Source organism: Gopherus evgoodei, unplaced genomic scaffold, assembly GCF_007399415.2.
Source record: "Gopherus evgoodei ecotype Sinaloan lineage unplaced genomic scaffold, rGopEvg1_v1.p scaffold_35_arrow_ctg1, whole genome shotgun sequence".
Classification (NCBI taxonomy): domain Eukaryota; kingdom Metazoa; phylum Chordata; order Testudines; family Testudinidae; genus Gopherus; species Gopherus evgoodei.
In genome coordinates, this window is record NW_022060027.1 from 5,043,761 (window position 1) to 5,107,345 (window position 63,585).

Genomic DNA, 63,585 nt, shown 5'->3' on the forward strand with positions numbered 1-63,585 from the left:
GGCTGGGCTGGCTAGCGGGTGGGATCCTGGGGATGGGGGGTTAGGGGTGGGGGGTCTCTGGAGGGGGAAGTCAGGGAGTGGGGGGGTTGGAGGGGGCATGGGAGTCCTGGGGTCTGTTAGGGGGGTGGGGGGTGGATAGGGGGTCAGCCCAGTCAGGGGACAGGGAGCAAGGAGGGTCCTGGGGGGGCAGTTAGGGTGGGTGGGGTCTCTGAAGGGGGTGGTCAGGGGACAAGGACCTGAGGGGTCAGGAGTTCGGGGCGGGGGCTGTCAGGAGGCAGGGGTGTGGAGAGGGGTTGGGGCAGGCAGGGAGCAGGGGGGTTGGATGGGTCGGGAGTTCTGGGGGTCCTGTCGGGGGGGCGGGGAGTGGTTGGATGAGGCATGCGAGTCCCGGGGGCCTGTCTGGGGGCGGGGGTGAGGATAAGGGTCGGGGCAGGCAGGGGACCGGTAGGGGGTAGCATCCTAGGGGGGCAGTCATGGGACAAGGAGCAGGAAGGCTTAGCTAGGGGGTGGGGTCCCAGCAGGGTTAGTCAGGGGACAAGCAGCAGGGGGGGTTGGGAGTTCTGAGGGGGGCGGGAAGTAGGAGGGAGTGGATGGGGGCGGGTGGGGCGGGGCTCCCTGGGTGCACACCCTAATGAAATGTGCTGCGCACGCCTGCGAACATCACCGTGATCTATTTCGTGCAGGAGGAGGCATGCGAGGTATCATTAGAAAGGCGACCACTGGCCGAATGTGATTATCCTCTTTCTACGCACATCTCAGGCCTGTATCTGAAGTTAGCAATCTCGACTCTGTAACAATGACCGGTGGGTTTCCCCCTGGGGAACGCCCAGCAGACAGCAGCCGTCAGTCCGTCCGGCTCGGAAGAACAATACGTCTTTGAAGATGCTCCTCTCCCACCTTCCTGGGACGGGACAAAGCGCCGCTGACTCCTGGCTGCTTGGAGCACGTGATCCCGGCCCCTGGTTCTGGACTCCATGATGGAAAACCTGGGACAGGAACACCCGGAGCTTTAAGCTGCAACCAAGAGCAGTTTGCCATCAAGAACCTCTGCAATCTGCTTAAAACAACATTTAGGAGGAGAAATCACAGCTTGTAACCAGTTTCTTCGGTTAAGTTCCAGTGTTTGTTCTATTTGCTGGTTCCAGCTGTTGGCCAACCCTTATAATCACTTACAATCTATCCTGTGTCATTAACAAACTTCTTTCTTGTTTTCCCTAAAAGCAACTTGTGGAATTTGTAACTGGGGGCCAAAACGCTGGGCAGCTCTTCCTCCCCCTTGGGGGAGGGGGCGAACTCCACGAGCTTGCGCTGGGCGGGTCTCTGTGCAGCCCACGGCAACACAATTTGGGGTTTGCACCCCGGAGGGGGTGTGCCCTGGAGTACGGGGCTCTTCCCTGGCTGAAGCCTCCCCCCGCAGAGCTGATCTCAGTGACTTTCTGCGGCTGGGGGTGTCCCTACCTGTGTGTGTGCTGGAGGAGGCTTGAGGGTCTGGCTCAGCAGGACAGTGTAAGAGACCCCAGGCTGGGGGAACAGGTGGGCTCAGTGGTACCCCAGTACATCAGGTGGCACCCCGCAGTGGGGAAGGCAACTCGTTACACACCCCACTCACCTCTCAGAGCTGGACTCGAACCCAGGAGTCCTGGCTCCCAGCCCCCGCTCCCCTCTGCTCTAACCATTCCACAGACAGAGATGGTCCCATCACTCAAGACTCCCATGAGAAGTGGTCCGGTGTAGGTCATTGGCTGCTCCGTGTGGGACTCTGAACCCCACCAGCTCAGCTCCAAATCTCTGCCTATCTCCCCAGTGCAGCCCAAACCACCCACGGGTCCCAGGTGCCCACTCCTCGGCCGACCAGCCAAGTCCTGGCAGGTGGATCCCGTTGGCAGCCAGTGCCCACCGGCTGAGCTCCTTTAGCCACTGCGCAGAAGGGAGAGATCGGCGTCGATCCCAATCCACTCGGGCAGGAAGGCAGCCTCAGGCTTGAAGATCTTGAGGAAGGGAGAGTCGGGGAGCATGTAGTTAGCCAAGTAGATGGTCTCCCCCCCAGCCAGGTAACCAGCCCAAATGCCGAAGGTCCCGATGGTCATGATCGTGTGGTTGCAATGGGCCAAGAGAGCAAAGTCCCTCCCTGGCAACGACTCCTTCCCATCCCCCGAGAAATACACATCCCCCTGTGAGGTGTTGATGTTCTCCCGGCACCAGTCCATCCCGTTGCTGGTCACCACAAAGACCAGCTCCTGGTACTTTGCCTGGAAGTAGCCCATGGCCTTCTCCAGGTAGGCCTTGTCCGCCACCACCCCCACCCATATCTCGGGCATCACCCAGCCGTAATCCCCCCATTCTCCCCTCCCCCTCCATTTCCCCCTCTGTCGTGACCGACGGAGCCCAGCTCCTCACGCGCGCTCGGTCTAACTGGCCATTAGATTGACTCGAGCTACGACAGGCTGGGAACTGTAAGACCATCTGCAGGGGTGTGTGTGCGAGAGAGAGAGAGAGAGAGATTGAATGCACAGGCTAAGTCAATGTGTCTCAAAGCTTTTTACTGGTGACCCCTTTCACACAGCAAGCCCCTGAGTGCGAACCTCCCAATAAATTAAACACACTCTTAAAAACATCTAACAGCATTATAAATACTGGAGATAAACAGGGTTTGGGGTGGAGGCTGACAGCTCATGACCCCCCCCATGTAATAACCTCGTGACCCTCTGAGGGTTTCCGACCCCACTTTGAGAACCCCTGGGCTAAGTGTATTTTCAATAAATGCAGCATGTTGCCTTTTTCCCCCGAAAAAGCCCCCGTGTGCTTCTTATAACATCTCCACTGGACCCCCCTTCCATCCCAGAGCCGGGGATAGAACCCAGGTGTCCTGCCTCCTAGCCCCCCCGCCCCCGCAACCTCCCAGACCTTCTGACACTACACCCCATATTCATCACTGTGACCTATTTTGTGCGAGACAAGGCATGTGAGGTATCATTAGAAAGGCGACGATTGGCTGAATGTGATTGTCCTATTTTTATGCACATCTCAGGCCTGTATCTGAAGCCTCAGGCTTGACGATCTTGAGGATGGGACAAAGCACCTCTGAGTCCTGGCTGCTTGGAGCACGTGATCCCGGCCCCTGGTTCTGGACTCCATGATGGAAAACCTGGGACAGGAACACTTGGAGTTTTAAGCTGCAAGCAAGAGCAGTTTGCCTTCAAGAACTTCCGCGATCTGTCCAAGACGACATTTAGGGGGAGAAAATTCCTGCTTGTAACCAGCTTCTTTAGGATCTAAGCTTATATTGCACTGTGGTTTTGTCTCCTGGGTGATCTGCTTTGATCTGTGGGCAATCCCCTATAATCCCTGTGATACAGCACGGCCAGAGGGCAGCAGGAGGGGATAGATGGGAGATATGTAACTCCAGGATGATAAGAGCCTTATTCCCTGTAGAGGGAAGAGCGGCTGCTATAGATTAATTAGAGAACCCGAAGCCAATTACAGCACCTGCAGCCAGTCACCCGAACCCCCCCCCCGCTTCAATCAGACAGTTGGAGGAGTTGGAGCAGAGCGGTTTGGAGGAGTTGGAGCAGGGAGCAGTTTGGAGGAGTTGGAGTTGGAGCAGGGAGCGGTTTGGAGGCATTGGAGCAGAGTGGTTTGGAGGAGTTGGAGTTGGAGCAGGGAGCAGTTTGGAGGAGTTGGAGCAGGGAGCAGTTTGGAGGAGTTGGAGTTGGAGCAGGGAGCGGTTTGGAGGAGTTGGAGTTAGAGTTGGAGCAGGGAGCGGTTTGGAGGACTTGAAGTGGAGCAGTTTGGAGGAGTTGGAGCAGGGAGCAGTTTGGAGGAGTTGGAGCAGGGAGCGGTTTGGAGGAGTTGGAGCAGAGCGGGTTGGGAGGAGTTGGAGCGGAGCGGTTTGGAGGAGTTGGAGGCAGGAGGCGGTTTGGAGGCGTGGACGGCGGGAAGTGGAGCAGTTTGGAGGAGTTGGAGCTGGAGCAGGGAGCAGTTTGGAGGAGTTGGAGCTGGAGCAGGGAGCAGTTTGGAGGAGTTGGAGCGGAGAGCAGTTTGGAGGAGTTGGCGTTGGAGCAGGGAGCAGTTTGGAGGAGTTGGAGTTGGAGCAGGGAGCGGTTTGGAGGAGTTGGAGCAGGGAGCGGTTTGGAGGAGTTGGAGTTGGAGCAGGGAGCGGTTTGGAGGAGTTGGAGCAGGGAGCGGTTTGGAGGAGTTGGAGTTGGAGCAGGGAGTGGTTTGGAGGAGTTGGAGTTGGAGCAGGGAGCGGTTTGGAGGACTTGAAGTGGAGCAGTTTGGAGGAGTTGGAGCAGGGAGCGGTTTGGAGGAGTTGGAGCAGAGCGGTTTGGAGGAGTTGGAGCAGAGCGGTTTGGAGAAGTTGGAGCGGAGCGGTTTGGAGGAGTTGGAGCGGAGCGGTTTGGAGGAGTTGGAGCAGGGAGCGGTTTGGAGGCGTTGGAGCGGAGTGGAGCAGTTTGGAGGAGTTGGAGCAGGGAGCAGTTTGGAGGAGTTGGAGTTGGAGTGGAGCAGTTTGGAGGAGTTGGAGCAGGGAGCAGTTTGGAGGAGTTGGAGTTGGAGCAGGGAGCAGTTTGGAGGAGTTGGAGTTGGAGCAGGGAGCGGTTTGGAGGAGTTGGAGCAGGGAGCGGTTTGGAGGAGTTGGAGTTGGAGCAGGGAGTGGTTTGGAGGAGTTGGAGTTGGAGCAGGGAGCGGTTTGGAGGACTTGAAGTGGAGCAGTTTGGAGGAGTTGGAGCAGGGAGCGGTTTGGAGGAGTTGGAGCAGAGCGGTTTGGAGGAGTTGGAGCAGAGCGGTTTGGAGGCGTTGGAGCGGAGCGGTTTGGAGGAGTTGGAGTTGGAGCGGTTTGGAGGAGTTGGAGCAGGGAGCGGTTTGGAGGAGTTGGAGCGGAGTGGAGCAGTTTGGAGGAGTTGGAGTTGGAGTGGAGCAGTTTGGAGGAGTTGGAGCAGGGAGCAGTTTGGAGGCGTTGGAGTTGGAGCAGGGAGTGGTTTGGAGGAGTTGGAGTTGGAGCAGGGAGCGGTTTGGAGGCATTGGAGCAGAGTGGTTTGGAGGAGTTGGAGTTGGAGCGGTTTGGAGGAGTTGGAGCATGGAGCGGTTTGGAGGCGTTGGAGCAGAGTGGTTTGGAGGAGTTGGAGTTGGAGCAGGGAGCAGTTCGGAGGAATTGGAGTGGGGCAGTTTGGAGGAGTTGGAGTGGAGCGGAGCGGAGCGGTTTGGAGGAGTTGGAGTTGGAGCAGGGAGTGGTTTGGAGGCATTGGAGCAAGGAACGGTTTGGAGGGAAGCAGAGGAGAGCTTGGCAAAGTGCTGTGATGGGAAAGACCCTAAGTAAAGGGACACCCGGCTTGTACAGAGCAGAGGGACTCTACAGACACAAGGGGTTGGGAGAAACCTTGCCCAAGCAGAGAGAGGGCAGGAAGCCCCACAAGCTGAAGTCTGGAGAGGGAAGTAGCCCAGGGGGAGGAACCCTTAGCTCAAGTGGTTTGCCACTATCCCTGGGCTGGGCTGGGCCCCTCCCTCTCCACTCCCTTTCTCTGGGATACTAGTGGGACAGTTAATACCCCAGCTCGGGGCAGGAAACGGTGCCCTGAACACCCCCACAAGAAGAGCGAGCGCGGGACCCATCAGAGCAGTGCTGGCAATTTGCCACATCACGTCCCATCTGTCTTTTGCAGCTAATAAGCTTTGTTTTGTTTTCTCTAAAACCAACATGTGGACTTCCTAACCGGGGGGCGAAACGCTGGGCAGCTCTTCCTCCCCATTGCGGGAGGGGGCGAACTCCACGAGCTTCGCTGGGCGGGTCTCCATGCAGCGCCCAGCAACACAATTTGGGGGTTGCACCCCAGAGGGGGTGTGCCCTGGAGTGCTGGGCTCTTCCCCGGCTGAAGCCTCCCCCCGCAGACCTGATCTCAGTGACTTTCTGCGGCTGGGGGTGTCCCTACCTGTGTGTGCTGGAGGAGCCCTGAGGGCCTGGCTCAGCAGGACGGTGTAAGGGAGCCCAGGCTGGGGGAACAGGTGGGCTCAGTGGTACCCCAGTACATCAGGGTGGGGGGGACGACAACCCGTCACAGACCCCACTCATCACCTTCTGCAGCTGGACTCGAACCCAAGACTCCTGGCTCCCAGCCCCCGCTCCCCTCTGCTCTAACCATTCAACAGACCGAGAGGGTCCCATCACTCGAGACTCCTATGAGTCCGGTCTAGGTCACTGGCTGCTCCACGTGGGGCTCTGAATCCCACCAGCCCAGCTCCAATCTCCCCCGCTCTCCCCAGCGCAGCCAGAACCAGCCAGGGGTCCCAGGTGCCCAGTCCTCCACCAACCAGCCAAGTCCTGTTGGGTGGATCCTGTTGGCAGCTTGTGGCCACTGGCTGAGCTCCTTTAGCCAGTCGTACCACTGAGCAGGGGGGAGAGATCGGCGTCGATCCCGATCCACTCGGGCAGGAAGGCGGCCTCGGGCTTGAAGATCTTGAGGAAGGGAGAGTCGGGGAGCATGTAGTTGGCCAAGTAGATGGTCTCCCCCCCAGCCAGGTAACCAGCCCAGATGCCGAAGGTCCCGATGGTCATGATCGTGTGGTTGCAATGGGCCAAGAGAGCAAAGTCCCTCCCTGGCGACGACTCCTTCCCATCCCCCGAGAAATACACATCCCCTTGTGAGGCGTCGATGTTCTCCCGGCACCACTCCATCCCGTTGCTGGTCACCACGAAGACCGGCTCCTGGTACTTGGCCCGGAAGTAGCCCATGGCCTTCTCCAGGTAGGCCTTGTCCGCCACAACCCCCTTCCAGAACTTGGGCATCTCCTGGACATAGTCCCCCCTCCGGACGTGCACGCCCACGTAGGTCACGTTCCGGCGCTGCCCACGCAGCCCGGCCAGGTACCGGTTGGCCTCCTCCTTGACGTGGTTGTGGAAAGAGAATTCCTGGAGGATCTCCTGCCGGAGGTGGTGGTAGAAGGTCCAGGAGCAGGGGTAGCCCGTCAGCCGGACGTATTTCCCCTCGATGTGCCTGTACTCCTCCGACATCCAGTCGTGAAGCCCGTAGTCCTTCCACGGGATGTTCTGGACCACGTCGCTGGACAGCACGGGCAGGGTGATGCGGAAGAGCGGCGCCAGCTGCTGGTGCATCTCTGGGAGGATGTAGGCCTGGCGTCCGTTCATCTTGGCCAAGGCATAGAGGGTGGCATATTCCCCCATCTGGTTCCCCAGGCGCCCGGCGGAGTTCACAGTCCACATGCCCCGCTCCATAGGATGTGGCGGGGACCCCTCCATTGCTTTTGGGGAGGGGAGCCTCTGCCTTGCAGTAGGGAACCGGGTGCTTAGGTGGATGAGGAAGGAGAAGGTCATGATGGCCAGCAGGCCGAGGGTCAGCTTGGGGAGCGGCCGGAAGGAGACCCAGGAGCCCGGGGCAGTCATGGCTCCCAGCGATGATGAGGGAAGGAGATCCCAGCCTGGGGGAAGGGGGTGAATAGAAGGGAAAGGGGGGAGGGGAACAGGGGTGGGAGGAAAGGGGGGGATGGATGGGGGAGTGGTTAGAGGAGAAGTGGGAGAGGCTTTTCCTGGCCCAGTTACCTCTGTTCCCAAAAGGCCTCCGGCTGCCAGCACAGCCCTGCCCCCATGCTCCCCCCCCACCCCATCCCAGCCACAGGGGTAGGTGACCCCAGCTCCAGCAGGACGTGTGTTGTCGGGGGGAGCAGAGCCACCGCTTGACCCCGGATCGGCCCGGTCAGCCACAATCCAACCCAGAGGCAGGCGAGAACAGTCAGAGCAACAGTGTCCCCGTCCCCCGCACCCCCTCCAGCCCCGCCTGCTCTCCTGGTGCCCCTCAGGCCTGATCCGCAGCCCCCCCGCTGAGAGAGAACCCAGGAGTCCTGGCCCCTGTGACCTGGGAATGTCTGCATGGGGGATGGCAGAGCCGGGGGTGACTTTAGGTGAGGGACGGACCTGAGCCAGGAAGCGGGTGGGGAGTCGACACCTTTGCCCGGGAAGCTGGACAAAGGGACAGAGCGGGCTGGGACGGTTTTCTGGTTTCAGTTTTGGGCTGGCGGGGAAGACGCAGGGAACCCCAAGTCTGGGGTCTAAGATCCTTGCCCCCCGGGAGGACCTGGCTGAGGGGTCCTGGTTGTACCTACAAGCCCTGCTTGAGACTGTCTTCCTGTCGTCTAATAAACCTTCTGTTTACTGGCTGGCTGAGAGTCCCGGCGAATCGCAGTAAGTGGGGGTGCAGGGCCCTCACTCCCCCACACTCCGTGACACCTCCCAACCCCCTCTGCTCTAACCACTAGACCCCACTCCCCTCCCAGACCAGGGGGAGACTCCTGGAGTCCTGGCTCCCAACACCCCCTGCTCTAACCACTAGACCCCACTCCCCTCCCAGACCAGGGGGAGAATCCTGGAGTCCTGGCTCCCAAACCCCCCTGCTCTAACCACTAGACCCCACTCCCTTCTCAGAGCCAGGGAGAGAACCCAGGAGTCCTGGTGGGGAAATGGGGGGTCACTGGGGCAGGAGGGGGCTGCTCTGGTCACAGAGTGCACTGACTGCGGGGGGAGGGAACCCCAGCCCCGTTCCCTGCACCCCAGCACCCCCTAGTGCCGGAGGGGGGGATGTCCTGGGTTTATCTAGAATCGCATGGCCCCCGCCCAGAACCTCAGCAGCTGGGGGCTCCCACAGGGTGGGACGGAGCAGGGGGTGGGGGAGTATTGACCTGGGAATGTGGAGGGGAGTTTTCCATTGGTGCTGGATGGTGTTGGGATCTCAGGGGGTGACTCCACTTCAGGGACGATATCTGAGCCTGTAAAGTTGAGCCAGGGGGGTGGGGGGCTGGGGCCAGGTGACAAAGGCTGGAGGAGGGGCTGGGGGGCGCAGCGGGAAGGGGGTTCATTTTGGAGCTGGCTGGGGAAACGGGGGGAGGCCCAGAACCGGGGTCTGGGCTCTCCACTCCCAAAGATGGAGCTGAGTGAGGGGTCCTGTTTCCTTTACCCACAAGCTCTGTTTTGGGCTGTGTTCGTGTCGGCTCTTAACCCCCCGTGTTACCGGCCGGCTGAGAGCCCCGGTGAATCACAGGAAGTGTGGGGGGGTGCGGGGCCCGGACTCCCCCACACTCCGTAACACGGGGTATCAGACTGGGGGGGGACACAGAGAGATGTGGGGTCAGGGGAATGGACGGGTGGGTGGAGTGGAGGGAAGGAGGGTGGAAATGGGGGAGGGGGATGGGCGGGGATGCAGGGAGGGTGGAAATGGAGGGGGAGGGGACATGGGGGAGGGGACGCAGGGAAGGGGAAATGGAGGCAGAAGAGGTGGAAGGAAGTAGCCCCTGACGGAGGAGTGTGGGGCCAGGAGGGAGGTTTCCGAGCCAAGTGGCAGGATAGGAGTGAAGCCGGGCTGGGCCGGGCCGGGCCAGGGAGTCTGGGGCCTGGAGGGATCTAGGGGCTGAGCCAGGGTGACGCCCCCCTGCCCTCCCCCCGGACCTGTGGCCGAGGTCCCAGCCCTGGGTCCGTGGGCCCAGCTGCACCAGGCCTCTCTCCAGCCCCAGACAGACGGTTTGGGGAAGTCGAGCCAAGCCAGCGTCAGCACCCCACGCCCCGGTCCCACTGCACTCAGAGCAGCAGGGGCTGGGAGCCAGGACTCCTGGGTTCTCGCCCCGGTTCTGGCAATGGGGTGACTCCCCTTCACACCCGCCAGCTGCTGGGCTCCAACCCTCCTCCCCCAGCTCTCGGGGTCCCGTCCCCGTCTCTGTTCCCCGGGTCAGGTCACCCGCTGCCGCGCGAGCGAGCTGCTCTGCAGGGGTGACATCCTGCCACAGCTTCCTGAGCCAGCGCCCGGGCGGGAGCTAGATGTGAGGAAGTGTCACCACTGGTAGGGGGGGATGTTACTCACCCCCATTCGCCGGGGGGGGTTCTTGGTGCTTTTCGCAGCCCCACTCAGTGCAGACAGGGGGTGTCCCGCATCCCAGCAGGGTCCGGGCACCTCCAGGCCCCCCGACATTCAGACCCGGATCCGCACACGTGGGGACGCCCGGCTGACGCGTTTCCTGACCACGGCTGGGTTCCTCCACCGGCTCCAGAGCGCCGTCTGCAGCCATTGGCCTCTCTTGGGCGAGTGGAGCTGGGACGCGTCTGGCTGCAAAGGAGGGACCAAAAGATGCATCAGGATCCCTGGGCTCGCGCCGCTTCACGGCCGGGGTTCTGGCCCCAGGTCCTGCCCCGAGCACCACACTTGTTAGCACACTGGCAGGGCTGGCCCCAGGGGGCACTGGGCTGCAGGGACCAGGGCAGGGGGCCAGCCGGGGGCACTGGGCTGCAGGGAGAGGGATGGGGGCAGGAGAGGGTGCTGGGCTGTCGGGGATTGGGCAGGGGGGCTACAGGGGGCACTGGGCTGTGGGGGGCACTGGGCTGTGGGGAAGGGCGCTCAGCAGGGGGCACTGGGCTGTGGGGGGAGGGGCAGGAGGCTCAGCGGGGGGCACTGGGCTGCAGGGAGTGGGGGTGCAGTGGGGGACACAGGCTGTAGGGGGCTTAGTGGGGGCACTGGGCTGAAGGGGGAGGGGCGGGGGCTAAGTGGGGGGTGCTGGGCTGAGAGGGGAGAGGCGGGGGGCGCTGGGGTGCGGGGGGGGAGGGGAGGGAAGGGGATGCAGCGGGGCGCGGGGCTACAGGGACCTGGGTGGGGGTGGGTCCTGACCCCATAAACTGAGCTGCCTGGTTCTCAGCACACCCCCTCCCCCCCCCGCTCCGGCTGCCCGCAGAGCGCCATGGCCGGGCGTCAGCCCCACCCAGGGACCCGGCTCAGGACAGGACCCCACCGCGGGGACCTGGGGCTGGCAGGGGCTGCAGGTCGGGAGTGAGGCGCCCCGGAGTGGAGGGGGGGGCTGCAGGTCGGGAGTGAGGCGCACCGGAGGGGAGGGGGGGGCTGCAGGTCGGGAGTGCGGGGAGGCGGGGGGGGTTGCAGGTCGGGAGTGAGGCGCACCCCTCCCTGGGCTGTGTCGATGGGCGCCGATTCGCTGAGATTGGCCGGGCGCTGGCCAGGGCGTGGTGCGGGGGGGTGGGGGTGGAAGGGCCCCCCCGCAGCTCCTCGCCTCCCCCCCCCCGTCCCCGCACAGCGCCCCTCACCTCGGACGCTCCTCGCCTCCCCGGCCCCTCCCAACGCCCCCGGGTTCCGACAGTTTCACTTTCGATCCCATCTGAGCAGCTGCGAGCGGCGGGGCCGACGGCGGCTCAGTGCGGGGGGCTGGGGGCCGGGGCTGCGGCCTTGGGGGGGTCTGAGCCGGGCCCCCCCGCACGATCCCTGGAGAGGTGAGGGGGGTCGGCACAGACCGAGGGGGCACAAACAGCGGGGGAGAACAGCCCCCCCCGGCACGGACAGCGGGGAGCAGCCCCCACAGGGCACAAACAGCGGGGGAGAACAGCCCCCCCAGGGCACGGACAGCGGGGAGCAGCCCCCCAGGGCAGCGGGGGCCGGAGAGGGGGAGCATCCCCCCCAGGGCAGCGGTGGGCGGAGGGGGGGCTTTGGGCTGAGTGATACACGTGGTTCGCGTTCCCAGTAACTATTCTGAGTGTGACAGGGGTGGGGCGCTGGCTCCGATCCTGCCAATTGCTGGCCCCGCCAGCCCAGCCCTGCCCCCCCGCTCTGCGGTGCCCCTCACTCCCGACCCGCAGCCCCTGCCAGCCCAGCCCCGCCCCCCCAGCCCTGCGGTGCCCCTCACTCCCGACCCGCAGCCCCTGCCAGCCCCGCCCCCCCAGCCCTGCGGTGCCCCTCACTCCCGACCCGCAGCCCCTGCCAGCCCAGCCCCGCCCCCCCTGCTCTGCGGTGCCCCTCACTCCCGACCCGCAGCCCCCCTCAGCCCTGCGGTGCCCCTCACTCCGACCCGCAGCCCCTGCCAGCCCAGCCCCGCCCCCCCAGCCCTGCGGTGCCCCTCACTCCCGATCCGCAGCCCCTGCTAGCCCAGCCCAGCCCCCCCAGCCCTGCGGTGCCCCTCACTCCCGACCCGCAGCCCCTGCCAGCCCAGCCCTGGGCTCCCCCTAGCCCTGCTGGTGCCCCTCACTCCCGACCCGCAGCCCCCTACATCCCAGGTCTCACACCTGCCCTTTCTTGGCCCCCTCAGCTCCCCCGCCGAGTGCCCCCCTCCAGCATGCCGACCGCCCACCCCCCAGTGAGGAGATGACTTGGCGCCATGCGCCCCCCGATGCCCCACCCCCACCCGGAGCCTCCGTGGTGTGGGGGGGGGGGGGGCTGGGCTGAGACAGACCAGGCGATACATCAGGGTTGGTTTGGTTGAGGGGACTGAGGGGGGTTGGGTATGGTTGGGGGGGAGATCTTGGCTGGCTGAGGGGGATTGGGGCTGGCTGGGGGGGTTGGGGAATGTCGGAGGGGCCTGGCTGGGGGTGATCTGAGCTTACAGGGAAGGGTCTGGGGGGGCTGGGCTGGCTGGGAGGGGGGCCTGGGGGGCTGGGCTGGCTGGGGAGATTGGGGAATGTGGAGGGGAGGGGACTGGCTGGAAGGGATCTGAGCTTGCAGGGAAGGGCCGGGGGGTCCTTGACTCACATCTGCCCCCCCCAGGTCCCCCTCTTGCTGCTGCTGGTCCTGGTCCCCCCGGCCCACGGCTGCATCTTCTCGTTCCACCCGCTGAGCACGACCTTCTCCATGGCCATTGACGAGCTGGTGAGCGGTGCCCCCGTTGGGCCCCCAGGGGCCCCCCATCACCCTCCCAGCACGGCCCCACCCCCAACTCATCCCTCCGTCTCCCCCTCTCCTTCAGACCCAGCACCTGCTCCACGATTACCCCGTCTCGATGCCGTCGAACCTGGAACCGGTGAGAGAAGGGGGGATCCCCCTGATATCCAGAGCCCCCCTCCCCCATAAGCCAAGGCTTCTCCCCCCATGGTCCCTCTGACCTCTCCCCCCCGTTTCTCCCCCAGGACACCTGGTGCGCTGAGCTGTGGAGGATCCATTTCCTGGCAGCGGAGCTGGGGCACATGGGGGGCGTCGCGGGCCCGGCCCTGCAGCCCCTCGTGGCCACTGTGACCAAGCAGATCCAGTTCGTCCAGGAGTGCGGCATTACCGTAAGCGCTGGGGCGGGGCTGCCTCTTTTGGGGGCGCCGGCTCCCACCCGGCCCCAGGGCAGGGACTGGCTGGCTCAGGGGGGCAGGGAATGGGGCATGGGGCCTGTCCCCTCCAGGGGACACCGGCTCCCACCCGGCCCCAGGGCAGGGACTGGCTGGCTTAGGGGGGCAGGGAATGGGGCACGGGGGCCTGTCCCCTCCCGGGGGCACCGGCTCCCATCCAGCCCCAGGGCAGGGACTGGCTGACTCAGGGCGGTGGGGAATGGGGCAGGGGCCTGTCCTTTCTAGGTGTGTGGTGGGGAGGGGGATAGCACAGAGGGGTCAGGTTCCAGTGGCTCTCCCCCCATGCGGTGACACCTGACCCCCCACCTCTGCCCCCCAGGATCCCATGGGCTGCGTGGGGTGGGAACGCACCAACGTGTCATGGATGCTGAATGCCCTGAACGGCCACCTGGCGGCGCTGAGGAGCAAAATCCTACGTCAGGCGGGGCCCATCGACTTCAGTAACTGCACCCCCGTCCGCTGCCAGCCAGGTACCCCCCTGAGACCCCCCCCGATCCCCGTCCGCTGCCAGCCAGGTACTCCCCTGAGACCCCCCTGACCCCCGTCTGCTGCCAGCCAGGTACCCCCCTGAGACCCCCCCCGATCCCCGTCCGCTGCCAGCCAGGTACTCCCCTGAGACCCCCCTGACCCCCGTCTGCTGCCAGCCAGGTACCCCCCTGAGACGCCCCCGATCCCCATCCGCTACCAGCCAGGTACCCCCCTGAGACGCCCCCGATCCCCATCCGCTGCCAGCCAGGTACCCCCCTGAGACCCCCCCGATCCCCGTCCGCTGCCAGCCAGGTACCCCCCTGAGACCCCCCGATCCCCGTCCGCTGCGAGCCAGGTACCCCTCTGAGACACCCCTGACCCCCGTCCGCTGCCAGCCAGGTACCCCCCTGAGACCCCCCCCGATCCCCGTCTGCTGCCAGCCAGGTACCCCCCTGACCCCCATCCGCTGCCAGCCAGGTACCCCCCTGAGACCCCCCGATCCCCGTCCGCTGCCAGCCAGGTACCCCCCTGACCCCCATCCGCTGCCAGCCAGGTACCCCCCTGAGACCCCCTTGACCCCTGTCCGCTGCCAGCCAGGTACCCCCCCGATCCCCGTCCGCTGCCAGCCAGGTACCCCCCTGAGACCCCCCGATCCCCATCCGCTGCCAGCCAGGTACCCCCCTGAGACCCACTGATCCCTGTCCGCTGCCAGCCAGGTACCCCCTGACCCCCATCCGCTGCCAGCCAGGTACCCCCCTGAGACGCCCCCGACCCCCGTCCGCTGCCAGCCAGGTACCCCCCTGAGACCCCCCGACCCCTGTCCGCTGCCAGCCAGGTACCCCCCTGAGACGCCCCTGTCCACTGCCAGCCAGGTACCCCCCGAGACCCCCCGATCCCTGTCCGCTGCCAGCCAGGTACCCCCCTGAGACGCCCCCGACCCCCGTCCGCTGCCAGCCAGGTACCCCCCTGAGACGCCCCCGACCCCCGTCCTCTGCCAGCCAGGGACCCCCCCCCGAGACCCCCCCGACCCCTGTCCGCTGCCATCCAGGTACCCCCCTGAGGCCCCCCCGATCCCCGTCCACTGCCAGCCAGGTACCACCCCGAGAACCCCCAGTCCCCCCGTCTGCTGCCAGCCAGATTCCCCCCCTGAGACCCCCCGACCCCTGTCTGCTGCCAGCCAGGTACGCCCCCCCAAGAACCCCGCAACCCCTTTCCGCTGCCAGCCAGGTACCCCCCTGAGACCCCCCCCGACCCCTGTTCACTGCCAGTCAGATGCTCCCCCTGGCCCCCATCTGCTGCCAGCCAGGTACCCCCCAAAACCCTCCCTGGGACTCCCCCAGTACCCCCATCTGCTGCCAGCCATGCCCCCCCCGAACCTCATCCAGTGCCAGCCAGGTACCCCCCCAAACCCTCCCTGGGACTCCCCCAGTCCCCCTGTCCACTGCCAGCCAGGTACCCCCCCAAACCCTCCCTGGGACTCCCCCAGTCCCCCTGTCCACTGCCAGCCAGGTACCCCCCGAGAACCCCTAACCCCTGTTCCCTGCCAGCCAGGTTCCCCCCCAAGAACCCCCGACCCTCATCCACTGGCAGCCGGGTACCCCCCTGAGACCCCCCTCAACCCGTCTGCTGCCAGCCAGGTACCCCCCATAACCACCCTGACCCCCATCCGCTGCCAGTTAGTTACCCCTCAGGACCCCCCTTGAGACCTGGTTCCCCCAACCCCCATCTGGTGCCAGCCAGGCACACCTCCCCCAAATGTACCCTGAGACCCGGTCTCCCCTCCCCCCATCCGCTGGCAGACAGGTACCCCCCCAAATGCACCCGGAGACACCCCCCCCCGGTCCCCCTGACCCTTAGGTACCCTCCCAGCTCTCCTGGCCCACCCCCCTGACCCCTCCTGCTCCCCCAGCCACTGTACCCACAGCTGTTGCCAGCCAGGTACCCACTGGTGGCCCCTGGCTCCCCCGCCTCCCCCCCCAGCACCCTGGCAACCCCCTGCTGACCCCCCCCCCAGCTCCCCAGCAACTGGCCGCGCATCCACTGCTAGCCATGTACAGCCGCCTGGACCGGTATTCGCTGCCAATCTGGCACCTCCTCCAACCCCCCCCCTTCCCTCATCCCCTTCACTGCTCTCAACCCGATACCCCGCTCCACCCTGCCCCCCAACACAGCCCCCCTCCCCTTCCCCCCGGCGGGGAATCGCTCCTCCCCTCTCTCTCCATGTTCTCCGTGTCCCCCTAGCAGCCCCGGCTCTGCCGCCTGCTCCGCTCGGGCTCCCGAAGCCCGGCTTCTCCAGCCAGAAGCAGGTGGGAACCCAGGCGTCCGGGGCCGGCTCCTTGCACCAGAACCACCTGCCGGTGCTGATCCTCCTGGTGCCCATCCTGGTGTCTCTGGCCTTCGTGTGGCAGCGTCAGAGGAGGCTCCATGGCCAGGTAGGGGGCGAAGGGACGGGGCTTCTGGCCGGTGGGAGGGAGGGAGGGCAGATCCCAGGACTCCTGCAGCTGCTTCTTCCCTCTCTCCCCCCAGGGGACCCAGGAGTCCGAGTGGTCGGACACCTGAACGAGCGGGGTGCAGGAGCTGATAGGAGAGAGATGGCTCAGGTATAACCCCCCCTCCCCCAACACATGGGGTGCAGGCTCTTTTCTGGGGGACAGTCTTGGGAAGGGGAGTGGGGTCTAGTGGTTAGAGCGGGGGGGGGAGGGGCAGGGAGCCAGGACTCCTGGGTTCTCTTCCCGGCTTGTGGAGGGGGCTGGGGTCTAATGGGTTAGAGCGGGGTTGGGCCAGAAGCCAGGACTCCTGGGTTCTCTCCCCAGCTCTGGAAGGGGAGTGGTGTCTAGTGGTTAGAGCGGGGGTAGGCCAGGAGCCAGGACTCCTGGATTCTCTCCCCAGCTCTGGAAGGGGAGTGGGGTTTAGTGGGTTAGAGCAGGGGTGGGCCGGGAGCAAGGACTCCTGGGTTCTCTCCCCAGCTCTGGAAGGGGAGTGGGGTCTAGTGGTTAGAGCGGGGGTGGGCCAGGAGCCAGGACTCCTGGGTTCTCTCCCCAGCTCTGGAAGGGGAGTGGGGTTTAGTGGGTTAGAGCAGGGGTGGGCCGGGAGCCAGGACTCCTGGGTTCTCTCCCCAGCTCTGGAAGGGGAGTGGGGTCTAGGGGGTTAGAGTGGGGGTGGGCCAGGAGCCAGGACTCCTGGGTTCTCTCCCCAGCTCTGGAAGGGGAGTGGGGTCTAGGGGGTTAGAGTGGGGGTGGGCCGCGAGGCAGGACTCCTGGGTTCCATTTCTTTCTACTCCCTCCCCTTTTCCCTGTCTCCTCCCAGGACTCCCGGAGCCATGGTCGGTCCTGCTGCTCTGGACTCTGCCACACGGGCAGCCAGCGCAGGTGGAGGCTGGGGCCACTGGAGCCGGATGCTGCTTTCCACGCGCCGCTCCCACGAGCCACGCAGAGGGTGGAATCGGCCGTTCCCCTCGGCGGACTGGAAAGCTGAGCCCTGAGGCTGGCCCCCCACGGGCCGTGGGGCTGGCTGTCTACCCCCAGGAGGTGCTGTGCAGCGCTGACCCGGCCCCATGGCTCCCGCTGTCTGGACCTCGTAGCTGCAGTGCCGGGGAAGCCGGAGATGGATTTTTCCTCGGGGGGTGTTTTGGGGGGACCAGGGTCTGCGAGGACAGATGACCCAGCAGGAAGAAGCAAATGACTCCCCCCACCCCCACCCGCCACACAACCCCCAGCGGGCCCGAAATGTAACTGGAAACCAATGGATTTGCCTTCGTGCCAGCGTGGGGGGCTGGTTATTTGAGGACCCTTTGCCCTGGTGGGACCCGGATGCCTGAGTTCCTCCCCCAACACCTGGGGCGGGGCACTGTGGCCAAGTGGGAATTATTCATAATATTTTGTATGAAGACGGTGTCTGCCTCAGTTTCCCCATGTGCTGCATGGTCGAGTGGGAGGGGGTGCAAGAGGCTGTTTGCTCGCTGCACAAACCCAAGTGTGACTCATGAGACCCCCCCCCCACTCCATGCCCAGGAAGGGGCCCAGAAGACAACGGCCCTGCCCACTGTCTCTGCGCCCAGACCCCCATCAACCCCCCTGCGCTCCCCACACTGGCCAAGTCAGTCTCAAGCCTGGAGCTGGGGGGGGCCTGGCTCCCTCGGGGCGGGGGTCTGTCTGCCCCCAGGGCCCATCCTGGGGCACTCACTGTGGGGCAACCTGGCCTGACCCAGGGGAGGGGGCTGCAGGCCCCGAGGGTGGGTCCCAGGGGGCAGGAAGCTGAGGGTCTCACCCCACTGAGAGAGCAGCCCCGAGGGGGCTGCGGGGGGAAAGCACCGGGCCTGTGGGTCCCAGCCAGCCTCTCGGGGGTTATACAGGGACCCCTTCCCCGTCCCTGGGACGAGTCCCATCGATTGGGGGTGGGGGGCTGTTCACCGTCCCTTGGCGTTTGCTGCACCTCTGAGCCAGGCTAGGGTCCTATGGGGGATCCCTCCCCTGTACCCTGGGTCTGATCACGAGCTGGTTTATGGGTCTGGGGGTTCTTACACTCCACAAGCAGGGGGGCTCCCATGCCCCCTGAAATTTCTCCTGGCCGAGTTCACACTGTCCCACTGTGTGTGTGTGGAGCGGGGAGCCAGGACTCCTGGGTTCTCCACCTGGGCCTGGGAGGGGAGTGGAGACTGGTGGTTACAGCCAGCAGAGCTCTGCCTCCCAAATCCTCATACCCCCCCAATCCCATGACTGACCCCCCCTTCCCTGCAGCCACCTCCCCATCACCCCGCCCCTCCCCCATAATCCTATCCCCCCCCATCCTCCCAAGTCCGTTGATTAAACCCAGTTGTGAGGGGGGGGCACCGTCTGGCTCTCCCAGCCCCCCCTTCATTCCCTCCCCCTCCCTTTAATCCCCCGCTCCAAGTTCTTTCCTGGCTGCTTGACGTCGCTGGGTGACGGGGCCACTAAGCTGCTGGGGGGGTGGGGGACAGGGGGAGCCATACACCCACCCCACCCCCTGGCCTCTGCTGGCACCAGTTCCCCCAGCGCCTCCGGACCAGACGGGCACTGGCCCCGGGTAAGGCCTGTCCAGGGGGCTGGAGGGATAGCTGGGGAGGGGCATGGGGGGGCAGCAGGGCGCATCCTGCCAAAACCCACACACAGCTGTATAGAGGGTGCTGCTAGATCCCTTCCACTCCAGCAAGGCGTGTCTGGGCCCAGAGCCAGGACACCTGGGTTCTCTCCCCGGCTGTTGGAGGGGGGTGGGGTCTAGTGGTTAGAGCCAGGGGAAGCTGGGAGCCAGGACTCCTGGGTTCTTTCCCTGGCTTGGGGAGGGGGGGCTAGTGGTTAGAGCAGGAGGCTGGGAGCCAGGACTCCTGGGTTCTTTCCCTGGCTCAGGGAGGGGAGTGGGGGCTAGTGGTTAGAGCAGGGCGGCTAGGCACCAAGACTCCTGGGTTCTCTCCCTGGCTCTGGGAGGGGAGGGGAGTCTAGTGGTTAGAGCCGGGAGCCAGGACTCCTGGGTTCTATCCCATGCACGTGGGGCAGGTCTCTCCCCATCCAGCAGGGGGCAGCCATGCCCGCAAGGGGAACTCCTACCTAAAGCAACATCTGGGGTGTTCCCCTCCAGGGGGTGCCGGCTCCCACTCACCCCCAGCACATTCCCGCTCTGCTCAGATCTATTTTTATTTCTTGTGTCCGTGGTCTCCTGCCCCCGTGGTCGGTCACCCACCCAGGGGGGATTATGTTCCTGCTGGCTCCTCTACCGTTATTTTATTGTGAAGATGATTTAATGCCACGCGAAAGAAATTGAAAAATCCTCCGCGTTAATATGGATTAACGGGGTGGAGGGGGGCACCCAGCTGCTGTCCAGGCCAGACCGAAACGTAACGCTCGGAGGGAAAAGTTCTGTGGACAATAACCCCAGTAATTCCTGCCGTGACCCTCAGAGGCCTCGGACTCCTGGGTTCTCTCCCCGGCTCCGTGAGGGGAGTGGGGTCTCATGAGCAGGGTGAGGGGGAGCCCGGACGCCTGGGTTCTATCTTTGACTTTGTCCTAGACTCCCTGTAATCTCTCTGGGACTCTGTTTTCCTATCTGTATAATGGGCAAAATAACCTTCCGTGGTGGCTGTGGCATGGATGCTGTTCGGCACGGGGCTGTCCGTGCCGTGCCTGGCATGATTGCCTGGGCCCCGATTGCCTGGGTGAGGAGGAAGCAGTAGAGGGGCTTGGAGGCACGGAGGTGTATTGCTGCTGCAGTCCAGGAGGGGGCCCCCCAGAGCCAGCCAGTCCCTGCCCTGGGGCCGGTTGGGAGGCGGCGCCCCCAAGAAGGGACAGGCCTCATCTCCTGTCCCAAGGGCTCAACTCCTGATGACTCCGGCGTGAGAAGCCGGGATTCAGAAAAGAAACAGATTGTGAAGTCATGACCCCATTAAAGGACCCAGGCCAGGAACCCAGGTGTCCAGGTGAACCCCACCCCCTGAGAAATTACATCAGCCAGCACTTCCTGTCCTAAACACTCATGTGGCTGGCCTGCAACCCCTCCATGCCTCAGCCCAGAGGGGCCATGTCTCAGCGCCAGGCGAGGGGTCCCTGAGTAGCCCCAGATGACAGGATTAAGGGATTCTGAGGGAAACAGGACACATGGGGTGGGGGCTGGGAGCCTGGACTCCTGGGTTCTCTTCCCAGCTCTGGGAGGGGAGTGGGGTCTAGTGGTTAGAGTAAGAGGGGGCTGGGAGCCAGGACTCCTGGGTTCTCTTCTGAGCTCTGGAAGGGGAGTGGGGTCTAGTGGTTAGAGCAGGGGGGGCTGGGAGTCAGCGCTCCTGGGTTCTCTCCCTGGCTCTGTGAGGGGAGTGGGGTCTAGTGGTTAGAACGGGGTGGGGGGGTGTTGGGAGCCAGGACTCCTGGGTTCTCTCCCCAGCTCAGCGTTTGCTCTCTCCTCACCCGCAGACCAGGCCTGGGGTGTCTCCTTCCGTACCCAGCTATGACCAACCAGGTGGAGTTGGCCATGGGGGATGGGCCCCACCTGAGCCTGGACCCCCTGCCCAAGCCCTGCCTGGCGAAGCGCTGCGGCTGGCTCACCCGCAACCTGCTGCTAACGCTCACCATCCTGGGTAGGTGGGAGCCCCGGGGGCGCTGGGCTGCGGGGGGCAGGGCAGGGGGGTCAGCAGGGGGCTGTGGGGGACCCATAGGAGGCGCTGGGCTGCAGGGAGTGGGGTGGAGGGGTCAGCAGGGGGTGCTGGGCTGCGGGGGGCAGGGCAGGGCCCATAGGGGGCGCTGGGCTGCGGGGAAAGGGGCGGGGGGGTCAGCAGGGGGTACTGGGCTGCAGGGAGAGGGGCAGGGGGGTCAGCAGGGGGCACTGGGCTGCGGGGAGTGGGGCAGGGGGGTTAGCAGGGGGCTGCGGGGGACCCATAGGAGGCGCTGGGCTGCAGGGAGTGGGGTGGAGGAGTCAGCAGGGGGTGCTGGGCTGCGGGGGGCAGGGCCCATAGGGGGCGCTGGGCTGCGGGGAAAGGGGCGGGGGGGTCAGCAGGGGGTGCTGGGCTGCAGGGAGAGGGGCAGGGGGGTCAGCAGGGGGCGTTGGGCTGCGGGGAGTGGGGCAGGGGGGTTAGCAGGGGGCGCTGGGCTGCAGGGGGCCCGTAGGGGGCGCTGGGCTGCAGGGAGCGGGGCGGGGGGGTCAGCAGGGGGCGCTGGGCTGTGGGGGGCCCATAGGGGGCGCTGGGCTGCGGGGGGCCCGTAGGGGGCGCTGGGCTGCAGGGAGCGGGGCGGGGGGTCAGCAGGGGGCGCTGAGCTGCAGAGAGTGGAATGGGGCAGGAGGGGGCTCTGGGGTGCAGGGGGTGGGATGGGGCAGGAGGGGGCTCTGGGGTGCAGGGGGTGGGATGGGGCAGGAGGGGGCTCTGGGGTGCAGGGGGTGGGATGGGGCAGGAGGAGGCTCTGGGGTGGAGAGTGCAGAGAAGGAAGCCCAGGGGCTGGGGGGCAGAGGCAGAAGGTGGGGAAGGGGATTTCCTCATTCCCCTCCCCCCATCCTTCCCCCACATCTCTCCACCCCCCTTCTCTATCATTACACACAAACACGTGATCAATGGGAGGGGAAGCAGATGTGACCCCCCCTCCCTTTCCAGCTGCACCCCCCGACCCTGGCACAGGGCGGCTTGTGATTAACGCATCGTGTTGTTTACGTCACTACCCAGGGAGGAAGAATATTAAACATGGGCTAATCCCCCCCCCCAGCGGCTGTTGGCTTGACCCCCCCACCCATGAGGCCACTTTCCCCTCTCCAAAGCGGGCAGGTTGACTTAGGGGATCATGGTAAACCCCAATGCTGCACTAGGGGGCGCTCTCCCCAGAGAGGGGTCCCCATGTGCCCCACCCTAGAGCCAGCTGCATCCCAGTGCTGGGCGAGAGGTCCCCAGATACCCAGCCTCCACGCCCCACCCCAGAGCCAGCTGCATCCCAGCGCTGGTTGAGGGATCCCTGGATGCCCAGCCCCTGTGCCCCACCCCAGAGCCAGCTGCATCCCAGCGCTGGGTGAGGGGTCCCTGGATGCCCAGCCCTGTGTCCCACCCCAGAGCCAGCTGCATCCCAGCGCTGGGTGAGGGACCCCTGGATGCCCAGCCCCTGTGCCCCACCCCAGAGCCAGCTGCATCCCAGCGCTGGGTGAGGGGTCCTTGGATGCCCAGCCCCCGCGCCCCACCCTAGAGGCAGCCGCACCTCAGTGCTGGAGGGGGACCCTGTTGGGGGTCGTGCTGAGGTTCTGTCCCCTCGCCTCTAGGGGTGATTCTGGGCACTGTGTTTGGGGGCCTCCTGCGGCTGCTCCCCCCTCTGGGCGAAGACCTGCTGGTGCTTATCTCCTTCCCCGGAGACATCCTCATGCGGATGCTGAAAATGCTCATCTTGCCCCTGGTCATCTCCAGCCTCATCTCAGGTGAGGGAGGGGGGCGGGTGGAGCCAGAACCACCCACCGCTACTTGAAGTGACTCCCGTCCCCCCCCCGGGGTTCGAACTCATGGCCCTCGGGAGCAGCACCGGGCTGTGGTACCTAGTCTAGCCACCAGGGGGAGAGGGGTTGGATTGACCACCCACAGGGTGCTGTGCTGCATGGAGCAGGGCGAGGGACTCACTATGGGGCACTGTCCCTGTATACCCAGCCCTCACGCCCCACCCCAGAGCCAGCCGCATCCCAGCACTGGGTGAGGGGTCCCCGTATAACCAGCCCCCGCACCCCACCCCACAGCCAGCCACATCCCCGTGCCAGGCAAGCGGGTCCCCATATACACAACCCCTGTGCCCCCCCCAAGTCAGCTGCCTCCCAGAGCCAGGCAAAGGATCCCCATATACCTAGCCCCCAGGCCCTGACCCCAGACTCAGCTGCATCCCAGCGCCGGGCGAGGGGTCCCCATATACCCAGCCCCTGCGCTCCCCACCCCAGAGCCAGCCTCATCCCGAGCCAGCCGCACCCCAGCACCGCTTGAGGGATCCTCGTATAACTGGGCCCCACCCCAGAGCCAGCTGCACCCCAGCGCCAGGTGAGGGGTCCCTGTATATCCGGCCCCTATGCCCCCACCCCAGAGCCAGCCGCACGACAGCACTGGGCGAGGGGTCCCCATATACCCACCCCCAGAGCCAGCCAGACCCCAGCGCCGCGCGAGGGTTACCCATATACCCGGGCCCCACCCCACAGCCAGCCACAGCCCAGCACCAGGCGAGGGGTCCCCATCCCCCCCCAGAGCCAGCCGCACCCCAGCACCGCGTGAGGGGTCCCCGTATGCCTGGGCCCCACCCCAGAGCCAGCCACATCCCAGCGCTGGGCGAGGGGTCCTCGTATACCCATCCCCTCCCCCCACCCCAGAGGCAGCTGAATCTCAGCACCGGGCGAGGGGTCCCCATATACCTGCACCCCCCCCGAGCCAGCCACAGCCCAGCACTGGGCGAGGGGTCCCCAAGTAGCTTTTGCTCTGTTCCTGGGCAGGGCTGGCAGGGCTGGATGCCAAGTCGAGTGGGCACATGGGCACCCGTGCCATGGTGTATTACATGTCCACCACGGTGCTGGCCGCTGTGCTGGGCGTGATCCTGGTGCAGTCCATCCACCCGGGCGACCCCAAACTGAAGACGGTAACGGGCATGGCGGAGATGGGCGAGGAGGTTTCCAGCCTGGACGCCTTCCTGGATCTGATCCGGAATCTCTTCCCCGAGAACCTGGTGCAGGCCTGTTTCCAGCAGGTAGGGGGCGCTGGGCTGCAGGGTGTGGGGCTGGGGGGCTTGGCGGGGGGCGCTCAACCTGGCAGTCAGTGCCCCAGGGCAGTGCTAGGGGGCCCTGGGCTGTAGGGTGTGGGGCTGCAGGGCTCGTCAGAGAACGCTTGCCCCAGCAGTCAGTGCCCCTAGGGGGCGCTAGGCTGCAGCGTGTGGGGCTGGGGGCTCGGCGGAGGGCGCTCTCCCCAGGCAGTCAGTGCCCCAGGGCGGCACTAGGGGGCGCTGGGCTGCAAGGTGTGGTGCCAGTGGCTCTGCGGAGGGTGCTCACCCCAGGCAGTGCCCCAGGGTGGCACTAGGGGGCGCTGGACTGCAGGGTGTGGGGCTGGGGGCTCGGTGGGGGGCGCTCGCCCCAGGCAGTCAGTGCCCCAGGGCGGCACTAGGGGGCACTGGGCTGCAAGGTGTGGGGCCAGGGGGCTCGGTGGGGGGCACTTGCCCCAGCAGGCAGCGCCCCGGGGTGGCATTAGGGGGCACTGGGCTGCAGGGTGTGGGGCCAGGGGGCTCGGCGGGGGGCACTCGCCCCAGCAGGCAGTGCCCCGGGTGGCATTAGGGGGCACTGGGCTGCAGGGGATGGGGCCAGGGGGCTCAGCGGGGGGTGCTCACCCCAGGCAGTGCCCCAGGGTGCCCCTAGGGGGCGCTGGACTGCAGGGTGTGGGGCTGGGGGCTCAACGGGGGGTGCTCACCCCAGGCAGTGCCCCAGGGAGGCACTAGGGGGCGCTGGGCTGCAGGGTGTGGGGCCAGTGGCTCGGCGGGGGGTGCTTGCCCCAGGCAGTCCCCCAGGGTGCCCCTAGGGGGCGCTGGACTGCAGGGTGTGGGGCTGGGGGCTCAATGGGGGGTGCTCGCCCCAGGCAGTGCCCCAGGGTGGCACTAGGGGGCGCTAGGCTGCAGGGTGTGGGGCCGGGGGCTCGGTGGGGGGCGCTCGCCCCAGGCAGTGCCCCAGGGTGGCACTACGGGGCGCTGGGCTGCAGGGTGTGGGGCTGGGGGCTCGGTGGGGGGCGCTCGCCCCAGGCAGTCCAGACTGAGCCTGATCCCCCTGCCCAGGTCCAGACGGTGTCCCAGAAGGTGCCGGTCCCGCCCCAGGTGGTGCGGCAGGAGAACGTCACCCGGCTCCTCCCGGGGAACCTGTCCCTGCTCAACGCCCCCGTCACGGAGATCAGCCTGGGGCCCAGCGCCCTCACCCAGAAACGGCTGGAGTTCAAGGCGGGCATGAACGTGCTGGGTAAGTCCCCGGCGGGCCACTGCTGCAGGGAAGCTCGCAGCAACCGGAGTGCCTGTCTGAGGGCACTGCTGGGGGGAAGCTCGCAGCGCTGGGGCACTGCTGCAGGGAAGGTCGCAGCAACCGGAGTGCCCATCTGAGGGCACTGCTGCAGGGGAGCTCGCAGCAACTGGAGTGTCCATCTGAGGGCACTGCTGGGGGAAGCTCGCAGCACTGGGGCACTGCTGCGGGGAAGCTCGCAGCAACTGGAGTGCCCATCTGGCAGCACTGCTGGGGGAAGCTCGCAGCATTGGGACACTGCCGGGGGAAGCTTGCTGCTCTGGGGCACTGCTGGGAGAAGCTCGCTGCGCTGGGGCACTGCTGGGGGAAGCTTGCAGCGTTGGGACAGTGCTGGGGGAAGCTCGCTGCGCTGGGGCACTGCTGGGGGAAGCTCGCAGCGTTGGGACAGTGCCGGGGGAAGCGCGCTGCGCTGGGGCACTGTTGGGGAAAGCTCGCAGCGTTGGGACAGTGCTGGGGGAAGCGCGCTGCACTGGGGCACTGCTGGGGGAAGCTCGCAGCGTTGGGACAGTGCTGGGGGAAGCTCGCTGCGCTGGGGCACTGCTGGGGGAAGCTCACAGCGTTGGGACAGTGCTGGGGGAAGCTCGCTGCGCTGGGGCACTGCTGGGGGAAGCTCGCAGCGTTGGGACAGTGCCGGAGGAAGCGCGCTGCGCTGGGGCACTGCTGGGGAAAGCTCGCAGCGTTGGGACAGTGCTGGGGGAAGCGCGCTGCACTGGGGCACTGCTGGGGGAAGCTCGCAGTGTGGTACAGTGCTGGGGGAAGCTCGCTGCGCTGGGGCACTGCTGGGGGAAGCTCGCAGCGCTGAGGCACTGCTGGGGGAAGCTCGCAGCATTGGGACAGTGCTGGGGGAAGCTCGCTGCGCTGGGGCACTGCTGGGGGAAGCTCGCAGCGTTGGGACAGTGCTGGGGGAAGCTCGCTGCGCTGGGGCACTGCTGGGGGAAGCTCACAGCGTTGGGACAGTGCTGGGGGAAGCGCGCTGCGCTGGGGCACTGCTGCGGGGAAGCTCGCTGTGCTGGGGCACTGCTGGGGGAAGCGCGCAACATTGGGACACTGCTGGGGGAAGCGCGCTGCGCTGGGGCACTGCTGAGGGAAGCTCGCAGCGCTGGGGCACTGCTGGGGCAAGCTCGCAGCCCCCTCGGCCCTGACACACACCCCCCGCTCCCTCCCCACAGGGCTGATCGGGTTCTTCATCGCGTTCGGGGTGGTCATGGGGCAGATGGGGGAGCAGGCCAAGCCCATGGCCGACTTCTTCAACATCCTCAACGAGATCATCATGCAGCTGGTCGCCATGATCATGTGGTATGGGGGGGGGAGCCTGGGGGGCGGGGCCATGGTGGGGGGCAGAGGGAACTGGGGGGTATGATGGGGGGCATGGGGGAGTTTGGGGCAGCAGGGGCATGATGGGGGGCAGGGAGTAGACTGGGGGTGGGGGTATGATGAGGAAGGGCTGGGGGGGTCACACCTCATCCCCCACCCCACTCTTTAGCTGACCTGGGGGGGGTCTCCCCAGGATACCTCTCACTGCCCCTCCCCCACTCTCTCTCCCTGGGGGCCTCCCCTCACCGCCTTTCCCCCCTCATGAGCTACAGCCCCCAATTCTCCCCATGCATGAGTCCCCCCACATGGCTACAGGCCCCCCAGCCCCTCCCCTCCCATTGTCCCCCGCCCCCCATCTCCCTTCCATCCCCTCCTCCTCTCAGCCCCATGGTCCCTGCCATGGAGTGTGGGGGCGTCCGGGCCCTGCACCCCCCACTTCCTGCAATGCCCGGGGACTCTCCGGTGGCCGGTAACACAGACAGTTTATTAGACACCAAACCAGAGCTTGTGGGTCCAGAGACCAGGACCCCCCAGTCAGGTCCCTCTTGTGGGGGAGCCCAGACCCCAGTTCTGCCACCCCCTGTCTCCCCAGCCGGCTCCAAACTGAGCCCCCCCCAGCCCCTCCACCAGATCCCTTTGTTCTCCAGCCCCTTCAGTTGGCACCTTGCCCCTGACTCCGCCCCTCAGGGTCTCCCCTTGGCCCCACTCACGGTCTCCCCCTGGCCCCACTCAGGATCTCCCCCTGGCCCTGCCCCTCAGGGTCCCCCCCTGGCCCTACTCACGGTCTCCCCCTGGCCCCGCCCCTCAGGGTCTCCCCCTGGCCCCACTCATGGTCTCCCCCTGGCCCCACTCAGGATCTCCCCCTGGCCCTGCCCCTCAGGGTCCCCCCCTGGCCCCACTCACGGTCTCCCCCTGGCCCCGCCCCTCAGGGTCTCCCCTTGGCCCCACTCATGGTCTCCCCCTGGCCCCACTCAGGATCTCCCCCTGGCCCTGCCCCTCAGGGTCCCCCCCTGGCCCCACTCACGGTCTCCCCCTGGCCCCGCCCCTCAGGGTCTCCCCCTGGCCCCACTCAGGGTCTCCCCCCTGGCCCCGCCCCTCAGGGTCTCCCCCTGGCCCCACTCAGGATCTCCCTCTGGCCCTGCCCCTCAGGGTCTCCCCCTGGCCCCACTCAAGGTCTCCCCCTGGCCCCGCCCCTCAGGGTCTCCCCCTGGCCCCACTCAGGATCTCCCTCTGGCCCCGCCCCTCAGGGTCTCCCCTTGGCCCCACTCAGGGTCTCCCCCTGGCCCCACTCACAGTCTCCCCCTGGCCCCGCCCCTCAGGGTCTCTCCCTGGCCCCACTCAGGGTCCCCCCCTGGCCCCACTCACAGTCTCCCCCTGGCCCCGCCCCTCAGGGTCTCTCCCTGGCCCCACTCACGGTCTCCCCCTGGCCCCGCCCCTCAGGGTCTCCCCCTGGCCCCACTCAGGGTCTCCCCTTGGCCCCACCCCTCAGGGTCTCCCCCTGGCCCCGCCCCTCAGGGTCTCCCCCTGGCCCCACTCAGGGTCTCCCCCTGGCCCCGCCCCTCAGGGTCTCCCCCTGGCCCCACTCACGGTCTCCCGCTGGCCCCGCCCCTCAGGGTCTCCCCCTGCCCCACTCAGGGTCTCCCCCTGGCCCCACTCAGGGTCTCCCCGGCCTCCCCCAGGTACTCGCCCTTCGGCATCGCCTCCCTGATCTGCGGGAAGCTGGCCGGGCTGCAGGACCTGGAGCTGGTCGCCCGCCAGCTGGGCCTGTACATGGTGACGGTGGCCCTGGGGCTGCTGCTGCACGGGGCCCTCGTCCTGCCCCTCATCTTCTTCGGGGTCACGCGCCAGAACCCCTTTGCCTTCTACGCCGGCATCTTCCAGGCCTGGCTCACCGCGCTGGGCACCGCCTCCAGGTGGGGGGCACCGCCTCCAGGTGGGGGGCACCGGGCGGGGGGCACTGGGGGCTCTGGGGCAGGTTGGGGGGCAGAAGGGGATCCGGGGATCAGAGGGATCTGGGGTATGAGACTGTTGGGGACTATTGGGCTCTGTGTGTGTCTCGCCCCCCGCATAGGGGAAAGGGGGTGTTGGGGGCTATTAGGAGTGTCGGGGGGCTCCATGCTCCATGTGTGTCTCTACCCAGTGCGGGGCTGGGGGATGTCAGTGGGTCTCAGGGGGTGTTGGGGGGTATTGGGGGAAGTCAGGGTGTCGGGGGCTCCGTGCTCCGTGCGTGTTTCCCCCCAGCATGGGCCAGGAGGTGTCGGGGGGCTCTGTGCGCCGTGTGTCTCCCCCCAGTGCAGGGCCAGGGGATGTCAGGGGGTTCTATGGGGAGTGCTGGGGGTGCTGCAGGGGGTATCGGGAGGTGTCAGGAGTGTGCAGGGCTGTCAGGGGCTTGGTGTGTGTCCCCCCAGCATGGAACCGGGGGATGTCAGGGAGTTTCAGGGGGGGATGTTGGGGGGCGTCGGGGGCTATCGGGGGCTCCGTGTGTCTCCCCCCAGGGCAGGGCTAGGGGATGTCTGGGGGGCTATCGGGGGCTCTATGTGTCTCCCTGCAATGCAGGGCCTGGGGGTGTGTGTGGGCTATCGGGGGCTCTGTGTGTCTCCCTCCAGTGCGGGCTCGGGGTGTGTCTGGGGGGCTATGGCGGCTCCGTGTGTCTCCCCCCAGTGCAGGCCCAGGGCAGGTCTGGGGGGCTATCAGGGGCTCCGTGTGTCTCCCGCAGGGGAGGTTTGGGGGGCTATGGGGGCTATCGGGGGCTCCGTGTGTCTCCCCCCAGTGCGGGGACGCTGCCCGTAACGTTCCGGTGCCTGGAGGAGAACCTGGGGGTCGATCGACGCGTCACCCGCCTGGTGCTGCCCATCGGTGCCACCATCAACATGGACGGGACGGCGCTGTACGAGGCCGTGGCCGCCATCTTCATCGCCCAGATGAACAACATCGCCCTGGATGGGGGGCAGATCGCCACTGTCAGGTGAGCCCCCCAGACCCCCAGCTTCCCAGGCCCCCCAGACTCCCGGTCTCCCAGCTTCCCAGCCCTCCAGCTCCCCCAGCCTCCCGGCCCCCCTAGCCCTGGAACTCCCAGCCCCCAAACTCCCAGGCCCCCTGGACCCCCAGCTCCCCCAGCTTCCCAGCCCCCCGAACCTCCAGCTCTCCCAGCTTCCCAGCCCCCCGAGCCCCAGCTTCCAGGCCCCCCCAGCCCCCACACTCCTGGGCCCCTCGGACCCCCATCTCCCCCAGCTTCCCGGCCCTCTGCGCTCTGCCCCTACCCCCAGCACCGACTCCACAGCTCCCATTGGCCGGAAGCTGCGGCCAATGGGAGCTGCAGGGGACAGTACCTGCAGGTGCCCCCTCCTGCAGCCCGACCCCCTGCCCCAGCCCAGTGAAAGTGAGGGAGGGTGGGGGAGAGCGAGCGAGGGAGGGAGGTGGGATGGAGTGAGTGGGGCGGGGCCTCTGAGAATGAGGCGTGGCCGCAGGGAAGGGGCGGGGCCTCTGAGAAGAGATGGGGCGGGGCCTCCGGGCAGGGGGCGGGGCCAAGGTGTTTGGGTGTGTGTGATTAGACCATTGGCAACCCTATCCCCAGACCCCCGGCCCTTGCCCTCCTGGGCCCCCCAGCAGGGAAGGGTCCCCTGCCCCCTGCATTGACCCCCTGCGCCCCTCCCTGCCCCCCAGCCTGACGGCCACCCTGGCCAGCGTGGGGGCAGCCAGCATCCCCAGTGCCGGCCTGGTCACCATGCTGCTCATCCTGACGGCCGTGGGGCTGCCCACTCAGGACATCAGCCTCCTCATCGCTGTGGACTGGCTGCTGTGAGTGCCAGGGCTGGGGCAGAGGGGCAGGGTGGGGGTTGGGCAGGACGAATGGGGAGGGGGATTACGGGGCAGGAGGGATTGGGAGGGGTTACGGTGCAGGAGGGGAGAGGAGGGAGTAAGGGGGCAGGAGGGATGGGAGGGGTTGGGGCAGGAGGGAGGGGAGGGAGTTAGGGGGCAGGAGGGATGGGAGGGGTTGGGGCAGGGAGGGGAGGGAGTTGGGGGCAGGAAGGATGGGAGGGGTTGGGGGCAGGGAGAGGAGGGAGTTAGGGGGCAGGAGGGATGGGAGGGGTTGGGGGCAGGGAGGGGAGGGAGTTAGGGGGCAGGAGGGATGGGAGGGGTTGGGGGCAGGGAGAGGAGGGAGTTAGGGGGCAGGAGGGATGGGAGGGGTTGGGGGCAGGGAGGTGAGGGAGTTAGGGGGCTGGAGGGATGGGAGGGGTTGGGGGCAGGAGGGATGGGAGGGGGTGAGGGGGCAGGGAGGGGGTCCCCCCATGTCAGTGCCGCCCGGCGCTGACCCCCAGCCCGCCCCCCAGGGACCGCCTGCGCACCTCCATCAACGTGGTGGGGGACTCGTTCGGGGCCGGCATCGTTTACTACCTGTCGCAGGCTGAGCTGGCGGCCGTGGACGCCCGGGCCGAGGGGCGCCCGCCCGAGCCCCCCAGCCCCAAGCTCCCACCGCTGCCCAACCACCAGGGGCCCCCCGAGGGCGCCAGGCCGGGGTACACGGCCCTGCCCGCCGCCGACAGCGAGGAGGAGGAGCCGGTGAGGCTGCCCTGCTGCGAGCTTCCCCAGGACAGTGCCCCCGGCGCTGCGAGCTTCCCCAGTGACAGTGTTCCCAGCGAGGCGAGCTTCCCCGCAACAGTGCTCCTGGCGCTGCAAACTTCCCCGTGACAGTGCCCCCGGTGCTGCAAGCTTCCCCAGGGACAGTGCCCATAGGATGGTGAGCTTCCCCGTGACAGTGCCCCCGGCGCTGCGAGCTTCCCCCTGACAGTGCCCCCGGCGCTGCGAGCTTCCCAATGACAGTGCCCCTGGCGCAACGAGCTTCCCCGCGACGGTGCCCCCGGTGCTGCGAGCTTCCCCAGGACAGTGCCCCTGGCGCTGCGAGCTTCCCAGTGACAGTGCCCCTGGCGCAACGAGCTTCCCCGTGACGGTGCCCCCGGTGCTGCGAGCTTCCCCAGGACAGTGCCCCCGGCGCGGCGAGCTTCCCCACGATGGTGCCCCTGGTAATTTGGTTCCCGTCCTGAGCAGGTGGAGCCAGGGGCCGAGGATGAGGGGCCCGAGGGGTCGCCGGGCAGCGACCGGGAGGAGAAGGAAGAGGAGGAATAACCAGGCGCCACACGGAGCAGCTGCCACCAGTGGGGGTGGGGGTGCGGGGGTGGGAAGGGAGATTAATTCTCTGTATTCAGTTCTGCCCCAAATCACTGGGTGGGGGACCCCCTTGTCTCCCCAGCACTGCTCTCTACCCAGCCCCCCCGAGGGGCCCATCCCAGCGCCGGGCGAGGGGTCCCCGTGTACCCAGCCCCCACCCGAGGGGCCCATCCCAGCGCCGGGCGAGGGGTCCCCGTGTACCCAGCCCCCTCCCGAGGGGCCCGTCCCAGCGCCTGGCGAGGGGTACCCGTGTACCCAGCCCCCCCCCGAGGGGCCCGTCCCAGCACCGGGTGAGGGGTCCCCGATTACCCAGCCCCCACCCGAGGGGCCCGTCTCAGCGCCTGGCGAGGGGTCCCCGTGTACCCAGCCCCCACCCGAGGGGCCCGTCCCAGCGCCGAGCGAGGGGTCCCCGTGTACCCAGCCCCCTCCCGAGGGGCCCGTCCCAGCGCCGGGCGAGGGGTCCCCGATTACCCAGCCCCCACCCGAGGGGCCCATCCCAGCGCCAGGCGAGGGGTCCCCGATTACCCAGCCCCCCCCGAGGGGCCCGTCTCAGCGCCTGGCGAGGGGTCCCCGTGTACCCAGCCCACCCCGAGGGGCCCGTCCCAGTGCCGGGCGAGGGGTCCCTGTATACCCAGCCCACCCCCCCAGCTCTAGATCACCCCCCCCCCAGAGCTGGGGCCTGTCTGTGCAGCCCCCTTCCTGGTCTATCTGGGGGTTCACTGAGCCCCACAGAGCCCGTGGGTCAGGCTCCCAGATCATTCCCCAGGAAAATTCCAGGTCTGTGCCCCCTCTCCCCCCTAGCTAGCGGCTTTTCTTCCCATCCTGTCCTCCCTACAGAGGCTCCCCAAAGGCCCAGCCGCCCCCCAACTCTGGCCTTCTCCCCACCCGCCCCCCCTTCACACTGGCTGGGACCGACCTCTCCTCCCACCCCAGGCACACCCATCAGGGCGCCCGGACTATGCCCCCCTCACTCCTGGAGGGGCTGTTAGACCCATGACCCCCCCACCCTACCCCGTGGCTCCACCCCACTGAGTTCTGACCCCCTCCCCATCATCACCAGCCCAACAACACTGTGGGGGGAACCTCGGGATTTGTAATAAACGACTGAAACCTGCCACCAGCTTCGGGCTTGGCCCTGTTCCGTGGGGGGGGGGGGGGAAATCATGGGGCGGGGCCTCTTCCAAGCTCCGCCTACAAGCCGGCCCTGCCAGTGGACACTGGATCTTTGCCCCCTCCCACCCACTCCGCTTCTCAGATGGGGCATGGACGGCTCAGGCTCTTGGCAAACCCAGGCACCGGCGCTGGGTCTGTGAAACCCGGGGCAGCTCCCCCCAGCGACGGGCTCAGGCTCTGGGCAAACCCAGGCACTGGGGTTGGGTCTGTGACACCCGGGGTGGATGTATGCAGGGCTGGGCTGGCAGGGGGCTGCGGGTTGGGAGTGAGGGGCATTGGCAGAGCTGTGGGAGTGGGTGTGTGCAGGGCTGGACTGGAGGGTCAGTTTGTTTTTGTAGGGTCTCCAGCGTTTCCTGACCAGAAAAGGAGGCCGGGCAGGCGAGTTGGGGGTGGGAACCCATTTATTTAAACTCACAAGCCACATTAGATCTAAAAGCAACTGAAGAACCGGCCCCCAGAGCGCCCTGACGGGCAGGGGCCCCAACCCCCCCGGGGAGGCAGAGCCAGACCCTCCCTGGGTCAGAAATGATCCCAGCCCAAGGGGGAGGGGCAGAGTGAGCTCCCTCCATGGCAGGACAGAGAGGAGTGTGGGCTAGTGGTTAGAGTGGGAGGGGTGCTGGGAGCCAGGATGCCTGGGTTCTTTGGGGGGTGGTCTCAAAGGTAGTTCCCCCCGGGAAGATTAGCCGGGGACAGACACACCAGCTGTGGGGGGCTCGGCTTGGGCTGCTCGGAGCCCGTGGGCCCTGGGGTCTTGTGCCCAGGGGGTGTCTGTGAGGCAGGGTGGGGGGGCTGCGGTGGGGGGCAGGGCCAGGGCGGGGCCTGGGCTGGCTGCGGGGGGGCTGGGAACTTGTTCTCGTCCGTCTCGTAAAGGAACCAGTCGTAGGACCCCTTGGGGCTGTCCAGGTGCAGAGCTGGGGAAAGGAGACATGAGTCAGTGAGGGAACCCAGGGATCCTGGCTCTCAACCCCCCCCCCCCACACCTCTAACCACTAGGCCCCCTCCCCGAGCTGGGGAGAGAACCCAGACGTCCTGGGTCCCAGCCCCCCCGCTCTAACCACTAGGCCCCCCTCCCCAAGCTGGGGAGAGAACCCAGGCGTCCTGGCTCCCAACCCCCCCAACCACTAGACCCCTCCCTCCCCTCCCAGAGCTGGGGAAAAAAACCAGATGTCCTGGGTCCCAGCCACTAGTCTCTCCTCCCCTCGCAGAGCTGAGGAGAGAACCCAGGAGTTCTGGCTTCTAGACGCCCCCACCCCCGACCCTGCTCTAACCACTAGGCCCCTTCCCCAAGCCAAGCAGAGAACCCAGGCGTCCGGGCCCCGCTTGCTCACCGAGGTCTTCGAGGGACCCATCCTGCAGGCGCCGGTGCGCGAAGGGTGACCCCCGGGCCCCCCGGCGGTAGGCGCAGTAGATCCCGGAGAAGAGGCAGAGCAGGAGGCCGGAGGCCGCGAGGAAAAGGCCCATGGCCTGGGCCCCCCCGGCCCCCTGGTGCTCAGCCGGCCGGCCTGGGAGGGGGGAGAGCGCTGAGACGGGACCCAGGCATCCAGCTTGCCTTCCCCCCCATCTTCTGCATCTTCCCCGCCCCCCCGCCTCCCTGGACCCCCCTCACCCCGCACTGCACTATGCCAATGCAGTCACCGACTTTCTGCCCCCCACAGCGCCCCTCTCTGCACCCCACCTGCCCCATGCACCCCTTTCTGCCCCCCATTCCCCTTCTCTGCACCCCACCTGCCCCAGGCACCCCCTTTCCGCCCCCCACTTCCTCATGCCCACTTCTGCACCCCCACTCTCCTTGTGCGGCCTGTCCTGCACCCCCATACCCGCCCTGCACCCTCCGTTTACGGCCCTAAGCGCGTGGCCCAGCTGCACACTCCCTCCCTGCCCTTAAATGCCCCAACATGAACCCCCGTTGCTGCCCCTACCCTAAGCCCCAACTCCTTCCCCATGTGCCCCCAATTCCCCCAACCCCGGTCCCCCCTCTGCCCCCCATGCACCCCCTTTACCTCTTTGCTCCACCCGTTCCACCAGCACGACCATCTCGACCCCCCGGCGCCCCGGCGCCCCCTGCCGGCCGGGATCTCCTGCCGCAGCCCCGGGGTGCCTCTGGGGGGCGCTGTCACCTGGGGTCCCCTGGCCCAGTGTCACCGTGGGGTGGGCCAGGCTGCTGGGGGGCAGGGAGGGAGCAGAGGAAATGGGGGCGATGGGGGACTCGGGGGCCCATCCGGTGTCAGGAGAGGGGGGAGGGCTGGGGGAGAAGGGGAGGCCCCTGCCAGCCAGAGGGGAGGGGTGGGGCCAAGAGGGAGAGGGGGATGGGGGCTGGGGGGCACCAGCAGCGAGATAAGCCCCAAGGGCCAGCAGGGTAGATCGCCAGAGCGGAGGCTCCCGGGGCCGCATCACCTGGCACCGGGGATCACCGGGAACCAGCACCTGCAAGGGGGGAGAGGGGGTTAAATTGGGGTGTTGGCCCCCCCGCTCCCCAGACCCCAGCACCCCCTGCTGGCCTCAGCCCGCACCCCAGAGCTCAGCCCCCCTACTGGCCCCCGAACACCCCCTAGCACCATCCTGGGGTATCGGCACCAGCCCTGCAAGCCCCGGGCCCCGGTGCGATGGCGTAACCATAACTACGGTGGGGGCCCCCGGGGACTCCCCCCTCCTGCTCCTGGTTACCAGAGTCCGTTGTTGGCAACGTCTCCCTGGGGGCTGGCGTGGTACCCACCCCCCCCAGAGCAAACAAAGCCTCTTCCCAGCCCCAGGCGCTAGGGGGCACCGACTGCGGGGAGCAGGGCAGCTCAGCTGGGGGGGCTGGGCTATGGGGGGGCTCAGCAGGGGGCTGGGCTATAGGGGGGCTCAACAGGGGGCTGGGCTGCAGGGAGCGGGGTGGTGGCTCAGCAGGGGGCTGGGCTATGGGGAGTAGGGTGGAAGCTCAACGGGGGGGCTGGGCTATGGGGGGGCTCAGCAGGGAGCTGGGCTATGGGGAGCAGCGTGGAGGCTCAGCGGGGGGGCTGGGCTATAGGGGGGCAGGAAGCGAGGGGCTCAGCAGGGGGTGGTCTCCACCCACCTTTGATTCTCCTTCAGACACCTGTCCCCCATGGCAGACTGAGCGGGTCCCCCCAGCTCTTCCTGCCCCACCCCCCTTCTTACTCTCCCCTCCCCCCAGCTGGAAATGCGAACCAGGCCCCCCTGCCAGGCAGGCCCTGGCCCCCTTGTCCCTTTGGGGGGAGCCAGACCAGGCTGTTCCCCCATCCCCACTGAGGTGTCGAGGTTACAGCTGCCTCCTGCTGTGTGTCACCCTCTGTCCCCCCCAAATTTGGGGTACCTACACCCCCTCTCCCCTCATCAACCCCCCAGGATGGACTTGCACACCACCCCTTTAAATATATGGGGGGAGCGTGACAGCTCCAGCCCCTTTGGCATTTAAAGGGGTACACGCCCACCTCCCAAAATGGGGCACTGTCCCTTTAAATAGCTGGGGGAGGGGGAAATCAGCCTTCCCCCCAGATCTCTAAGGGGTGCAACCCCCCAAACAGATTCCCCACATAGAAATTGGGGCACTGGCCTTCTAAATACATAAAGGCAAAAGTGTGGGGGGGTCCCCGCTCTCCAGCCCCCCCACCCCAGCCAGGATTCCCCCCAGAGCAGCCCACATGGCGGGGGGGGCTCCATGTTACCCCGTGTCTGACTCACCTGGGTGGGGGGCAGAGAGCAGGGGAAGCTCGAGCTGCCGCTGGGAGGGAGAGAGACACAATGAGCCAGGATGGGGGGGCAGCTCCTCCCTAGCAGCCCCCCCGGGATATGGGGGGGGATGACGCACGTGCTCCGGGGCGGGGGGGGGGGGCACAGGTGCTGCTAACAACCCAGCAATAACAACTGTGGCCCAGCCGCAGCTTCTGGGACTGGGGGGCTTGGTGAGCTGGGGGGGCAGCTGCCCCATGAGCCCCCCAGCCCCGTGTGAGCCATCCCGGGTGCTCCGGGAAGTCAGGGTGGGCTTGGCACAGCCCTGTGACTCTCACACCCAGGGCTGGTGAGGGAGACCCCCCCAGACCGGCTTTGGGGTGAGCCCAGTGTCAGAAGCAGCTGTCCCAAGGTCCCGAATGGGACCCGGCCCCGCAAAAACCTTCATGGCCCAGCGCCCCCCAACAACGCCAAAGGGGCCAAGAAACCTCAGGCAGGCAAGAGGCAGCCAGCACTTGGGGGCCAAAGCACGGAGCAGGGTGAGCTCCCCCCCAGCACCACCAGCTCAGCTGCAAATAGAACCCAGGAGTCCTGGGTCCCAGCGCCCCCCTGCTCCAGCCACTAGCCCCCACTCCCCTCCCAGAGCTGGGGAGAGAACCCAGATGTCCTGGCTCCCAGCCTCCCCCCCCCAGCTCCAGCCACTAGCCCCCACTCCTCTCCCAGAGCCAGGGAGAGAACCCAGGAGTCCTGGCTCCCAGCCCCCCGCCCTGCTCCAGCCACTAGCCCCCACTCCCCTCCCAGAGCCAGGGAGAGAACCCAGGAGTCCTGGCTCCCAGCCCCCTGCCCTGCTCCAGCCACTAGCCCCCACTCCCCTCCCAGAGCCAGGGAGAGAACCCAGGAGTCCTGGCTCCCAGCCCCCTGCCCTGCTCCAGCCACTAGCCCCCACTCCCTTCCCAGAGCTGCAGAGAGAACCCAGGAGTCCTGGCTCCCAGCCCCCCGCCCTGCTCCAGCCACTAGCCCCCACTCCCCTCCCAGAGCTGCGGAGAGAACCCAGGAGTCCTGGCTCCCAGCCCCCCGCCCTGCTCCAGCCACTAGCCCCCATTCCCCTCCCAGAGCCAGGGAGAGAACCCAGGTGTCCTGGCTCCCAGCCTCCCCCACACCCCAGCTCCAGCCACTAGCCCCCACTCCCCTCCCAGAGCTGCGGAGAGAACCCAGGAGTCCTGGCTCCCAGCCCCCCGCCCTGCTCCAGCCACTAGCCCCCACTCCCCTCCCAGAGCCAGGAAGAGAACCCAGGAGTCCTGGCTCCCAGCCCCCCGCCCTGCTCCAGCCACTAGCCCCCACTCCCCTCCCAGAGCTGCGGAGAGAACCCAGGAGTCCTGGCTCCCAGCCCACCTCTGCTCTGACAGCTACACCCCGTCCCCCAGACTCCCAGGCCCCACGTTTGTTTGGCTCTGTACGGCCCCTGGGAGGATCCCTGTCTCTGCGACACCTTCTCGGGGGGAGGGGGGCTGTCTCTCCCGGGATTGAGCCCTGGCCCCCAGTACCTGGCTTTTCTGTGGGGCCCCCAGGGGTCCCCTTCCTGGGTCTGACCGGGAAGCATCCAGCCCCCCCACCCTCACCGTGCACATCCTGCAGTGGGGCCGCCTGGATGGGACCCCTGGGGAAGCCAGGGGGCCCCACCCCACAGCCAGCCAGGACTCCCAGCCAGCGGGGAACGCAGCAGGGTTACTAGCCCAGGAATTGGGATAAGGGGGAACGTCCCTGTCACAGGCTCACAGGTCGTGCCCACTCGTGGCCCCATGCGGGGAACCCCCTTCAGTGCGACTTCCCTTCTCGGGGGGTCCGCTCTCTCCCGGGGTCAGGCCCCTCCACCTGCTGCAGCCTCCCCTGTCTGTGCCGTGGGCCCCTCAAGGAGTCCCCTCCCTCCGGACCCCCCAGGCCTCCACCCCCAAAGGGACCGATGCCCCCCACTCTCCGCCCTCTTCTCTAGCCCGGAGCGACTCAGCCAGCGTAACACAGGAGGGTTATTGAGCGTTGAACCCAGCACAGGAAACTCTCCAGCCTCAGGCCTGGCCCCCTCAGCCCAGCACGTCCCAGTCTCCCTGCACCCAGGTGGGCTCTGCCTGCCCCCCATCTCCAGCCCAGAGCCCCCCTGCTTCCCAGCTGGGCATCTGATACCCCTCAGCCCCAAGCCCCCTCTGTCCATTGTCTTCTCCCCAGGGAAACAGTGTCTCCTGGGCTCCTCTCCTGTCCCATCCTCTGGCTGGACCCGGCTGCTCAAGTCACCAGGGTCCTCCCCCCAGCCAGAACCGGCTGCTACTCCTGATCTGGGTCTCCAGGTCACCAGTCGCTGGGGTCTCCATCCTCCAGGCCATCGGCCGGGGTCCCAAGTTCCCTCTCTGGGTCCTCTGTGCCCACAATCTCCCTCTCCTCTCCCCTTGTTAAACCCGTAACACCCGAGGACACTGAATCCCACCCCCTTGGCATGGAAGCTACTGGAAACCCAAGGAAAAACCAAGCAAGTCCCCCGCTTCGTCAACGTCTCTCACGGGTCAGTAAGTGGGGAAAGACAGGAAACAAAGAAGGGGAATAAAGGGGCAGTTTTCAGACTGGAGAGAGGTGACTAGTGGGGTCCCCTGGGGGGCTGCACCAGGCCCAGCACTGCCCAACAGGGGCACCAGGGAGCTGGCTGAGGTTGCAGCGGACACAAAATGACTCAAGCCGGGTAACCGTGGCACATTACAAAGAGGCCGAACCGGGGGACCGGGCCACGAAACGGCAGATGAAACGCAAAGAAACAGTGGAAACACAAGCCCAGGTTGCCGTGGAACCTGCTGGGGGCTGGTGATGTAGAAGGACTTTTGCAGAATGTTTAATGTGAGTGCTGTGTGCCTCAGTTTCCCCATGTTCCGCACCGTGACTGAGGTGGGGAGAAGAGGCTGGTTGGTCGCTGCACAGACCCAGGTGTGACCGACACCGGCAGGCTGGGACCAGGCCTAGAAAACAGTGGCCTAACCCCCTGCCCAGCCCCTTGGCACCCAGGAACTAACACCCGTGGGTGGCCCCTGGGTAGGGAGCCCAGCGTATACTAGCAGCTGACAGACAAAGGGCTGGGGGCACTGGCCCGACCTAGCCAGCCTTGGGCCTAAGCCAGGACTTTCCACTCTGTGCCCAGACCCCCAACGCCCCCCCCCCCCACGAGTCACTCCCGAGCTGGGGGGTACTGGCTCCCTTGGGGGGTCTGTCTGCCCCTAGGGTACTTGCTGGGGGGCTCTAGGTTCTGAGGGTGGGTCCTAGGGGGCAGGAAGCTGAGGGGCTCACCCCCCTGATAGTAACCCCAAGGGGGCTGCCAGGGTCCCCCTGAGGGCTGGGCGAGAGCACCAGGCCCGTGGATCTGAGCTGGGTCGGACTGAGCCGTTCCCACTCACCAAGAGATCGTGGAGGCCCCGTGGCCAGTTCTCTGAAAACCTGCCCCAGAAAAGTAAGTGGACGCAGGACCCCCAGGAAAGGGAGAGAAGCCGGGCAGGATCCTGTCAGCGGTTGGTAAACCCAACACCCACCCACCCCCAGCACAGGCAGCTCCAGGGATGACGCGGTAGCAGAGATCTGGTAAAACTGGAAACGGTGCAGAGATGAGGCCCAGGAGTGATCTGGAAGATGGAACAGCTTGGATAGGACACATTAAAAACCAGGGACTTCTCCGCTGTGACGCGGGGAGAGGGAATACGCTGGGGTCTGTAATATCAGGACTGGTGTAGAGAAAGTCCTGTTTACCCCCTCACCTGGTGAGATCCAGCAGTCATGCAATGAAATCAATAGACAGCAGGTTTAAAACAACCTACAGGAAGCATTTCTTCACCCACCGCGCTGCCAACCTGGGGAACTCCCTGCCACAGGATGTTGTGAAGGCCTGAAGTGTAGGTCCAATGCTGGCTATTAGCCAAGAGCCAACCCCGTGCTCTGGGTGTCCCTGAACCTCTGACTGCCAGACGCTGAGATTGGACAGATCACTTGAGAATTGCCCCAAACCAGGAACCCCACAGGAGCCTGGGGGCCAGTCAGTGGGGCCGGCCCAGCACAGCAGTTCTGCTCATTTCCCAGCACTCTGGACAGACGGACGGACACTGGGAGTAGGAAGCCAAGAGTTTATTGATGCGGCGACAGGGAGTTCACCCAATAAGCGAGGGGGGGCCCCCCCAAGCAGGAGGTGGTGGCATCTCTCCAGCCAGCGGGGGTCAGCGGCGCCCCAGGACCAGAACCAGCCCCATGGCAGCCAGCAGCAGCAGGACGGAGACACTCAGCAGCACAGTGAGGATCACCCTGCCCCCCGAGCGCCCACCGGGGCCGGGCTCCATGGCACGGAAGCTGTGGGGGAGACCTGGGGGGGGAAAGCCACAGGGGCAAGGAGGCAGGGCTTAGTTCTGCCATGCAGGGGGAGGGGGTGTGGCCAGAATAAGCCACACCTCCAGATCTGGGAGCCAGTGCCCCCCAGAGGGGAAGGCCCAGTGCCCCCATTCCCTCCGCCCCCACAAACTGCTCTCACCTCGTGTCTCAAAGGGTCGGGACCAGTTCGTCACAGCCACAGGGGTCACAGCTTGGCCGTACAGGGCAAACCGCACCCTGCGGGAAGCAAGGCAGCTGGTTCTTACGAAGAGAGAGAGAACCCAAGAGTCCTGGGTCCCAGCCCCCCCCGCTCTAACCATTAGATCCCACTCCCCATTCCCACAATCTCAGCCCACCCCAGACACTCCTATATGCTGCCCCCCCCATCACCCCACAGATTCAACCCTCCCAGGCAGCACCCCAGGCCCCTCATCCTGCCCCCCCCCCCATCACCCCACTACCTGTAGCTCCGGCCAGGGAGCAGGTCCCGGGTGCAGGTGTCATTCAAGCAGGCCAGGACTGGACCCACGTCATAAGCAAATTCCCGTGGGAGGGGGGACTCCTCAAACAGGGGGCTGCAGGGGGGCACCAGGAAGCCCTGGGGCACCTTGTAGGTGGCATTGTCCCCTGGGGGAGATGGCAACATGAGTCACAGGCCAGGAACCCAGGAGTCCTGGCTCCCAATCCCCTGCTGTAACCACTAGCCCCCACTCCCCTCCCAGAGCCTGGGAAAGAACCCAGGAGTCCCAGCCCCCCCACTAACCACTGGACACCACTCCCTTCCCCGTACCTGAAGGTTGTACATGCACCTGGATCACAGCTGATGCCCGGGGTGCCTGGCTGGGGTCCACGCTTGCTTGGCGCCATTGCTCATAGAGGCAGTACGCAGGGCACAGGCGCAGGACAGTGGAGAGGCGGGAGGATTCGGAGTACAGCCTCACGGGGTAATCTGGGGGGGGGGGGGCACAGCGCAAGTGAGATCCTGCCCCTGCCCAGAGCAACCCAACTCCACCCTGAGCCAAGGAGAGAACCCAGGAGTCCTGGCTCCCAGCCCCCCACTCTAACCATTACACCCCACTCCCTTCCCAAAGCCAGGGAGAGAACCCAGGAGTCCTGGCCAGGGGTCAGCTGAGGCCAGCCCCCTCCTCTCTACCGCCAGCTGCACGGGGAGGGGGTGGGGGTGCTGGGGGCCCCCCCCAGGCCAACTCACCCAGGGGAGGCAGCAAGGCTGCCCCCAGACTCAGCCAGAAAAGAGGGAAAAGGGCCCCCAAGCACTGCTTCCCCATCGCTGCCACTGCCCCAGCCACTGCTACCATGAGCTTCCCAGGGAGGGGGAATAAATAACCCCTGCCCCCATCAGGGGCAGCTGGGTGGGGTGGGGCGGAGCCCCCAGGGCTGAGATTTAAAGGGGAAGAGACACCTCCACCTCCACCCATGTGATCCTACTGTGTGCATCCTGGGGGGACTCATCCCCCTTCCCCACCCCCTGCCCCCCATCCCTCTGTGTGCATCCCGGGGGGCTAATCCCCCTTCCCCACCCCCTGCCCCCATCCCTCTGTGTGCATCCCGGGGGGCTAATCCCCCTTCCCCACCCCCTGCCCCCATCCCTCTGTGTGCATCCCGGGGGGCTAATCCCCCTTCCCCACCCCCTTGCCCCCATCCCTCTGTGTGCATCCCGGGGGGGCTAATCCTCCTCCCCCAACCCCCTGCCCCCATCCCTCTGGGTACATCCTGGGGGGCTCATCTCCCTCCCCCCATCCCTCTGTTTGCGTCCTGGGGGGGACTCATCCCCCTCCCCCAACTACCTGCCCCCCATCCCTCTGTCTGTGCCCTGGGATACTGATCCGCCATCCCCAACCCCCACCCTCCCCCATCTGACTGTCTCTTCCCTGCAAGGGGGGTTAACCCCCCATTTCCCCTCCCCAACCCCCCACCAGCCACTGGCAGCGCCCCCCCTCCGTATCCCTGGTCGCTGTGTCGCTCCATTAATTTAACGAAACGATTTTCCCCTTTGGTCCCCCCGCTCTCCAGTCCCAATTAGCCGCCTGGGGGCGAAGGCCGGGCGATTGATATCCAGCTTGTCCGCCTGGCGCTGTCTGCCAGCCCCCACTTCCCGACCCGGCCCCTCCGCCCCACGCTGGCCTCTCTGGAAATAACCCAGCGTCGGCTGCATTCACGCCCCCCCCCCGCGATCAGCCCCCCCAGGATCCGTCCTGGGGCTTCAGAGTCAACAGGCCCTGCAATGCACAGAGAACCCAGGAGTCCTGGCTCCCAGCCTCACCCCCCCACCTCTAACCACTAGACCCCACTGCCCTCCCAGAGTCAGCAAGATAAACAGGTTTCGGGGGGATGAGGGTTTTCCTGGGGCTGGGCCACCTGAGCTGGGGCCCTTGTGACATGGGCCTGGGGCAGGCGTCTCACGGGGTCCCACGATCCCCAGGGCCCCACTGCCCCTCGCCCACGGGGTACTGCGGCCCCCCAGAGTGGGCGCAATATGGGGACGGTTGCCTCTGGGCCCGCGTCCTGCAGGACAAGCCCCCCTCCCAGCTGGGATATGCCGCCCAGCCCCCCTTTCCCCACCAGCTCGTTAGGGTGCTGGCTAACGAGTCCGGCGCTAATGAGCCCTGGAGAGCGAGACACCCCTCGGAACCACCCACTTGCCATCGATAGCCGGCCCGGCCGGCAGTGAATCACGGGCGGGGGCCAGGGGCTTCGTTAGCGATGCCGTCTAACGAGGCCTTCGAGCGGGGGAGGGGTGGGCAATTAGGAGCCGCAGGCCAAGGGGTCCCTCCGTCCCATCGACTCTGAGCTCCCAGCCCCACCGCCGGGCGTCAGATTTGGGGGTCCCAAGAGCCCCCCTCCGGCTCATTAACACCTCAGTCAACATACGGGGGTGGGGACCCCCCCCAGCTCAGCAGTGGTGCCATCGATCCGCGCCCCCGACACCCCCGCCAGCTGCTCGGGCCTGCGTCATGCCAGGAGCGGGAAGGGAGGCTGGGGGGGCTGGCAGACGGATATAAATCGTCCCAGGGAGCTGGGGCCAGGGAGACGGGGGGTTGCTGGGCCGTGAGTCGCTTCGGGGATCACAGGTAACCTGCGGGGGGCACTGTGGGATCGGGGGCTGGGCTGGGGTTCGGGGTTCAGCCTAGGGGGGCACCATTGGGCTGGGGGAGAGGGGGCTGGGTTCAGCCTGGGGGGCGCCATTGGGCTGGGGGAGAGGGGGCTGGGGGGCTGGGTTCAGCCGGGGGGGCACCACTGGTTTGGGGGAGAGGGGGCTGGTTTCAGCCTGGGGGGCACCGCTGGGCTGGGGGAGGTGCTGGTACCAGGCAAGGTGGGGGCTGGGAGCGGAGGAGATCTTGGACTCAGCTGGCTGGGGAGAGGCTGCAGGGGGGGCAGGTTCTGTCTGTGTCCAGGGGGCTCTGACCCTCTTTCCATCCCCCCAGGGCTGGAGATGGACGCCCCGCCTGGCGCTGGGAGAGGTCTGGTCCCTGTCACCTTCCTCTTGGACTGCTCCTTGCTCCTGTGCTCAGGGGCACGGCTCCCCCCATCGTATCCCCCCAACAGGTACAGACCCCCAAGCCACCAGACCCCACCCCCCCTCCCAGAGCTGGGGAGAGAACCCAGGAGTCCTGGCTCCCAGCCCCCCCCCCATTCCGACCACTGCATCCTGCTCCCCTCCCAGCGCTGGGGAGAGAACCCAGGAGTCCTGACTCTCAGCCCCCCTTGCTCTAACCACTAGACCCCACTCCCCCCCCCCGAGCTGGGGCGAGAACCCAGGCGTCCGGGTCTGTCTCTCTCTCTCTCTCCCCCTAGGCTGTGGACGCGGGATGCCCCACAGGACCTCGCTGGCCGACCCCCAGCTTGGGACCTGCAGCTGCCGTCCATCAGCCTGCAGGACTGGAGCCTCCGAATGCTGCCCCGAGAGGGGCGAAGCAGGAAGTCCCGCCTCTGGAGCGGGCCAAGCCAGGAAGTCCCGCCTGCGGAGCTGGCCCCAGGCTGGGGTGGGAAGAGGAGCATCGTGGTGGCGGACGACGCGGCTTTCCGGGAGCGGAGCAAGATGCTGACGGCCATGGAGCGCCAGAAATGGCTCAACTCCTACATGCAGAAACTGCTGGTGGTGAACCCCGACTGAGGGGGGGTCCCGCTGTCCAGGGGCTGCGCGCCCCCAATAAAAGATCTTTGCTTTCGGTGTGCTGACTCAGACCCCAAAGCCAGGAGCCGGTGTCTTCATGGAGGGGGGGGTGGAGGGAAGGGGGGGTGGAAGGAGGGGTCTGTGGGGCTGGCTGACATATCTGGAGGTGGGGGGGATGCAGGGATGTGAGGGGTGGGGGCATGGAGGGCTGGGGGGCTCTGTGTGGGGCTGGCTGACATATCTGGGGCTGGGTCCAGCTGGATTCCATCCCAGTCGACGCCCCCCCCCGTGCTGAATCCTGGGGACCATGGATGGAAACACTTGGAACCAACGACCCGAACCGGGGGGACCCTGCCTGGGTTCCTGGCCTGCCCCCCGGGACTAAGCCTGGCTCGAAGGCCGGGGGGTGCTGGGCTCCCAGGGGCTGGATTGGGGGGCGCTGGGCCCTGACGGTGGCTGCCCTGCACGTCCCGTGTCAGCAATGGGAACGAACGTTGGGTTGGGGTTTGTGGGTGAGGAGAAGCTGCCCCCCCAGACCATCCCCCTCCTGTGAACACAGACGGACGCGCACACAGACAGACGGACGCACTGGCACGGACTCACGGGTCGTGCCCGCTCGTGGCCCCGTGCGTTCCGGGGGGGGAACCCCCTTCAGTGCAACAGCCCTTCTCGGGGGGCCACTCTGTCCCGGGGTCAGGCCCCTCCACCTCCTGGATCCGCACCTCTCTGAGCCTCAGCACGTCTGTCACTGCCGTGGGCCCCTCAAGGAGTCCCCTCACTCTGGACCCCCTGGGCGTCCACCCCCCGAAGGGGCCGATGCCCCCCACCCTCCACTCTCTTCTCTAGCCCGGAGCGACTCAGCAGCGTAACACGGGAGGGTTTATTGAGCGTTGAACCCAGCACAGGAAACTCTCCAGCCTCAGGCCTGGCCCCCCTCAGCCCAGCACGTCCCAGGCTCCCTGCAGCCAGGTGGGCTCTGCCTGCCCCCCATCTCCAGCCCCGAGCCCCCTGCTTCCCGGATGGGCATCTGATACCCCCGGCCCCAAGCCCCCCCTCTGTCCATTGGCTTCTCTCCAGGGAAACAGGGTGGCCTGGGGCTCCTCTCCTGTCCCGTTCTCTGGCCCCTCTGCTGGACCCGGCTGGTCAGGTCACCAGGGTCCTGTCCCTGCAGCCCATTGTCCTCCCCCCGGCCAGACCCGGCTGCGACTCCTGAGCTGGGTCTCCGGGTCACCAGGGCACCAGTCGCTGAGTCTCCATCCTCCAGCCATCGGCCGGGGTCCCCAGTTCCCTTTCTGGTCCTCTGTGCCCACAAACTCCCTCTCCCCTCCCCTCGTTAACTCGAAACACCTGGGGAAACTGAGTCCCACCCCTCGGCATGGAACCCACTGGAGAACCAAGGAAACAACAAGAAAATCCCCCATTTCGTCACACACAGACACAGACGGAGGCACAGACCTCCTCCCCCCGTCCCTGGGCAGCGGGCGTGTCCGTCTTGTCCCCCCTCCAGCTGCCTCCCTGGGGAGCAGCTCCGCTCCAGGCTGTCAGGGGGTGTGCGTTACTCATCCCCCCCCACTTCCCCCCTGCACAGCCGGACGGGCCCCACGCCACGGCCCCCGCTGGGCACAGAGAGCCGGGGGGGGTGATGGGAACCCCAGTGCAAAGCTGCACCCATGGGCCCTGCAGAGAGACGCAGATGCCAGGTGGGGGGGGTGGCACGGGGATGGCGAGAGAGAGAGATGGTGTGGGGGGCTCCCCAGCCAGACACCAGGCTAATTGCTCGTTTGCTGCTGCTCCTCGCAGGCTGGTCATTAGGTGAGGAGCAATTTCCAGCCCCCGGAGTGACCCCAGGATCAGAGCAAGTTACCCCAAGCATGGCTGGCTGGGGGAGGGGGCCGGGAATGGGGCGAGAGGCCTGTCCCCTCTGGGGGGCGCAGGCTCCCATCCAGCCCCAGGGCAGGGGCCCTCTCTGCCCCCTGCTGACCATCGCACTCTGCCCAGCCCCCCCCCTCCAGACAATCCGTGGGACAGGTGAGCTGTTGTCCTGGTGATTTCCCATAATAGTCTGTGTGTGCCTCAGTTTCCCTACGAGCTGCCTGGTTAGCTAGCGGTGGGGGAGACGGTGGTTCACTCTTTGCAGTGACCCAGAGCCCCAGGTGTGACTGAGCCTGGCAGCCTGGGCCCAGCCCGGCCCGTTGGCACCCAGCAGCTAATGCCTGCGGGTGCCCCCTGGGCAGGGAGCCAGGCGGGTGCGACCAGCTGGAGGACGAGGGGCCAGGGGTGGGGGGTTGCTCCGTATGGGGCTGCTGGGGGGGAGCTGGGGCACTGGCACTAAGAGGTCGGGGGGCTCTGGGCTCGGGCTCGACCCAGCCGGGCTTGGCTGTAATTTCTGTTCTCGGCGCTAACCCAGGACTCTGCTCCGTGCCCAGACCCCCAACAACCCCCCCATAGTCCCCCCCCAGCTGAGTCATTCCCGAGCCCGGAGCTGGGGGCCTGGCTCCCTCTGGGGGGCCCGTCTGCCCCCAGGGCCCATCCCGGGGCACTTGCTTGTGCAGCATGACCCGGGGGGGGGACTGCAGGCTCCGAGGGTGGGTCCCGGGGGTGGGAAGCCATGGGGCTCACCCCAGTGAGAGTGACCCCCAGAGGGCTGCCAACACACAGATTCCTGCTGCATCACTCCTAAGCTTCTTGCAGGGACAGGGAGAGAACCCAGGAGTCCTGGCTCCCACCCCCCCCACTCTAACCACTGGACCCCACTCCCCTCCCAGACCCAGGGAGAGAACCCAGGCGTCCTGGCTCCCAGCCCCAGCCCAAGCACCACACAAGAATATTGAGCAGTGAAATATTTATTGGCTGGTTGCTTAGGGTGACCCTCCCACCTCGAGACAGGGGTCTGGGGAGGGTCTGATCCTCCAGGATCCCTGCAGGATTTGGGGGTCCCCGGCCCCGTCTGTGCCCTCCGCTGTGGGCCGCCAGTGGTCCCAGCTGCCATGCTCGGGAGCGTTGGGTCGACATCCAGCTCGGGGATGTGTTGCAGGGAGGCGCTGGGTGCAGCTGTGTCAAGTGCCCCGTACTGCAGAGTGGGAGTCTCCCCGAGGTCCGCAGCCCCGTCACTTGTCCCACATGCAGCATGATGACTAGAGCATTCCAGGGGGCCATGGGAGGGGAAACTGAGGCAATGAGTGACGGAGAAGGGACGTACCCCCAAAGGCACATGGGGAAGCAGTCGCAGAGCCAGGGAGAGAACCCAGGAGTCTGGGCTCCCAGCCCCCCTGCTCTAACCACTAGCCCCCACTCCTCCGCCACTATCACACTCAGGGCAGGAAGTGGAATGGGGTACCCGGGGGCAACTCCCCCTGCTTGGCCAGGGGGACGTCACACTAAGGGGCTGGTGGCAGCAAAATGGGAGGGGGGAGGGGCCTGCGTGGGAGGCCAGAAGGCGGGGGGGGTCCCAGGTCGAGGGGGCAGGTGAGGGAGGGCTGAGCATGTCCACACCAGGGCAGGGGGCGCTGCTCTGGGGTGTGCACCCGTCACCGTGAGGGGGGGCTCCTGGCACAGGCAGATTGGTGGGGGGACAGGGGGCTAGGGCTGCCCGGCGGCATCGGGGAGGGGCAGACGATCCGGGGACCCCAGCTCTGCAGGAGGGAAGGAGACAGAGACCCCTTGATTAGCTCCATGGGCAAGTCCTCGCCTCCACCCCAGGGACGATGTGAGAACCCCGGCGTTCTGGGTCCCAGCCCTGCCCCCGCTCTAACCACTAGACCCCACTCCCCTCCCACAACCAGAGAGAGAACCCAGGCATCCTGGCTCCCAGCCCCGCCCCCCCCACTCCCTGGTTCTAACTACTAGACCCCACTCCCCTCCCAGAACCAGAGAGAGAACCCAGGCGTCCTGGCTCCCAGCCCCGTCCCCTGGCTCTAACCACTAGACCCTACTCCCCTCCCAGAACCAGAGAGAGAACCCAGGAGTCCTGGCTCCCAGCCCTGCCCCCCACTCCCCAGCTCTAACCACCAGACCCCACTCCCTTCCCAGAGCCAGGGAGAGAACCCAGGAGTCCTGGCTCCCAGCCCCCCGCCTTTACCCACTACCCCCCTCGCCCCCCCGGGCCCGGCCCTGGCACTCACCTGGAAGACACAGGGAGGAGAAGAAATCCAGCAAGGTCTGGAGGCCGCGCTCAGCCGGGGGGCGCAGGGGGGCACCTGGAGGAGAGCAGGGCAGGTGAGTGGGGTGAAGAGAGGGGCCCTGAGGGGATTGGGGGCCAGGGACTCACCATCGAACTCCACCTCCAGCTGCACCGGTTCCTCCGCGGCCTCTCGCTTCCCGGCTAAGGCCCCCTTATCCATCAGCGGGCGGTGGGCATCTGCGAGAGAGAGGGTGAGGGGGGCGGGGCTGCGGGCCCGGACGCCTGGGTTCTATCCCAGCTGGGGAGGTAGGGTCTAGTGCTTAGGGCAGGGGTTGCTGGGAACCAGGACTCCTGGGTTCTCTCCCGGGGGGGGGCATCACAGCAGGGACGGGGAGCCAGGATGCCTGGGTTCTCTCACAGGTGGCATGGGAGGCGCCATGGCCGGGGGCGGGGGACGGGACAGGGATGCCTGGGTTCTCTCCCAGGGCAGGGGGGCGGCATTGTGGCAGGGGAGCCAGGATGCCTGGGTTCTCTCCTGGGGGGGGGCACGGCACAGTGGGGAGTGGGAGCTAGGATGCCTGGGTGGGAAGTGCCAGGACGCCTGGGTTCTCTCCTGGGGGGGAGGGGGTGCCAGGACACCTGGGTTCTCTCCCGGGAGAAGGGGGGTAGCCAGGACACCTAGGGGGCGGGGTAGCCAGGACACCTGGGTTCTCTCCCAGGGGGGTGGGGAGTGCCAGGACATCTGGGTTCTCTCCTGGGGCGGGGGTGCCAGGACACCTGGGTTCTCTCCCGGGAGAGGGAGGGTAGCCAGGATGCCTGGGGGGGGGGGTTAGCCAGGACACCTGGGTTCTCTCCCAGGGGGGTGGGGAGTGCCAGGACGTCTGGGTTCTCTCCTGGGGCGGGGGTGCCAGGACACCTGGGTTCTCTCCCAGGAGAGGGAGGGTAGCCAGGATGCCTGGGGGGGTAGCCAGGACACCTGGGTTCTCTCCCAGGGGGGTGGGGAATGCCAGGACGTCTGGGTTCTCTCCTGGAGGGGGGGGGTGCCAGGACATCTGGGTTCTCTCCCAGGGGGGTGGGGAGTGCCAGGACATCTGGGTTCTCTCCTGGGGCGGGGGTGCCAGGACACCTGGGTTCTCTCCCAGGAGAGGGAGGGTAGCCAGGATGCCTGGGGGGGGGTAGCCAGGACACCTGGGTTCTCTCCCAGGAGAGGGAGGGTAGCCAGGATGCCTGGGGGGGGGGGTAGCCAGGACACCTGGGTTCTCTCCCAGGGGGGTGGGGAATGCCAGGACGTCTGGGTTCTCTCCTGGAGGGAGGGGGTGCCAGGACACCTGGGTTCTCTCCCGGGAGAGGGAGGGTAGCCAGGATGCCTGGGGGGTGGGGGTAGCCAGGACACCTGGGTTCTCTCCCAGGGGGGTGGGGAATGCCAGGACGTCTGGGTTCTCTCCTGGAGGGGGGGGGTGCCAGGACACCTGGGTTCTCTCCCAGGAGAGGGAGGGTAGCCAGGATGCCTGGGGGGGGGTAGCCAGGACACCTGGGTTCTCTCCCAGGAGAGGGAGGGTAGCCAGGATGCCTGGGGGGGGGGTAGCCAGGACACCTGGGTTCTCTCCCAGGGGGGTGGGGAATGCCAGGACATCTGGGTTCTCTCCTGGAGGGGGGGGTGCCAGGACACCTGGGTTCTCTCCCAGGAGAGGGAGGGTAGCCAGGATGCCTGGGGGGGGGGGGTAGCCAGGACACCTGGGTTCTCTCCCAGGGGGGTGGGGAATGCCAGGACGTCTGGGTTCTCTCCTGGAGGGGGGGGTGCCAGGACACCTGGGTTCTCTCCCAGGAGAGGGAGGGTAGCCAGGATGCCTGGGGGGGGTAGCCAGGACACCTGGGTTCTCTCTGGGGTTGGCAGCAGCCAGGACGCCGGGGTTCTCTCCGGGGGGGGGCGGGGGGTACTCACGGGGGCCCAGCAGGTAGCCTGCACTGTTCAGGGTCCAGCCACGTTTGTCTTTGAGCTGCAGAAAAAAAACCCATTAACCGAGTAGCTTTGCCCCCCCCATCTGAGCTCCCCCCGCTCGCACACTGGGACAGCCCAGGACCCCAGCAGAGGCCTGGTGGGGATCGTACCATTCAGGGGGCCCCGGGGGCCCAGGCACGACAGGTGGGGATGGAGGAGACAGACAGGGGGACACAGGGGGAGGGCTGGCAGGAACCGGGGGCTGGGGGGGGCTCTCACCATCAAAGGGATCCCAGCACATTCGCCCAGCAGCCCCCACAGGATCAGAGAAATGCAGAGCACAGCAGGGGTCCCCATCTGTGAAAGAGAGAGAGAGAGAACCCAGGAGTCCGGGCTCCCAGCCCCCCCCACCCCGTTCTATCCACTAGAGCCCTCTCCCCTCCCGGAGCTGGGAAGAGAACCCAGGAGTCCGGGCTCCCCCCTCGTTCTATCCACTAGAGTCCCCTCCCCTCCTGGAGCTGGGAAGAGAACCCAGGAGTCCGGGGTCCCAGCTCCCCCCCTCCGTTCTATCCACTAGAACCCCCTCCCCTCCCAGAGCTAGGATAGAACCCAGGCATCCGGGCTCCCTCTATCTCTGCCCCCCAAATGCTGTTCATCACACAAACGCCTGGTTTTACCCCCAGCCCAATGCATCATGGGATATTTCTGTCCCTCCCCCCCCCCGTAAAAAAAACCCCTCCTGTCCTATTGACCCAGCCCGGGGCTCCCCGCAACTCTGCCAGTGCTGCTCAGTCCCAACCCACAGCCCCCTGCTAACCCAGCCCAGGGCTCACCCCAACTCTGCTGGTGCCCCTCACTCCCAACCTGCATCTCCTGCTAGCCCAGCCCTGCCGGTACCCCTCACTCCCGACCCCCAGCCCCTGCTAGCCCAGTCCTGGGCTCCCCCCAGCCCTGCCGGTGCCCCTCACTCCCAACCTGCATCCCCTGCTAGCCCAGTCCTGGGCTCCCCCCAGCCCTGCCGGTGCCCCTCACTCCCGACTTGCAGCCCTGGCAGTAGCAGGGCCCGATTCTGGGGGGCTTGGGGAATCTCACCTCAAATTCTGCCCCACTCTGGTTGCAGCCGGTGGCTCAGGCACTGGATTTATAAAGGGCAGGGGCAGGAGGGGGGGGGCAGATGGGTGCGTCATGCCTGGGGGGTGTAGCTAATCGCCCCCCACGGATTGGGGGGGGTAGTTCATTTCTTTTGCCTCTAATTTTCTTTACCACTTAGTCAGAAAATGGGCCTGAAAATTGGTGTAATTAGCTCTAATTGACTGCAGCGCATGGGGGGGCAGGAGTGGGGAACTGGGGGGATTCTAGGGGCGGGAGGGGCTCAAGGGGAAATCGGCGGGGGCAGCTGGACACCTGGGTTCTATTCCAGGCACTACCTGCATTGATTGATTTTGTCTGGGGGGTTGGGCTAGGGCGACCAGACAGCAAATGTGAAAAATTGGGACGGGGCTGGGGAGTAATAGGAGCCTAGATAAGAAGAAGACCCCAAAATTGGGAGTGTCCCTGTAAACCTGGGACATCTGGACACCCTAGGCTGGGCACGGCTCGCCAGCCTCAGTTTCCCCGTTACTGAAATGAGGTTAATGAGCCTGGTCCTGACCCTAGGTCTAGGGTGACCAGATGTCCCGATTTTATAGGGACAGTTCTGATTTTGGGTTTTTTTTCTTATATAGGCTCCTATTACCCCCCACCCCCCTCCTGATTTTTCACACTCGCTGTCCGGTTGCCTCTGTCCCATCCCGCTTTAACCACTGACCCGACCTGCCTCCCCTCCATTAGTGAGGGAGAGAACCCAGGAGTCCTGGCTCCCAGCCCCCCTGCACTGGACCTCACTCCCCTCCCTGAGTGAGGGAGAGAACCCAGGAGTCCTGGCTCCCAGCCCCCCTGCACTGGACCTCACTCCCCTCCCTGAGTCAGGGAGAGAACCCAGGAGTCCTGGCTCCAAGCGTTGGCAGAAGGCCCTTTATTCTCATTAGGGAGGCTGGGTAAGAGCCTCAGGCCTTGTCCCCATCAGCACAATTAGAGCATCCGTGTGAATCCTGGCCAAGAGCCCAGGGCACCTACTGAGTGCGTCAGTGACTTCAGGGGCTCGCAGACACATCGGGGGGTGGGGGCAAGCAGGGGCTGCGGGTCGGGAGTGAGGGGCACCGGCAGAGCTGGGCTAGCAGGGGCTGCGGGTCGGGAGTGAGGGGCACCGGCAGAGCTGGGGGAGCCCAGGGCTGGCCTAGCAGGGGGCTGCGGGTCAGGGGTGAGGGGCACCGGCAGGGCAGGGGGGGGAGCCCAGGGCTGGGCTGGCAGGGGCTGCGGGTCGGGAGTGAGGGGCACCGGCAGGGCAGGGGGGGGAGCCCAGGGCTGGGCTGGCAGGGGCTGCGGGTCGGGAGTGAGGGGGCACCGGCAGGGCACGGGGGGAGCCCAGGGCTGGGCTGGCAGGGGCTGCGGGTCGGGAGTGAGGGGCACCGGCAGGGCTGGGGGGAGCAGGGCTGGGCTAGCAGGGGCTGCAGGTCGGGAGTGAGGGGCACCAGCAGGGCTGGGGGCGGGGCCCCGCTAGGGGGCGCTGACTGCCCCCTCGCAGCCTCTCAACCCCCACCTCCCTCTCTATGGTGCCCCCAGCGCTGATTGGCTGCTGCATGGCGTGCGGGGAGGGGCGGCGCTGCCATTGGCTGCCGGCGGAGGTGTCCGGCGCGAGGCCTGTCCCGTGCTCGGCCCGGGAGCAGCAGCAGGGCGGGGTTGTGGGGGGGCAGCGAGCTCCTGAGCCGGCTGCCGGTGAGGCGGGGTTTGGCCCAGGCGTGAGAGAGCCGGTGGGTTTCCATGCAGGTGGGGCGGTGCATCGGGGGAGGGGGTGCACTGGGGGTGGGGCGGTGCATCGGGGGAGGGGGGGAAACCGGGGGTGCATCGGGGGAGGGGGTGCACTGGGGGTGGGGCGGTGCATCGGGGGAGGGGGGGAAACCGGGGGTGCATCGGGGGAGGGGGTGCACTGGGGGTGGGGCGGTGCATCGGGGGAGGGGGGGAAACAGGGGGTGCATCGGGGGAGGGGGTGCACTGGGGGTGGGGCGGTGCATCGGGGGAGGGGGGGAAACCGGGGGTGCATCGGGGGAGGGGGTGCACTGGGGGTGGGGCGGCCCATGAGTGGAGGGGGGGAACCGGGGGTGCCTCGAGGGAGGGGGTGCACTGGGTGTGAGGCGGCCCATGGGGGGAGGGGGTGCACTGGGGTGGAGCGGTGCATCGGGGGGGTGGACGGGGCGCACTGGGGTGGGGCGGTGCATCGGGGGGGTGGAGGGGGTGCATTGGTGGCCGGGGTGGGAGGGGAGGAGATGCATAAGGATGGGGCGGTGCACTGGGGGCTGGGATGGTGCCGGGGGGGCGGGGGCTGTGTTGCATTGCAGTGGAAGTTCCCTGTGGGGGGTGTATAGAATGGGGAAGCTTTCAGTGTTGGGGGTGGGGTGTAGGAATTGGGACCTTGGGAGGGGTGGCATGGGGGGTGTAGGGGAGCAGCAGCATGGGGGTGTAGGGTATGGGGGTGAGAGGAGCAGATTGGGGATGTAGGGCAGGGGTGGGGGGTGTAGGGGGTGGCATGGGGGTTTTGGGGTGGGGCAGATTGAGGGTGTAGGGGAAGAGTGGCATGGGGGGGTTGGGGTGTAGCAGCAGGGAGGGAGGATCTGCCTTGCGATGCGTTAAAGGGGGCTGGGCAGAGGGGAGGTGGCTTCACTGAAGGGGGAGGTGCGGTGGGGATGCTGATGAGGGGGCTGAGGAGGGAGAGAGGGCAACTGGGGGACGGTGCCCGGTGGGGAGCAGCTGCTGTGGTGAGGAGTTGAGTTTGGGGGTGAGGCCATTGGCTGCAGGAGGAGGACTAGGCTGGGGTTCGGTATTGGGGGGCAGGGCTAGGCTGCGGTTTGGTATTGGGCAGCGGGGGGAGGGCTACATTGAGGTTCGGTATTGGGGGGCAGGGCTAGGTTGGGGTTTGGTATTGGGCAGAAGGGGCAGGTCTAGGCTGGGGGTTCAGCATTGGGGGCAGGGCTAGGCTGGGTTTCGGTATTGGGCAGTGGGGGCAGGGCTAGGCTGGGGTTTGGTATTGGGCAGCAGGGGGAGGGCTAGGCTGGGGTTTGGTATTGGGCAGTGGGGGCAGGGCTAGGCTGGGGGTTCGGTATTGGGCAGCGGGGGCAGGGCTAGGCTGGGGGTTTGGTATTGGGGGGCGGGGCAGGGCTAGGCTGGGGTTTGGCATTGGGGGGCGGGGGCAGGGCTAGGCTGGGGTTTGGTATTGGGGCGGGGGCAGGGCTAGGCTGGGGGTTCGGTATTGGGCAGCAGGGGCAGGGCTAGGCTGGGGGTTCGGTATTGGGGGGCAGGGCTAGGCTGGGGGTTTGGTATTGGGGGGCGGGGGCAGGGCTAGGCTGGGGTTTGATATTGGGGGTGGGGCTAGGCTGGGGTTTGGTATTGGGCAGCAGGGGCAGGGCTAGGCTGGGGGTTCGGTATTGGGGGGCGGGGGCAGGGCTAGGCTGGGGTTCGGTATTGGGGGCAGGGCTAGGCTAGGGTTTGGTATTGGGCAGCGGGGGCAGGGCTAGGCTGGGGGTTCGGTCTTGGGGGGCGGGGGCAGGGCTAGGCTGGGGTTTGGTATTGGGGGCAGGGCTAGGCTAGGGTTTGGTATTGGGCAGTGGGGGCAGGGCTAGGCTGGGGTTTGGTATTGGGCAGCAGGGGGAGGGCTAGGCTGGGGTTTGGTATTGGGGGTGGGGCTAGGCTGGGGTTTGGTATTGGGCAGCGGGGGCAGGGCTAGGCTGGGGGTTCGGTATTGGGGGGCAGGGGCAGGGTTAGGCTGGGGGTTAGGTCTTGGGGGCGGGGGCAGGGCTAGGCTGGGGTTCGGTATTGGGGGCAGGGCTAGGCTAGGGTTTGGTATTGGGCAGCGGGGGCAGGGCTAGGCTGGGGGTTCGGTCTTGGGGGGCGGGGGCAGGGCTAGGCTGGGGTTTGGTATTGGGGGCAGGGCTAGGCTAGGGTTTGGTATTGGGCAGTGGGGGCAGGGCTAGGCTGGGGTTTGGTATTGGGCAGCAGGGGGAGGGCTAGGCTGGGGTTTGGTATTGGGGGTGGGGCTAGGCTGGGGTTTGGTATTGGGCAGCGGGGGCAGGGCTAGGCTGGGGGTTCGGTATTGGGGGGCAGGGGCAGGGTTAGGCTGGGGGTTAGGTCTTGGGGGCGGGGGCAGGGCTAGGCTAGGGTTTGAAATTGGGCAGCGGGGGCAGGGCTAGACTGGGGTTTGGTATTGGGCAGCAGGGGCAGGGCTAGGCTGGGGTTTGGTATTGGGCAGCAGGGGCAGGGCTAGGCTGGGGTTTGGTATTGGGCAGCAGGGGCAGGGCTAGGCTGGGGGTTCGGTCTTGCAGGGCGGGGGCAGGGCTAGGCTGGGGTTTGGTATTGGGCAGCAGGGGCAGGGCTAGGCTGGGGTTTGGTATTGGGCAGCGGGGGCAGGGCTAGGCTGGGGGTTCGGTATTGGGGGGCAGGGGCAGGGTTAGGCTGGGGGTTAGGTCTTGGGGGCGGGGGCAGGGCTAGGCTAGGGTTTGAAATTGGGCAGTGGGGGCAGGGCTAGGCTAGGGTTTGGTATTGGGCAGCAGGGGCAGGGCTAGGCTGGGGTTTGGTATTGGGGGGCAGGGTTAGGCTGGGGGTTAGGTCTTGGGGGCGGGGGCAGAGCTAGGCTAGGGTTTGAAATTGGGCAGCGGGGGCAGGGCTAGACTGGGGTTTGGTATTGGGCAGCAGGGGCAGGGCTAGGCTGGGGTTTGGTATTGGGCAGCAGGGGCAGGGCTAGGCTGGGGGTTCGGTCTTGGGGGGCGGGGGCAGGGCTAGGCTAGGGTTTGGTATTGGGCAGCGGGGGCAGGGCTAGGCTGGGGTTTGGTATTGGGGGCAGGGCTAGGCTGGGGTTCGGTATTGGGGGCAGGGCTAGGCTTGGGGTTTGGTATTGGGCAGCAGGGGCAGGGCTAGGCTGGGGGTTCGGTCTTGGGGGGGCGGGGGCAGGGCTAGGCTAGGGTTTGGTATTGGGCAGCGGGGGCAGGGCTAGGCTGGGGGTTCGGTATTGGGGGCTGCGGGGGCAAGGCTAGGCTGGGGGTTCGGTATTGGGGGCTGCGGGGGCAGGGCTAGGCTGGGGGTTCGGTATTGGGGGCCGTGGCGGATTGCCAGGCTAGTAGTGAGCACCGTGCTGGGGTCCCCCCACGAGAGGTGGCAGAGGCGTGAACCCAGGTGTCCTGGCTCTCCGCTCTAATCCTGTGGCTGGTTCCAGGGCCAGCGTCGAGCGATGAGCCGGGCCGGGACCCCCGGGGGAGCCGTTTGATCCCCGGCCGCCATGACCGAGTACAAGCTGGTGGTGGTGGGGGCTGGCGGCGTTGGCAAGAGCGCGCTCACCATCCAGCTCATCCAGAACCACTTTGTGGATGAGTACGACCCCACCATAGAGGTGAGACCCCTGCCCAGGCCCCACGCGCCCCTGCCCCCGAGTGCCTGCCCCGCCCCCGAGGGACCCCGTCTGTCAGGCACTGGGGCACTCCCAGCCTGTCTCGTCCCCTCCCAGGACTCGTACCGGAAGCAGGTGGTGATCGACGGCGAGACGTGCCTGCTGGACATCCTGGACACAGCCGGGCAGGAGGAGTACAGCGCCATGCGTGACCAGTACATGCGCACGGGTGAGGGCTTCCTCTGTGTCTTCGCCATCAACAACGCAAAGTCCTTCGAGGACGTGCACCACTACAGGTCAGCGGGGTCCCTTCCCCAGCCTGGGGCAGCATGTGGGTAGGTTGGGATAACGGGGCTGGGGATTGGAATTGAGAGGCACTGGTGGGGCAGGGCTGTGGGGGAGCCCAGATTGGGATAATGTTGGGACCGTGGGTTGGGGTTGAGGGGCACAAGCAGGGCTGGGATAAAGAGGGAGATGTGGGTTGAGATCGAAGGGTACCAGCAGAGCTGGGGGGAGCCCGGAGCTGGGATAATGGGGGGCTGTGCGTTGGGGAACACCGACAGAGCCGAGGAGGGCCCAGGACTGGGGTAATGGGGGGCTGTGGTTGGGGAACACCAGCAGAGCGGGGGGAACAGGGCTGGGGGCGGGTGGCGGTGGGGTCGCTCTTCTCTCCAGCCCCCAGCTCCGATGGCCCCTTTCCTTCTGCCCCAGGGAGCAGATCAGCAGGGTGAAGGATTCAGACGATGTCCCCATGGTCTTAGTCGGTAACAAGTGCGACCTGCCCTCTCGGACGGTGGACACCAAACAGGCTCAGGAGCTGGCCAAAAGCTACGGGATCCCTTTCATTGAGACCTCGGCCAAAACCAGGCAGGTGCGTGGGGGACCCTGCCGGCGGTGGGGATGCAAAGTGACACCGGCCTGTTCCCTTGGCCCCAGAGCTGGCTGGAGAATGGTGTCTTTTTTTTGTTTGTTTTTTTGTTTGTTTGTTGTTGTTTTTAAAAAAAAAAAGTGGAAAATACAAAATCTTTTTGCTTGGGGAAGGCTGCTACCCATGTTCTCCGTGCTAGGCTCTCCATCTCCTGAAACACCGAGCTCAATTCCAGAAGTGACTGGCGACTTCTGGCTAGTCTTGTTCTAGCGCCTTTTGGGAGGGATGTTAAACATCTCGTGCATCAGTGCTAGGAGGAGATCTAGCGTTTGGGGGCAGATGCCAGCGTCCGCGTTCTGCAGCGTTTTGGCACGTTTGTCGTCCATGCTAGAACTCCTTAACGCTGCACCAGCCGCGCTTTCGGGCGGGGACCTCGTCTAAACCTTCCTTTAACTGTGTGTGTTTCTCTTCTCGCCTGTTCTGCTCTCGTCAAGCCAGGGAGTGGAGGATGCTTTCTACACGCTGGTGCGGGAGATACGGAAACACAAGGAGAAGGTCAGCAATGGACGCAAGAAGAAATGCTCCAAGAAGAAGTGCGTGATCCTCTGAGGGACAGACTGGCGCGGGAGCGGCGAGGAGCCTTCCGCCCCCGCACCCTTCCCCTCCTGAGCCCCTTTGGTGTGTAAACTCCAGCAGCGCAGCGTCCAGCAACATCCTGATGCTTAGTTGGCTTTGGAGCAGCTGGGAGGAGAAGGCAGCAGAGACTAGGATGTGATTCTCTTTTTTGGTTTCATGGTTCCATTCGTCCCTGAAGCTCCAACTAAAAACAAGTTTCAAAACTGCACCAATCTACCCTACTCTACCCCCGGCGTCGGCCCAGAGATGTCCTTCAGTTTGCTGGCTGTTTTTCGTAGGAGAAGGAAACATCCCCTGAAACGACTGAAGACAGAAGCGCGGGAAGCAAAATCCCATGAGCTGAGGGGTTGTAATTCCTCCCTGTCCGATCAAACACCAGGCTGTGGTAACACAGACGCTAGCGTGGTTGAATCTCTGGTCCCGTTAGCAGCTCTTTGGTTTGTTCTGCAGTTGGAGAGCAGGTCTTCACCAGGACAGGAACAGCTGTGCCACCTGTGGGTGCGATGGAGGGAGAGGGTTACTTGCTCCCCAGAGAAATAAGAACGTCCAGGCTGAGTGCAGTTTGCAACAGCTGGAGGCTTTGGAAGTCCTGCAGTCAGGAAGGGTGGCAGGTTCTGAGGATGTTGATGGCCCCACTCCATTGACGTACCTGGTGGGTGGGGAGCCAGGGACCATGGTGGGGTTTGGGTCCCTCAGAGCAGAGATGTTAGGTCAATAGCTGTGTTTTGAGGGGAGTGATAGATTGGGGTTAGGGTTGGATTGGGAGAGGATCCAGTGGCTCGTGGAAATGGGTCAGCTGTGTATGGATGCTCTGTTTCTGGGCCCCCCCACTGAAAGGCATTTCTCCCCCGATGCGCTGTGCAGAGAATGGGAGCTGCAAATAAACCAGTGAAGAAGTTAACCCAGCCACACGCCTGACCTGTCGGTCTGCGGTTCCCAATCCCTGCGTCTCAGGCTGAGAAATCGTAGTTGATGTTGATGGGGAGCTGCCGCAGCCTGGCTTGATTTTGAGGGGGAGGAAGGTGGGAGGGCAGAACTGGCAGATCCCAGGTAGACAGACCCCGAGTCCACAATCTTTTAGCTTTTGTCCACAGTTTTGTTGCTTCTCCACAAATGCTTCAGGTCCCAGGGTGGCTGAGTCTTAAACGTGTCAGTGTCTGCTTGCTCACTGTGGCTGCGCCCGAGCCTGGGGGACCAGGGTGGGATGCACCAGGGCATGTGCCGGGGTGGGAGCTGAGCGCTATACCCAGGGCTCTGGGGTGAGGGGGTAACCCTGAGTGCTGACAGCTGGGATCTTTCCTGCTGCTCAGGCCAGGCCTCACCTAAGGGCTCTGCGGCTGTGGAGCTCTAGGCCAGGTCTGGCCGCAGGAGCGGAGCCCTCGGTTGAGCTGCTTGGGGCAGGGATGGGCATGGAGTTTAAAGCCACCTTTTGTGATCTCTCGAGCTGGGGCGGCCCTAGATCTGCCCTAACTTATTCCCACTGGCCCTGAGGAGTAGCCACAGCACCCTGCTCTGCCCCCGATGGGCCCTGGGAGTAGAGACTCGCACAGCCCAGTGCCCCCCAGCCATGCCCCCAGTCTGCCCCCTCAGCAGCCTGCGGGGCAGAATCACCATAAGCCAGGACATTCCAGCCACAGCCTGTTCAGCCAAGCCCCTGCTGTGCCGCACGGGCAGGGAATAGTCATCATGCAGGGAACCCTGGCCTCACCCCTGCCCCGCCCCCTATGCCAAGGGCTGGCAGCAAGGCCCGTAGGCCACTCAGAGCTGTCAGAGCACCACAGAAGGGACCTCAGGCGACCAGGAACAAGAGCCCCAGCGGGAGGGGACCCACAGGACCGTGACGGCTCAGGCTGACCTTGCACTGATAGCTGCGCTCCTGGGTCATCAGCCCAAACTGTCTTTATTTGCCTTCAAGTCAGAGTTGCTCCCAGCAGCTTAAAACGGTCCTTCCCGGGCCCTCAATGAGCCACTTTCCCATGTGGGTGGGAAGGGGTCACACAGGTGGGGGCCTGAGGTACCGCAGCTGGAGGTGTGGCCACGCCAGCCCTGTGGCCATGGTCCAGCTGGGCAGCACCAGATAGCACAGCGCTGGCAGCAGGAGGAGTGTCACAAGCAGGGCCAGCAGCAGGCGGCTGGGAAGGAGGTGGGGCTGTGGCTGATGCAGAAGGAATATCAGGCCCGAGCGAAACCTGCACAAAGAAACATGCTGCTTTTACAAAGGAGCGATGCTACGGCTCTCCCCCTCCTATCCAGAATACACCAGAGGTGCCCCCGCCTCAGTCCCTCAGAAAGAAAGCTCACCCCGAGACAAAGTGGGGGTCGAAGACTCTTGCTCCCAGACGTCCCATCCCCCCAAGTCTGATCTGTGCACGGGGGCTGTAGCAGAGAGGAATTAACACCAGTGTTGGCAAACTCCGCTCTGCATGCACCGTTCAGAGTTCTCTGTTAACCCTAGGCGGATTTTTTTATTTCACTTTAGACCAGGCTTATTTCCCTTTAGCTTAAATCCTTCAGGAAGCGGTTTAAGCTGACGTGAAAGGAGCGCGTCCACCCTGCGGTTTGCAGCCATCTAAACAGTGAAATTCGCTCCATTAGGCAACCTGGTGCCACTTTCTCCTGGGCAAGCCCTGAGCCTTGTCCAGTTCCCTTTGCATCTGGATTCCTACATTGCAAGGTCAGCACGGCCCTGTGATTCAGTCTGAGCGCCTGTGGCCAGCTGCCGGAAGGACCACCCTGCCTTAACTGCTGTCTGAAATAGACCAGGCCTGTGAGCGAAAGAGCCAGGCTTGAGTTACCATGGCCAGGGATGGAGAACTGACCCCAGCCCTGGGACGTTGGCCCGATAATTAATTCCCCTCATTGTTAAATATTGTACCTTATTTCCTGGCTGGTTTGTGTAGCCTCAGGTTCCAGCCGCTGGATCGTGTTAGACGTTTGTCTACTAGACTGAAGAGCCTGTGACGTCGGTACTGACTGTGTGATCAAGTCACCCCTTAACCATCTCCGGGAGCTAAATAGACATGGCTCCTAGAGTCGTGTTTTCCATTCCTCTAACCATTCTGGGGCCTCTTCTCTTAACCCTCTCCAATTTATCCACCTCCTTCTCGAGTTGCGGCTGTCAGAACTGGGCGCAGGATTCCAGCAGGGCCAAACACCGAAGGAACGTAACCTCCTTGTTCCTGGGGTTCCTGCTGTTTATACATCCCAGTTCTGAGTGTGATACAGCAGGAAAACCATTCTAGACTCACCCATGCATCCGCTGGGACACCCTTGGTGTTGGCCGGACAGAGCTTTTCGGTGGGAGAGTGGCACTGTGTAGGCACAGTGCTGTGGGGTGGAGGACTGGGATTAGACCGAACTCAGGGGACTACTCACCATGGGGCTAAGGTTTCAAGCCAGCAGTTGTGCGGCTGCTTCTGTTTGACAGGGGACAGCTGGTTCTGCACAGGGACGAGTGCACCTTGCGGCAGGCCTCCCACAGGGCTCCTGGAACAGAGAAGCCAAGCTTTGAATCTCAGTGCATCATCGTGATGAGGGATATTGAACAAGGCCTTTGGCTGGGCACTGTGGCTATGTGCTCCAGACACACAGTACATCTACACGGTGATAAAAAACCTGGGGCTCTGAGTCAGCTGACTCAGGCTTGCGGGGCTCAGGCTGGGGTGCTATAAAAGGCTCAGACCCAGGCTGGAGCCTGGACTCTGAGACATTCCCCCTCGTGGGGTCTCAGAGGCTGAATACACTCTGGTTTTATAGGCCCAAACCCTGTGAGCTGAAGTCAGCTGACGCAGGCCAGCCACTGCCGTGCCACAGGTCTTTAATTATAACAGGGAGATACCCAGGCAGGGCTGCTCACCTGCTCAGATACCCAGGCAGGGCCGCTCACCTGCTCAGAAGCTGAGCCAGTCACAGAGCCGTTAGGAATAGTGAGAATTGCTCGGTGAGATCCTGCCCGGCAGGACAACTAAGATCATTCTAGACACAGGCTGCACGCTGTGTTCTGGCCCATGGGGGAATGGCAAACACCCTCATTTCTAAGGGTGCGATCGGGCTTTTGCTGGAGTGGATGAGAGCAGGAGAGCACCAGACCTGATCAGAGGCTTAGAAACGTGATCTCTGGGGAAAGGCTGAAAGAACTGGGCAGTTTAGAGAAGGCTGAGGCGGGAATGAGTTGTCTTCCATTACGGATGAGGTGGTTCCAAGGACAGCGATCGATTCTCCATGCCCACCGAGGGTAAGACGAGGGAAGGGGAATTGTTTGCAGTGAGTGCCAGTTGGCCTGGACGTTAAGAAAAGCTTTCTAGCTTTCAGCGAAGGAGCAGGTGACCAAGGAAGGCTGTGGAAACCCCTTTTAAGACCAGCTTGGACAAACACCTTAGGGATGATCTAGGTTTACTGGATCTGTCCTCAGTGTGGGGGATGGAGTAGATGACCTCTGGATGTCCCTTCTGTGGCTCTCAGCCAGATCCTCAGCTGGTGGAAATGATCTTAGCTACCGGGAAGTCAGCAGAGCTCCGTGTGCCAGCTGCAAGGCTGTTCCACCCTCTTGGGGGTGTAACCAGACCCCTGTAACCGCTCTCCGCCACTTGCTGCTTCAGCAGCTTTGGGTCACCCGCAGGCTTACCTCTCTGCTGGGCTGGACAATAGAGTGTCTGTGGGCCCGGCCTCCAGACA

The 63,585-nt window shown here is 65.7% G+C and overlaps 8 protein-coding genes across 16 annotated transcripts in view; 4 read left to right on the top strand and 4 right to left on the bottom strand.

Annotated features, from left to right (window-relative positions):
* Window positions 1-4,919: 4,919 nt before the first annotated feature.
* LOC115641581 (galactoside 2-alpha-L-fucosyltransferase 2-like) lies at window positions 4,920-11,122 on the bottom strand. Of its 2 annotated transcripts, none has more exons than XM_030544863.1 (3): window positions 11,081-11,122; window positions 9,855-10,097; window positions 4,920-7,428 (listed from the first exon to the last, which is right to left on the bottom strand). In XM_030544863.1, the coding sequence occupies exons 2-3, from the start codon at window positions 10,057-10,059 to the stop codon at window positions 6,362-6,364; spliced, it is 1,272 nt and encodes a 423-aa protein (XP_030400723.1). In that variant the 5' UTR covers window positions 10,060-10,097; window positions 11,081-11,122; the 3' UTR covers window positions 4,920-6,361. The 2 variants fall into 2 exon arrangements, with proteins under 2 accessions (XP_030400723.1, XP_030400724.1); XM_030544864.1 differs by lacking the exon at window positions 11,081-11,122 and adding an exon at window positions 9,651-9,675 and having other exon boundaries at window positions 9,855-9,962.
* On the top strand, window positions 10,066-17,254 carry FLT3LG (fms related tyrosine kinase 3 ligand). 4 transcript variants are annotated; one of them, XM_030544924.1, is made up of 8 exons: window positions 10,066-10,172; window positions 12,073-12,182; window positions 12,528-12,629; window positions 12,727-12,780; window positions 12,887-13,030; window positions 13,413-13,563; window positions 15,803-15,993; window positions 16,868-17,254. In XM_030544924.1, the coding sequence occupies exons 2-8, from the start codon at window positions 12,129-12,131 to the stop codon at window positions 17,033-17,035; spliced, it is 864 nt and encodes a 287-aa protein (XP_030400784.1). In that variant the 5' UTR covers window positions 10,066-10,172; window positions 12,073-12,128; the 3' UTR covers window positions 17,036-17,254. The 4 variants fall into 4 exon arrangements, with proteins under 4 accessions (XP_030400784.1, XP_030400785.1, XP_030400783.1 ...); XM_030544923.1 differs by lacking the exon at window positions 10,066-10,172 and adding an exon at window positions 11,188-11,263; XM_030544925.1 differs by lacking the exons at window positions 10,066-10,172; window positions 12,073-12,182 and adding an exon at window positions 11,179-11,263.
* A 3,190-nt stretch (window positions 17,255-20,444) lies between these two features.
* LOC115641689 (excitatory amino acid transporter 2-like) lies at window positions 20,445-31,480 on the top strand. Its single transcript, XM_030545019.1, has 11 exons — window positions 20,445-20,636; window positions 22,292-22,444; window positions 23,489-23,739; window positions 24,808-24,985; window positions 26,212-26,338; window positions 28,036-28,269; window positions 29,127-29,321; window positions 30,020-30,154; window positions 30,688-30,916; window positions 31,146-31,313; window positions 31,403-31,480. The coding sequence occupies exons 1-11, from the start codon at window positions 20,507-20,509 to the stop codon at window positions 31,478-31,480; spliced, it is 1,878 nt and encodes a 625-aa protein (XP_030400879.1). The 5' UTR covers window positions 20,445-20,506.
* Window positions 31,481-33,349: 1,869 nt separating this feature from the next.
* Window positions 33,350-34,889, bottom strand: GFY (golgi associated olfactory signaling regulator). The gene is made up of 3 exons (XM_030545020.1): window positions 34,696-34,889; window positions 34,024-34,197; window positions 33,350-33,606 (listed from the first exon to the last, which is right to left on the bottom strand). The coding sequence occupies exons 1-3, from the start codon at window positions 34,727-34,729 to the stop codon at window positions 33,350-33,352; spliced, it is 465 nt and encodes a 154-aa protein (XP_030400880.1). The 5' UTR covers window positions 34,730-34,889.
* An 8,901-nt stretch (window positions 34,890-43,790) lies between these two features.
* Window positions 43,791-44,893, top strand: PTH2 (parathyroid hormone 2). Its single transcript, XM_030545036.1, has 3 exons — window positions 43,791-43,836; window positions 44,191-44,311; window positions 44,561-44,893. The coding sequence occupies exons 2-3, from the start codon at window positions 44,199-44,201 to the stop codon at window positions 44,877-44,879; spliced, it is 432 nt and encodes a 143-aa protein (XP_030400896.1). The 5' UTR covers window positions 43,791-43,836; window positions 44,191-44,198; the 3' UTR covers window positions 44,880-44,893.
* Window positions 44,894-47,704: 2,811 nt separating this feature from the next.
* LOC115641750 (galanin peptides-like) lies at window positions 47,705-52,661 on the bottom strand. Its single transcript, XM_030545111.1, has 6 exons — window positions 52,031-52,661; window positions 51,218-51,295; window positions 50,942-50,996; window positions 49,147-49,236; window positions 49,001-49,075; window positions 47,705-48,511 (listed from the first exon to the last, which is right to left on the bottom strand). The coding sequence occupies exons 2-6, from the start codon at window positions 51,293-51,295 to the stop codon at window positions 48,459-48,461; spliced, it is 351 nt and encodes a 116-aa protein (XP_030400971.1). The 5' UTR covers window positions 52,031-52,661; the 3' UTR covers window positions 47,705-48,458.
* Window positions 52,662-53,680: 1,019 nt separating this feature from the next.
* Window positions 53,681-59,812, top strand: LOC115641749 (GTPase HRas-like). Of its 5 annotated transcripts, none has more exons than XM_030545106.1 (5): window positions 53,681-53,787; window positions 57,237-57,410; window positions 57,525-57,703; window positions 58,119-58,278; window positions 58,770-59,812. In XM_030545106.1, exons 2-5 carry the CDS (start codon window positions 57,300-57,302, stop codon window positions 58,959-58,961), a joined length of 642 nt encoding a protein of 213 aa, XP_030400966.1. In that variant the 5' UTR covers window positions 53,681-53,787; window positions 57,237-57,299; the 3' UTR covers window positions 58,962-59,812. The 5 variants fall into 5 exon arrangements, with proteins under 5 accessions (XP_030400966.1, XP_030400969.1, XP_030400970.1 ...); XM_030545109.1 differs by having other exon boundaries at window positions 58,119-58,274; XM_030545110.1 differs by having other exon boundaries at window positions 58,119-58,274; window positions 58,774-58,968.
* The window catches only part of CCDC155 (coiled-coil domain containing 155), a 38,076-nt gene continuing 33,553 nt past the window's right edge, over window positions 59,063-63,585 (bottom strand). Inside the window, exons 18-20 of the mRNA XM_030545104.1 lie at window positions 63,536-63,585; window positions 62,287-62,397; window positions 59,063-61,100 (exon numbers count right to left, since the gene is read on the bottom strand). The exon at window positions 63,536-63,585 is cut by the window's right edge and continues 15 nt beyond it. Of these exons, the coding sequence (XP_030400964.1) occupies window positions 60,905-61,100; window positions 62,287-62,397; window positions 63,536-63,585 (357 nt within the window). The 3' untranslated portion in view covers window positions 59,063-60,904. The remainder of the gene's footprint in view (window positions 61,101-62,286; window positions 62,398-63,535) is intronic.

What these genes read in the sequence shown, in the direction of transcription:
- LOC115641581 (XM_030544863.1), bottom strand. Translation starts at nt 10,059, where the DNA reads ATGGCTGCAGACGGCGCTCTGGAGCCGGTGGAGGAACCCAGCCGTGGT. An exon ending in ACCCCCCCCGGCGAATGGGG is followed by an intron (nt 7,429 to 9,854) that starts GTGAGTAACATC and finishes CCCTTCCCCCAG; the next exon opens with GCTGGGATCTCCTTCCCTCA.
- GFY (XM_030545020.1), bottom strand. Translation starts at nt 34,729, where the DNA reads ATGGTCGTGCTGGTGGAACGGGTGGAGCAAAGAG. An exon ending in GGAACGGGTGGAGCAAAGAG is followed by an intron (nt 34,198 to 34,695) that starts GTAAAGGGGGTG and finishes CCCCCCTCCCAG; the next exon opens with GCCGGCCGGCTGAGCACCAG. An exon ending in TGGGTCCCTCGAAGACCTCG is followed by an intron (nt 33,607 to 34,023) that starts GTGAGCAAGCGG and finishes TCCTTTCCCCAG; the next exon opens with CTCTGCACCTGGACAGCCCC.
- LOC115641750 (XM_030545111.1), bottom strand. Translation starts at nt 51,295, where the DNA reads ATGGGGACCCCTGCTGTGCTCTGCATTTCTCTGATCCTGTGGGGGCTG. An exon ending in GTGCTGGGATCCCTTTGATG is followed by an intron (nt 50,997 to 51,217) that starts GTGAGAGCCCCC and finishes TTTTTTCTGCAG; the next exon opens with CTCAAAGACAAACGTGGCTG. An exon ending in CTCCTCCCTGTGTCTTCCAG is followed by an intron (nt 48,512 to 49,000) that starts GTGAGTGCCAGG and finishes TCCCTCCTGCAG; the next exon opens with AGCTGGGGTCCCCGGATCGT.
- PTH2 (XM_030545036.1), top strand. Translation starts at nt 44,199, where the DNA reads ATGGACGCCCCGCCTGGCGCTGGGAGAGGTCTGGTCCCTGTCACCTTC. An exon ending in CCATCGTATCCCCCCAACAG is followed by an intron (nt 44,312 to 44,560) that starts GTACAGACCCCC and finishes CTCTCCCCCTAG; the next exon opens with GCTGTGGACGCGGGATGCCC.
- LOC115641689 (XM_030545019.1), top strand. Translation starts at nt 20,507, where the DNA reads ATGACCAACCAGGTGGAGTTGGCCATGGGGGATGGGCCCCACCTGAGC. An exon ending in CTGGTCGCCATGATCATGTG is followed by an intron (nt 26,339 to 28,035) that starts GTATGGGGGGGG and finishes GGCCTCCCCCAG; the next exon opens with GTACTCGCCCTTCGGCATCG. An exon ending in GGGCAGATCGCCACTGTCAG is followed by an intron (nt 29,322 to 30,019) that starts GTGAGCCCCCCA and finishes CCTGCCCCCCAG; the next exon opens with CCTGACGGCCACCCTGGCCA.
- FLT3LG (XM_030544924.1), top strand. Translation starts at nt 12,129, where the DNA reads ATGACTTGGCGCCATGCGCCCCCCGATGCCCCACCCCCACCCGGAGCC. An exon ending in CCCCACCCGGAGCCTCCGTG is followed by an intron (nt 12,183 to 12,527) that starts GTGTGGGGGGGG and finishes TGCCCCCCCCAG; the next exon opens with GTCCCCCTCTTGCTGCTGCT. An exon ending in AGAGGAGGCTCCATGGCCAG is followed by an intron (nt 15,994 to 16,867) that starts GTAGGGGGCGAA and finishes GTCTCCTCCCAG; the next exon opens with GACTCCCGGAGCCATGGTCG.
- LOC115641749 (XM_030545106.1), top strand. Translation starts at nt 57,300, where the DNA reads ATGACCGAGTACAAGCTGGTGGTGGTGGGGGCTGGCGGCGTTGGCAAG. An exon ending in AGTACGACCCCACCATAGAG is followed by an intron (nt 57,411 to 57,524) that starts GTGAGACCCCTG and finishes GTCCCCTCCCAG; the next exon opens with GACTCGTACCGGAAGCAGGT. An exon ending in CCTCGGCCAAAACCAGGCAG is followed by an intron (nt 58,279 to 58,769) that starts GTGCGTGGGGGA and finishes GCTCTCGTCAAG; the next exon opens with CCAGGGAGTGGAGGATGCTT.